At 37.5% G+C, this 58,878-nt stretch overlaps 1 pseudogene; it reads left to right on the top strand.

The window, feature by feature from the left end:
- Positions 1-30,152: 30,152 nt before the first annotated feature.
- Positions 30,153-56,176, top strand: LOC127696538 (UDP-glucuronosyltransferase 2B7-like; annotated as a pseudogene).
- The last annotated feature ends 2,702 nt before the right edge of the window (positions 56,177-58,878 follow it).

Here is a 58,878-nt window from a genome sequence, read left to right as displayed (position 1 = left end):
TGACCGACAAAAGCTGCTGTCTATCAGGGTCCTTGTTCACACTCTCTATTGCATCACAAATGAGCCCCCAGTAAGAAAAAGTGGTGCCAGGAATAGCATCAGGGCCCTGCCTGGACATTTTTCATTTAGTTCTCGATCCACTTTTTGCCACTTATTTTATAGTAAATCTCTGGTCCATCTATGATGAACCAGGGGCATGTCTAATCTATAAAAATACAAAATTTTTATCAAATCCTTCTTTTTAACTCAAACTCCCCTTTCCCTGAGAGAAGCTTTCAGGTCTCTAATGAAGATCGTGTCTTTAGACAATGGTCCATTTCTTATGGGACGGAATGAAAACTTACCAAAGAAAATTTCTCTCATGAGCCGTGAGAGTGCTTCCTCCCAATGACTTTTTTGCTGTGGCAGTCTTCTCCTTTGGGATTTCCGTCCGACAAAGGTCCATACCTCAACACCACGTAGGGCACCACTTGTCCCGACCCACTGGACATAGTAATTCGGGGAGCCGAGGATGACCCAAGCCTGAAAGAGAGAATGGGCGGGAAAGAGACATGAGGCCAAGCAAACGGGGTGTTCTGTGTCAAGGCCTCTTTAATGAAATACAAAACACCTGGTTATGAAACCTCAGTAAGAGGAAGTAGGGAGGGGCTGAGGGGATACTAGAAGCATAGAAGGAGGAAAAGTCATCTGGGACGGATGCTGGCTGTGACTTCCAGCAGCGTTTCTGGAATGCTGGTTCTGCCCAGACCATCCCAGGTGTTGGGCCAGGATGAGAACTGGTTGATCAGCCTTGTGTGAAGAAGGGGGAGGGGGGTTGCTGTAAACTGCAAGGTCAGTGAACTTTCAAGGTGAGGACTGTTGAAACTCTGGTTTTCTAGGGTTTGGTCTCCAACATTCCAGCAGTGGTTTCAGTTTTGAACTCAGCGGAGTAAGGACACAGGCTTACAGGCCCTCAGGAGGAACAAACTCCAGCCAGAGACAACAATACCAACTAGCACCAGAGATAGCCAGATGGCAAAAGGCAAGCACAAGAACCCTACCAACAGAAACCAAGGCCACATGGCAACATCAGAACCCAGTTTTCCCACCATGGCAAGTCCCTGATACCTCAACACACTGGAAAAGCAAGAGTTGGATTTAAAATAGTATCTCATGATGGTGACAGAGGGCTTCAAGAAAGATTTAAATAGCTCCCTTAAAGAAATAAGGGAGAACATCAGTCAACATGTAAAAGCTGTCAAAAAGGAAACACAAAAATCCCTTAAAGAAATACCAGAGATCATGGGTCAACAGGCAGAAGTCCTTCAAGAAGAAACACAAAAATCCCTTAAAAATTACAGGAGAACACAAACAATCAAGTGAAGGAACTGGACAAAACCATCCAGGATCTAAAAATGGAAGTAGACACAATAAAGAAATCACAAAGTGAAATGTCTCTGGAGATAGAAAACCTAGGAAAGAATTCAGGAGTCATAGATGCAACATCTACAACAGAATACAAAAGATAGAAGGAATAACCTCAGGTGCTGAAGATACCATGGAAAACATTGACTCAACAGTCAAAGAAAATGTAAAATGCATAAGGCTGGTAACCCAAAATATCCAGGAACTCCAGGACACAATAAGAAGACCAAACCTAAGGATTATAGGTATAGAGGAGAGTGAGGATTTACATCTTAAAGGCCCAGTAAATATCTTCAACAAAATGGTAGAAGAAAACTTCCCTAACCTAGAAAATGAAATGCCCATGAACACACAAGAAACCTTCAGAACTCCAAATAGACTGGACCAGACCAGAAAGTCCTCCCAGCACATAATAATTAAAACACCAAATTCACTAAACAAAGAAAGAATATTAAAAGCAGTAAGGGGAAAAGGGCAAGTAACTTATAAAGGCAGACCTATCAGAATCACAGCAGACTTCTCACCAGAGATGTTGAAAAATAGAAGATCCTGGGAAGACCTCATACAGACCCTAAGAGATCACAAAGGCCAGCCCAGGCTACTATACCCAGTAAAACTCTCAATCATCATAGATGGAGAAACCAACATATTCCATGAGAAAACCAAATTTACACAATATTTGTCCACAAATCCAGCCCTACAATGGATAATTGATGGAAAATGCCAAAACAAAGAGATAAACTACACCCTAGAAAAACCAAGAAAGTACTCTTCTTCCAATAAACCCAAAAAGAAGATATACACACAAACATAAAAATAACATCAAAAATAATAGAAAGCTACAATCACTGTTCCCTAATATCTCTTAGCAACAATGGACTCAACTCCCCAATAAAAAGACATAGACTAATGAAATATTTCTGATAAACATTTTATCAGAAAATGTTTATAATTCCCCCTTTTAATTAATTTAGTAATTTCTTTTATGTCTACCATTTTATCTGCATTATTTTTCATGATAATCTCCAATGTTAATATCTTTCTATATACTTCCTCTTTTATCAGAAATGTTTCCAATGTAAATCTTTGATTTTTTCATAAATGTTTCTAATTCCATCTTCAGTTAATTTAAAATGAGATTTTATATCTACCATTTTACATATAAAAATTTCCATGAAGTAGTCAGTTTTTATGTTTGTCCATTTATTTCTTGAATTTTCCCAGAAATATTTTCCATGTAAATCTTCAATATTATCTGAAAATATTTATAATTCCACCTTCAATCAACTTAGAATTATCTTATGCCTATCATTTTATCTACATAATTTCCATGTTAATCTTTAATTTTCACATGTTTTTCCTATATATTTCTTCAATTTTATCAGAAATATTTTCCATGTAAATATTCAAGTTTATCAGAAAATGTTTATAATTCCATTTTCATTCAACTTAGGAATTCTTTTATACCTATCATTATTATATCTCTATAAAATTTTCCATGGTAATCTTCAATTCTAACATGTTTTTCTACATTTTTGTACAATTTTATCAGAAATATTTTCCACACAAATCTTCAATTCTATCATAAAATGTTTCTATCCCATATTTCAATTAATTTAGCAACGTTTTACATGTCTACCCCTTTACTCTTTTATTTTCCATGGAAATTGCCAATTTTAATGTGTTTATCTGAAATATTTTCCATGTAAATCTTTAATTTTATCATAAAGTGTTTTTATTTCCTTTTACTTCACTTTTCAATAATAAATAAATAATAAATAAGGTAATCTACAGATTCAATGCAATATCAATCAAAATTCCAAAAAAAATCTTCAAAGACATGGAAAAAGCAATTCTTAATTTCATATAAAAATTACAGGAGATAGAAAACCATTTTTAACAATAAAAGAACTTCTGGGAGAAACACCATCCCTGATCTCAAGCTGTACCATAGAGCAATTTTGATTAAAATCTTCATTTTATTGCTACAAACAAGTTGATCAATGGAATAGAATTGAAGACACAGAAATAAAACCATATACTTATGGACACTTGATCTTTGATAAGGAAGCCAAAAAGGTACAACAGAAAAAAGAAATATCTTCAATACATAATGCTGGTCTAACTGGCAGTTGGTATGTAGAAAAATGAAAATAGATCCATGTTTGTCACCTTGCAGAGCGCTCAAAGGCAAGTAGATCAAGGGCTTCAACACAAAACCAGATATACTGAATCTAATATAAGTGAAAGTGGGAAAATGCCTCGAACTCATTGGCATAGGAAGAAATTTTCTTAACAGAACTCCAATGGCTCAGGCCCTAAGATCAAGAATTGATAATTGGGTCCTCATGAAACTGAATACCTTCTGTAAGGCAGAGGACATAGTCAATAGGACAAACCAGCATCCTAGAGATTACGAAAAAATGTTCACTAACCCTACATTAGAGGGCTAATATGAAATATATATATATAAAAATTCAAGAAACAAACCTTCAGAAAAAAATAAAAACCAACAACTGAATCAAATATGGGGTATAGAGCTAAACAGAGAATTCAAGGCAGAGGAATCTCAAATGGCTGAGAAACAGTTAAAGAATTATTCGAAGTCCACAGTGATCCGGGAAATGCAAATCAAAAGGACTGTGAGATTCTACCTTTTACCAATTATAATGGCTAAGATCAAAATCTCATGTAACAACACATGTTGAGAATGTAGAGTAAATTGTGTAAATGAACAACATATTCTGTATCTATTCTTTATTTGAAGGACATCTAGGTTGTTTCTAGTTTTGGGTTATTATGATTAAAGCTGCTATGAACATAGTCGAACAAATGTCTTTGCAGGATTGTGGAACATCTTTTGGATATATGCCCAGGAGTGGTATAGCTGATTCTTGAGGTAGAATTATTCTCTATTTCTGAGAACCTGCCAAATTGATTTGCAGAGTAGTTGCACAAGTTTGCCCTCTCACCAGCAGTGGTGGAGTGCTCTCCTTGCTCTACAACTTAGACTGAACGTGTGGTCCCTTGATTTAATCTTAGGCATTCTGATGATATAAGATTGAATCTCAGAGATGTCTTGATTTGCATTTCCCTGATGACTGAGAGTGTTGAACATTTCTTTGGGTGCTTAACATCCATTTAAGATTTCTCTGTTGAGAATTGTTTGTTTGACTCTGTACTTCATTTTTTAATTGTTTTGTTCTGTTGGAGTAAAAATTGATGCCTTCCTTTATATATTTTGGATATTACTCTGTCAGATGAAGAGTTGGTAAAGTCTTTTGCAAATCTGTAGGCTGTTGTTTTGTGCTAATGATGATGTCCTTTGACTTGTAGAAGCTTTTCATGGCTGGAACAGGCATCTTCTGGCTTCCATTTGCACCAGGGAGCCAAGTGGCTCCACAGCCTTCTGTGCACAGACACTTCCAGAAGAGAGTTGGTCTCCTAGGAGTCTGGACACAGGCTTACAGGCCCACAGCAGGGACAAGCTCCAGTCAGAGACAGCAAGACCAACTAACATCAGAGATATCCAGATGTTGAAAGCCAAGCACAAGAAACCTACCAACAGATACAAAGGCTACTTTGAAACATCAGAACCCAGTTCTTCCACCACAGCAAGTCCCTGATACCTCAACACACTAGAAAAGTGAGAGTTGGATTTAAATGGATCTTATCTCATGTTGCTGATAAAGGACTTCAAGAAGAACATAAATAACTCCCTTAAAGAAATACAGGAGAATATGGGTCACCAGGTAAAAGCCCTTAAAGAAGAAACACAAATATCCCTTAAAGAAATAGAGGAAAACACAAACAGACAAGGAAAGCAACTGAACAAAACTATCCAGGATCTAAAAATGGAAGTAGAAACAATGAAGAAATCACAAAAGGAGACAACTCTGGAGATAGAAAACCTTGGAAAGATGTCCGGAGTCATAGATGCAAGCTTCAGCAAGAGTATAAAAGAGATAGAAGAAAGCATCTCAGATGCTGAAGATACCATAGAAAGCATTGTCAAAGAAAATGCAAAAGGCTTGTAACCCAAAATTTCCAGGAGATCCAGGACACAATGAGAAAATCAAACCTAAGGATTATAGGTATAGAAGAGAGTGGAGATTTACAACTTAAAGGGGCAGCAAATATCTTCAACAAAACTGTAAAAGAAAACGTCCCTAACCTAAAGAAAGAGATGCCCATGAACATACAAGAAGCCTATAGAACTCCAAACAGACTGGACAAGAACAGAAAGTCCCCCCAGCACATCATAATCAAAACACCAAATTCACTAAAAAAGGAAAGAATATTGAAAGCAATAAGGGAAAATGATCAAGTAACTTATAGAGGAAGACCTATCAGAATTACGCTGGACTTCTCACTGGAGACAATGAAAGCTAGACGATCCTGGGCAGATATCATCTAGACCATAAGAGAACACAAATACCAGCTCAGACTACTCTACCCAGCAAAACACTCAATGACCGTAGATGGAGAAAACAAGATATTCCATAATAAATCCAAATTTACAAAATGTCTTTTTACAAATCCAGCCCTATAGAGGATAATAGAAGGAAATTACCAACACAAGGACAGAAACAACACCCTAGAAAAAGCAAGAAAGGAATCTTCCCACAAACCCAAAAGAAAGTAACCACACAAACACAAAAATAACACCAAAAATAACAGAAAGTAATAATCATTGTGCTTTAATATCTCTCTCTTTAGATTTATTTATTGATTATTTCTAAGTATACTGTAGCTGTCTTCAGACACCCCAGAAGAGGGCATCAGATCCCATTACGGATGGTTGTGAGCCACCATGTGGTTGCTGGGATTTGAACTCAGGACCTTCAGAAGAACACTCAGTGCTCTTAACCGCTGAGCCCCGCTTGAATATCTCTTAACATCAATGGCCTCAATTCCCCCAATAAAAAGGCATAGACAAACAGAAGTATTTTTCATGCAAATATTCAATTTTATCAAAAAAACTTTGTAATTCCTCTTCCAATTAATTTAGCAATGTTTTTATGTGTAATTCTTCTTCCAATTAATTTAGCAATGTTTTATCTGCATTTTCCATGATAATCTTCAATTTTAATGTGTTTTCTATATATTTCTTCAATTTCATCAGATTTTTCCATGTAAATCTTCAGTTTTATCAGAAAACATTCGTAATTCCACTTTCTTTTTTTTCTTTTTTTTATTCGACATATTTTTTATTTACATTTCAAATGATTTCTCCTTTTCTAGCCCCCCACTCCCCAAAAGTCCCATAAGCCCCCTTCTCTCCCCTGTCCTCAACCCACCCCTTCCCACTTCCCTGTTCTGGTTTTGCCGAATACTGCTTCACTGAGTCTTTCCAGAACAAGAGGCCAATCTTCATTTCTTCTTGTACCTCATTTGATGTGTGGATTATGTTATGGGTATTCCAGTTTTCTAGGTTAATATCCACTTATTAGTAAGTGCATATCATGATTCACCTTTTGAGTCAGGGTTACCTCACTTAGTATGATGTTCTCTAGCTCCATCCATTTGCCTAAGAATTTCATGAATTCATTGTTTCTAATGGCTGTATAGTACTCCATTGTGTAGATATACCACATTTTTTGCATCTACTCTTCTGTTGAGGGATACCTGGGTTCTTTTCCAGCATCTGGCAATTATAAATAGGGCTGCTATGAACATAGGAGAGCATGTATCCTTATTACATGGTAGGGAATCCTCTGGGTATATGCCCAGGAGTGGTATAGCAGGATCTTCTGGAAGTGAGGTGCCCAGTTTTCAGAGGAACCGCCAGACTGTCATTTTTGACGTTATTTTTTAAATTTGATTGGTTAACTTCTCTTGGGTTTGATGAAAGGTTACTATCTTGCTTTTTCCAGGGTGACGTTTCCCTCCTTGTATTGGTGTTTTCCTCCTATTATCCTTTGTAGGGCTGGGTTTCAGGATAGATATTGGGTAAACTTGGTTTTGTCATGGAATATCTTAGTTTCTCCATCTACGATGATTGAGAGTTTTGCTGGATATAGTAGTTTTGGCTGGCATTTGTGTTTTCTTAGAGTCTGCATGAGATCTGCCCAGGATCTTCTAGCCTTCATAGTCTCAGGTGAAAAGTCTGCGGTGATTCTGATAGGTCTTCCTTTATATGTTACTTGGCCTTTTTCTCTTACTGCCTTTAATATTCTTCCTTTGTTTAGTACATTTGGTGTTTTGATTATTATGTGACAGGAAGTATTTCTGTTCTGGTCCAGTCTATTTGGAGTTCTGTAGGCTTCTTGTATTTTCATGGGCATCTCTCTCTTTAGGTTAGGGAAGTTTTCTTCCGTAATTTTATTGAAGATATTTGCTGGCTCTTTAAGTTGTAAATCTTCACTCTCATCTATGCCTATAATCCTTAGGTTTGGTCTTCTCATTGTATCCTGGATTTCCTGGATATTTTGAGTTACAAGCTTTTTGCATTTTGCATTTTCTTTAACTGTTGAGTCCATGGTTTCTATGGTATCTTCAGCATCTGAGATTCTTTCTTCTCTCTTGTATTCTGTTGCTGATATTTGCATCTATGTCCCTTGATTTCTTCCCAAGGTTTTCTATCTCCAAAGTTGTCTCCCTTTGAGTTTTCTTAGTTGTTTCTACTTCTGATTTTAGATCCTGGATGGTTTTGCTTAGCTCCTTCACTTGCTTGTTTGTGCTTTCCTGTAATTCTTTAAGAGATGTTTGTGTTTCCTCTTTCATGACCTCAGCCTGTTGACCAAAGTTCTCCTGTATTTCTTTAAGTGTTTTTTGTGTTTCCTCATTATTGGCTTTTGTATTCTCCTGGATTTCTTTCAATGATTTTTGTGTTTCCCTTGCAAGGGCTTCTAACTTTTCATCCATTTTCTCCTGAATTTCTTTAAGTATGTCCTTCATGTGTTCCTGTACCAGCATCATGACCAGTGATTTTAAATCCAAATCTTGTTTTACTGGTGTGATGGGGTATCCAGGACATGCTGGTAAAGGAGAATTGGGTTCAGATATTGCCATATTGCCTTGATTTCTGTTAGTGACGTTCCTGTGTTTGCCTTTTGCCATCTAGTTCTCACTGGTGTTAGTTGGTCTTGTCAATGCTGGACTCACCAGTGCAAGCTGCCCCTTCCCAGGTGGCCTCTGGTGCACAGCTTACCTCCTGCACTGCCTGGAGACAGGGTGCTGTTTCCCAGGCTGTTCAGATCCCGAAGCAGACACCTGAAGACTCCTGCTTGGGCCTGCTGGATTCACTGGACCACACCGACTTCTCCCCGCTGGCCGCCCGGAAGCCCCTCTTGCCTCTTGTAGGACCTGGAGATGTGGTGTTGCCGCCCAGGCTGATCTGGATCCAGAAGCAGAGAGATCTGAGGGCTCCTGCCAGAGGCCTCAGGACTGGAACCTAAGCTCCGTGCCACAGGAGCAAGCTGTGGTGTGAGCTCCCAGACTGCCTCTGGGTGCACACTAGGTTTCCTGCACTTCCTGGAGACCGAGTGCTGTGGCCCAGGCTTTTCAGATCACAAAGCGGGCACCTGAAGGCTCCTGCTGGTGCCCGCTGGATTCACCGGAGCACACCGACTCCCCCCCCCTCTCCCCCCCCCCCCCCCCCCGGCTGGTCACCTGGAAGCCCCTCTTGCCTCTTGCAGGACCAGGAGATGTGGTGTTGCCGCCCAGCCTGATCTGGATCCGGAAGCAGAGAGGTCTGAGGGCTCCTGCCAGAGGCCTCAGGACTGGAACCTAAGCTCTGTGCCACAGGAGCAAGCTGTGCTGTGAGCTCCCAGACTGCCTCTGGGTGCACACCAGGTCTTCCGCACTTCCTGGAGACTGAGTGCTGTGGCCCAGGCTGTTCAGATCCCAAAGCAGGAACCTGAAGGCTCCTGCTGGGGCCCACAGGATTCACCGGAGCACACCGACTTCTCCCCGCTGGCCGCCTGGAAGCCCCTCTTGCCTCTTCCAGGACCTGGAGATGTGGTGTGGCCGCCCAGGCTGATCTAATTCTGGAAGCGGAGAGGTCTGAGGGCTACCACCAGAGGCCGCAGGACTGGAACCTAAGCTCCGTGCCACAGGAGCAAGCTGTGCTGTGAGCTCCCAGATTGCCTCTGGGTGCACCCATAATTACACTTTCAATCAACTTAGAAATATTTTTGTGCCTACCATTTTAGCTGTATAAATTTCCATAAAAGAGCCTATTTTAATGTGTTTTCTATATATTTCTTAAATTTTATCAGAAATATTTTCCATCTAGAAATTTATCAGAAAATGTTTTTTATTGAATATAATCTTCATTTACATTTTAAATGGTAAAACCTTTCCCAGTTTCTTCCCTCCCTTCTGGTTTTGTTAATCCTTCTGATTTTGTTTATTTGGGTACTATCCCTTTGTATTTTAGTTAGATTGGCTAAGCATTTGTCTATCTAGTTGATTTTCTCAAAGAACCAACTCCTTGTCTCCTTGATTCTTTGTATTATTCTCTTTGTTTCTAAGTGATTGATTTCAGTTCCACACCTTGATTATTCCATGTCATCTACTCCTCTTGAGTGTGTTTACTTCTTTTTTTCTATATGCTTCAGGTTTACTCTCATTAATGTGAGAACTCTCCAATTTATTATGACAACAATAATTACTAGTAGTTGACCTCTTAGCACTGCTTTCATAGTATCACATATGCTTTAGTATGCTGTGGTCTCATTTTCATTGAATTTCAGGAAGTCTTTAATTTCTTTATTTCTTTCCTGACACAGTGATCATTGAGTAGAGAGTTCAGTTTTCAGGAATATGTAGGCTTTGTTTTGTTTCTGTTGTTGTTGAAGTACAATATTAATCCATGGTGATCTGATAAGATGTAAGGAGTTATTTCAATCTTCTTGTTTCAGTTGAGGCTTCTTTTGTGCCTGATTATATGGAAAATTTTGAAGAAAGTTCTGTGTGATGCTGAGAAGAAGGTATATATCTATAATGTTTTTGTAGATATTTGTTAGGTACATTTGAATCATAACCTCTGTTAGTTTCATTATTTCTCTGTTTAGTTTCTGTCTTGATAACCTGTACATTGGTGAGAGTGGAGAGTTGAAGTTTCCTATTTTTAATGTGTAGGGTTCTGTGTGTGATTTAAGCTTTAGTAATGTTTCTTTTACAAAAGTTTGTGCCTTTGCATTCATGGCATACTTGTTCAGAATTAAGACTTTGGAGCAAAAGTAGTTTGTAACCCCACAGGAAAAACAATATCAACAAACCAGAACCCCAGAGCTCCCAGGGACTAAACTACCAACCAAATATTGCATATGGAGGGACCCATGGCTCCAGCTACATGTGTAGCAGAGAATGGCCTTGTTGGGCATCAATGGGAAGAGAGGACCTTGGTCCTGTAAAGGTTTGATCCACCCCCCAAAAAAGCCGGGCAGTGGTGGCACACACCTGTAATCTCAGCATTCTAGGAGGCAGAGGCAGGGAGATTTCTGAGTTCAAGGCCAGTCTGGTCTACATAGTGAGTTCCAGGACACAGCGAAGGCTATACAGAGAAACCCTGTATTGAAAAAAATCCAAAAAAACAAAACAAACAAACAAACAAACAAAAAACCCACCACCAACAAAAGGCTTGATTCCCCAATGTAATGGAATAGTAGCATGGGGAAATAGGAGTTGGTGGGTGGGGGAACACCCTCATAGAAGCAGGGGGAGGAGGGAGAGGACTAGGGGATTCTGAGGGGGAAACCAGGAAAGAGGATAACATTTGAAATGTAAATAAAGAAAAATAAAAAATAAAAGAATTGAAACATCATCTTGGTTGATTTTCCTTTATTGAATATGAAGCATCCTTTCCCATTGTGATTACTTTCAGTTGAAAGTTTATTTTATTAGATATTAGACTGGCTACTATAGCTTGTTTCTTGAGTCTATTGGCTCTGAAACCTTTCCCTAGCTGTTTATTGTAAGGTAACATATATCTTAGCTACTGAGATGTGGTTTTAGTATACAGCAGAATGCTGGATTGTATTTACACTCATGTCTTTTTGTTGCTGCCAGCAGCAACAGGTGAACTGGATACCTGACAAAGAACCCTGGGGATGTATGGGAAGGTGGCAAAAAGAGAATTGAGTCTAGACTGACGTTTTGCTGATCAAGACTGAAACATTAATGAATGCTAGTCAATATAAAGCTTGGGAAGACCCCTCCTCCCAGACTTCGAGGTGAAGTCTGAGAACTTGTTGGCTTCATTCTCAGCAGGTCACATACTGAGATCAGAGCACTTCAAGTATAAGAGATCCTGAATGCATCTAGGTGAGGCTGCCCTGGCTTCCAGGTGAGAGTGGAGGGCAGTATTGTTCTATAAAGAAGAAAGACCAGGAATTTCACAGGCTGAGAACTAATGATCAGAGCAGAGGCTGGAAAGCCCAGCTCAAATGCTGGAGGAGGAAAGCGACAAATTCCCCCTTATTTATAAATATTTTTAAAAGTACCAGTGGATAAATATATCTGGCTAAAGATGGTGGGTTTTAATCTGTGGGGGGTAAGCAGAGACCTGAATCCTCTTAAATATTATATGTCTTTTACAGAGGAGGGGTAATGAGTGTCCTTATTGTTTAAGGACCAGCCTTTGACATCAATGCCTATACAATCAGGTATGTTTCCAGCGAACTCAGAGCCATTTCCTTTCCTTTGCAGTGCCTCATACTGATACCCATGCTTGTTTAATTAGCAAGCACACATTGATCTGAGATCTATGTGGCTCCCTTTTTGGAGATCCATTTGGTCCTGTAAATGCCCTGTGAACGTGAGCTCACTGACCTACACAGCAGACCACCTTAGAGTCCTGGAAGCTGTTGAGCTGTATCTGAGAGAGACCTGTTTGAAACACAAAAGAGATTAAAAGGAAAAACCTGCTTGGGCTGTCTCTGGAAGACACAAGGTGTCCAATTTGATTGCAAATTTGTGACTCCAGCACAAGGCCTGAGGTGCAAATTAGCTGCTAGAGAACAAAGGAGCCTATCTTCCCAAATATGGGAGAAATGGCTTTGAGGATACTTTTGAATTAATTATGCTTACCAGTTGGTTTAGGTTTTGTATTTACCTGCCTTACCAGTCTTTCTCGCTAGTCTCTCTGCCAGAAGGCTCCGTCTTCTTTTTGAGGAAAAAAATACACACAGAGCCTCTATCCCAGATTAAAACAGGATCTGGGCCATTCCATGTATTAGTTAAAGGGGCTCACCATTTAACCATGGCATAAGAATTAGAAGTAACAGGATGCCAATGGAGATCTGCTGCAGACTGACCCTTAGCATCAGTTTGCAGGAAATTCAAAATGAATAAAACAAAAGCAAGGTGTGCTTTGGGTGATCTAGAAGGGTATAATTTCCCCTTCTTTGTTTTAAAAAGCCAATTTTTAAGAGTGCAATGTGCACACTCAACAATTCCTTGGCCCATTGGGTTATAAGGAATTCCAGTTTTATGTTTAATACTAAATTCTTTACAAAACGAGAAAAAAATATTGCCAGTGTAGGCTGGCACATTGTCCATCTTAATGGCTTTGGGTAATCGCATGGTATTAAAATCTTGTAAACAATGATCGATTACATTTTCAGAGGCTTCTCCAGAATGCAGAGAAGCAAAAAGGAATCCTGAACAAGTATCAATTCAAACATGCATAAATTTTAATTTTCCAAATTCTGCATAATGAGTTACATCTATTTGCCAAATGTGATTAGGCATAAGGACATGTGGATTAACCCCTAAATGAAGAACTGGCGATAATGTAAAGCAGTTAGGGCATTGTTTTTACAATCATTCTTGCTTGCTCCTTTGTGATCTTATGATGGAGTCTTAATGTATGGTTACAAAGATGGAACTTATTATGATCATGTCTAGTCAATTTAATAGGTTCTAAAACTAAAGCCTCTCCTACTAGAGCTCTGTCAATGCAATGATTGCCTTCTGCTAAAGCTCCAGGAAGGCCTGAGTGAGCTCATATATAGTCAATATAAAAGGGATTTTTCTAGCAAGAATGATGTTTTGCAACTGTGAAAACAAAGATCCTGCTGGAGAATTAAAATTAAATGTGCCACAGGTCTCTAATCGTGGTACAGCTTCTGCAACGTAAGAACTGTCTGTAAAAAGATTAAAGGTACTATTTATAGATTGAAAGACATATAATACCACGGTCAGTTCTGATAACTGAGCAGAAAGCCCAGGGGTCTCTATAACCACCTGTTGATTATTACTAAGATAACCAGCTCTTCCTTTGGAAGAGCCATCCATGAAAATTAAAAGGGCATTATGCAGTGACTATAAAGATGTCATATTAGGAAATATAACCTCATGAATATTTAAAAACGTTATTAATTTATCTTGAGGGTAATGGTTATCTATAGTTCCTTCAAATCCTGTTTGAGCAGCCAATCCGTGCCATGCTGCTTCAGCCAAGCATCTTGATCTACGTTAAAAGGCTGAATAATGATATCTGGTTCTTTGTCAAAATAAGTTAGCTCCTGCTTTCTTCCAAGCACAATTATCTGGGCTACTGCCTCATAATATTGCAGGATATTCATTTAGGAGACACCCTCAAATGAATCCACATAAGAGGAGCCTTTTGCCATAATAATCCTGTAGGCAAATGAGTCATATTAAAAATTAGCAGATGTAAAGGTAAAAAATAATCTGTATAGGTAACAACTTGGTTTTCAATAGCTTTCTCCACTTGCTATAAGGCAAAAAGCCCTTCTGTGTTTAAGAATCTAGGGGATGTAGTATCAGCATCCCCTTTTAAAATATTGAATAAAGGTCATAATTCTCCTGTAGTAAGCTTTAAATAGGGCAAACTCAATTAATATCACCCAACCACTTTTGAAAATCATTTTAACTTTTTAAACTGTCCCTGAAAACAATTATCTTCTGGAAAAACAAGCTTGATCTGTAAGTTTGAAACCCAGATAATTATAAGGATCCTGGGTTTGTACTTTCTCTGGAGCTATTTGTAATCCTTTAGCGGCTAAAGCCTATTGTAAATCTTTAACACACAAAAGCAAATTCTGAGGATTTTTTTCCTGCAATCAAAATATCATCTGTGTAATGGACAAGGTAGATATCCGGCCATTGTTGTCTTACAGGCTGAATGGCCTGTGCCTCAAACTTCTGACATAAGGCAGGACTGTTAGCCATACCCTGAGGAAGAACTATCCATTGGTATCTTCTCATAGGTTCTATGAAGTTAATAGAAGGAACACTGAAAGCAAATGCTAGAGCAAGGATTTTTGCCTGGTCAGAGGCTAGGAAAAGAAGGACAAGGCATTAACAATTTTGAAAGTCCTAAGCCTAACCCTAACACTAGAGGGTTTGGGCATTTTCCGTAATGACCACTATCTTGCCTGCATCCTACACTGATAAAATTCAATGGCTTAATGATAATCCTGTGTGGGTTGGTCAGTGGTCAGGAGGTCATTCTTCTACATAATATTCAGCAGTTCATTTATTTGGATGAGCTTCTTTTTCTATAGTTGGCTCATCAGCACTATCTCTACATTTTTATAATTTAGGATTGAGAGAACCATTTTCTGAGGAAGTCCTCTCCAGCAAACCTTTTTCTTGAGATTCCTCAAGTTCTTCCTGCATGATATCTGATTCCTTCAGATATCATCCCTTCATCGATAGCATCCTTTGTAAGCGTCCAGAGGCAGAGGGTAAGATTATCTGCCTTGGGGGCCTTTAGTGAATTACCAATTCTTTCTCAGGTTCTCTCATTTAAAGTGCTTTTTTCTCTCAGAACCATGGGCAGCAAGAATCTATCCAATCTAAAAAAATCTTCTAACCTTTGTTCTTCAAACCTGATTTCTTTTGCCTGAAGCAGTTCCTGGAGGCTGAAGACAAATTCTTGCCTAGATGTTCCTGTCCAATTTTCCACTACCCACCCTAAGCAGATACAGCATTGTGTCAACACTGTTCCACTTAATGGTATCCTTTTGCACCCACACCAACAGTTTTAACAAGATGAAAATTCTTTTTTTCACTAGTGCTGGTATTTAACTCCTATAGTTGATACCAACCTCTTTCTGTTTTTCTGTGAAGCTTTGCGAAGATAGGGTCACCTCAGGAAATCTCACATCAGGTCTGTCCATGTTGAGGTGCCAATCTGTTGCTACCAGCAGCAACATGTGAACCAGATACCTGAAAAAGAGCCCTGGGGATGTATGGGAAGGCAGCAAAAAGAGAATTGAGTCTCGATGATATTTTGCTGATCAAGACTGAAACTTTAATGAATGTTAGTTAATATAAAGCTTAGGAAAACCCCTCCTCCCAGAATTTGAGGTGAAGTTCTAGAACTTGCTGGCTCTATTCTCAGCATGTCACCTGCTGAGATCAGAGTACTTCAAGTCTAGCAGATCCAGAATGCTTCTAGGTGAGACAGCCCTGGCTTCCAGGTGAGAGCGGAGGACTGTATTGTTCTATAAAGAACAAAGGCCAGGAATTTCACAGCCTGAGAACTGATGATCAGAGCAGAGGCTGGAACCAGCTCAGATGCTGGAGGGGGGAAGGGACATCTTTTTATTAAGGAATTGAGCCTATTGTTGTTGAGAGATATTAATGACCAATGATTGTTGTTATGATGTTGATGGTGGTAGTGCTTGCTTGAGAAAGATATGTTTGAATGTGTGTACATTTGTTTTAATGGTGTGAAATTATATATTCCTCATGTTTTCTTGAGTGTAGTTTGCCTCATAGGACTGGAGTTTTTCTTCTCCCATCCTCTGGAGTGCTGGTTAGTGGAAAGTGAAAAGATATTGTTTAATTGTTTAAGTTTGGTTTCATCATGGGATATCTTGTTTTCTTTATCCGTGATAGTTGAAAGTTTTGGTTGGTATAGTATTCTGAACAGACATCTATGATCTCTTAGTGCCCATAAAACATCTGCAGAGATCCTTCTAAGTTTTACAGTCTCTGTTGTTAAGTCAGATTTAATTCTTGTGGTTCTGTGATCAAATGTTAGTTGCCATTTTCCTTCAGACCTTTTAATATTCTTTCTTTGTTCTGCATGTTTAATGTTTTGATTATTATGTGGCAGAAGGATTTTCTATGTCAAAGATAGACCTGACTAGGATGGGATAGGCTGAGCGGAGTTCCAATATGATTTGTCTTGGGACACTGACATCTTCCACCCAGAAGCAGAATGCTCTTGACATCCTTCAAACACCTCTTGGACTGAAGAGTGAGCCCAGAGCTAGATCATGGAGTTCAGAGGATTGTGTGTGATTCACTTCTGTTGGCTGCATCTCAGGAAGACCTGATTGGGATTCCTTGGTATTTCTTAATCAATTAAAGTTATAGTTGAAATTAGACAGCAAAATGTCTTACATATAAGATAAAACAGCTGACCTGCATTATGGACAAATCACAACACAGTGGTACAAATTTTATGAGACAATGAATGGCTCCAAAGGAGCAGGAAACTTTCTACCAACAGACTGCTAAGAATGAAAGTGATGTATTTCCTTATAAAGATTTCAAGATAGGAAATAATAAGGTAATTTTGAGTTACTACAGAATGCTGTCAAGCCATTTGTTACAATTAGAATTAAAGTATACCTAATGAATTCTATATCTACAGATACATATCTTAGTGTGAAGAATCATATATAGATAGACAGGACCTCAAGTAGAGGGCCAGGGTTACCAACCTACAGTCAAAATTTCTGACCCAGAATTGTTCTTGACTAAAATAAACGCAGAGACAAAAATGGTGAAAAGACTGAAGGAAAGGCTGTTCAGTGACCAGCCTAACTTGGGAACTATCTAATGCTGGAGGCACCAAGTCCTGACACTGGTGCTATGATATGCTTACAGGCAGGAGCCTTAGTATGGATATCCTCTGAGAGGCCCTACCAGCAACTGACTGAGACAAATGCAGATATTTACACCCAAGCATTGAACTGAAGTTGGGCGCCCCTAAGAGGGAATTAGTAGAAGGTTTGAAGCAGCTGAAGGTGAGGATAACTTCATAAGAAGGTCAGCAGTCTCAACTAACCCAGTCTCCTGGAGCTCCCAGAGAATAATTCACCACCAAGTCAGCATACTCAGGCTAGTCCCTGACATAGCACAGGACTGCCTATTTTGGCCTCAGTGTGAGAAGATGCACTTAATGCTGGAGAAACTTGAGGATGCCTAAGGGGGTGCACCTTCTCAGAGGCAAGGAGTGGGAGTGGGTTGGGCAACAGCAGGAAGGGGGAAATTGATGGGGAGGCAATGAAGTGTAAATAAATAGAATAATTTTTAAAGGTATGCCCCCAAATATACATAGTATATATACCTATATAAATATAATACAATTTTAAACACATAAATTATTAAAAAGAATCATATACATGTGGTAATAGATACCCACCCAGTAAATGATATGAAGTTATAGTAACAAGTTTTCTTGAGTGTTCATTTTTTAAATTTAAAATAGATTATTCTTTTGTGCAATGTATCCTGATAATTGTTTTGTTTGCCTCTACTCCTGCCAATTCCTCCTCCCTTCACCTCAAAATCCACTCCCTCACTGCCTCTTATTAGAAATTAACAAGCTTCTAAGAGATAGCAAGCAAACATGATAGAAGAAAATATGTTGAAACTAAACTATCATAACAAGGCTGGACAGAGCAAGTCAACAGAAGGAAGAGTCCGAAGAGCTGGCACAGGAGTCAGAGACCCTGGGACTTGTTCTCATAGTCAGGAGTCCCACAAAAATATTAAGCTAATAACTATTACACAGAAGACCTTGTATGGACATCTAGAGACACTGTGCTTACTTCTTCAGTCTCTGTGAACTCGTATGGCTCTTTCTTAGTTTATTCAGAGGGTCTTGTTTTCCTGCTGTCATCCATTCATTCCAACTCTTAGTATTAACAGCAATTCAGTTAGAAAAGTATCTGACCTTGAATATTAGTGATATGAAACAACTAAGCACTCAAGTAACTGGAAAACAAATTAAAGGCATCTCATAAAACATTGACAGTACCTTTAGATAATTATACATTGACATTTTAATTGTTTTACAAAGAATAAAACATCCCCTCAACACACACATACACACAAACAGAGAGAGAGAGAGAGAGAGAGAGAGAGAGAGAGAGAGAGAGAGAAAGAGAGAGAGAGAGAGAGATTTGGAAAGTTTGGGACATCCAGGTTAAGAACATAATCAGATTACAAATTGATTTGGCCAAAAGGATACTGGTGAATATTCTCATCATCTTGTTAAAGTCCTGTACAAAGAAAAAAGTGAAAAGTCAGCAGGAAAATAATATTTGCAAATGTTATGGAATTACTATCATACAAACAACCTGCTTCTTAGTAGGTACCCTATGGATCAGACGATAACAAGGTAATACATTCAACATCAATCAACAGTGAAGATACAAGGCAATATATGCAAGAAAATGATTTCTCAGAAATTAAGGAAATGTTAAGTCTCTGAGATCAAGAAAAGTGATGGAATTCATAATTATCAAGTCAATTGTATAAACATGGTTAAAAGAGTTCTATAATAGAAGCAAAGGAACAGGACTCACTCTAAAAAGTGGTAATAGAGTTGATACAGAAATTAGAGTAAAAAATAATGATAAATTATTTTTATATGTTGAAATCAATAAAATAAATAATAAACAATAGAAAAAATAAAGTAGGAGCTAACCCTAAAATAAGGTTATATGATATATGTCGGTTATAAATAAGAATCTTTTATGTTAACAGAGAAATTTGCCTGAGGAAAAAGGACTTATCAAGGTGTGATACTTCTTACAAGACACTCACTTCTGTTGCCTGCCTTTGGATCCCTTTTCCCAAATAGTGCTACCTTTTCTAGCCTGAAAAGGAGAAGATGTCCCTATTGATACTATAATATAATTGGTCAAAGAGTTTTGACACAAATAGTAGGCCTCCCTATTTTGTGGTGAAAGGGAGAGGGGATGAAGGGAAGGGAGGGGAGAGGGAGAGACTGGGAGGACAGACGGTAGCAGAACCTGTGATCAGGATATAAAACAAACAAGTGAATTCATTAGTTAATTATAAAGAAGCTCATTTCAAGTGTAACACACCATACAGACTGAAAATGAAATATTAAATATAGCACAAAATAAATCAAAAATTACTTCTACAGATATGTCAAGATTAGAATTAAGAATCAAACATTTGAAATGTGAATAAAAATTTTAAGAACATATGGCAAAAAGAAATCAGAAGTACATGTAAATGGGGCTAGAGCCTATAGTTATAGTCAACAAGCATTACTAGATGTGAAGATGGAGAGACTCTAAAAATGATTGCTCATTGTGGTTATGGCCAAACAAAAACAAAATCATTCCCATCCTCCAGGTCTTTGGCAATAAGGAAATTCTGATTTATTATAATCATGCATTGCACTGTTCTAGACTTGGAAGTGATGAGTATACAAAGTCACCAAATTTACTTCAAGAACAACACAGTTCATGCCATTTATATTCTATTATATAATTGTAGAAATGTTTTAAATAACTCAAGCTTTGGACATTTTAAAAGGAAATTAATCTTGACACCTGACATCACCACGCCCTGTTCTACATTGTCAGTGCCTCTGGATTCACTCACCTACTTACCACAAATTATAGGGCTATAGGAATAAAGTCCACCTCCTTCTGACCATCATTACCAGAGCTCATTTCCTTTGCCACAACTTCCTGAGTATGATGTGGAGATGGTCTGAAGCTATAAAACCATGCCAGATCGAATTTTGTGTTGAAAATGAAAAACACTTATGTTTGAAGTACTGCTTTGATGGTTTGGACATCACAGAGGTTGTGAGACTATGACTGATACTTGTAATCAAACTCCAAGTGAGTGAGGATGCACAGTCTGTGTTTCCAGTCTCCATCGAGGGAGCTGGCCTAAGACTGAGCACAAGATTTGGGTAGAGAAAAAGAAACCTCCCTGTGGATCATAAGGAAGCTGATCTGAAGGATTCTTTCATATGACATAAGATAGTCGGTGTTAACATTTTGTCTATCCTCTGACGCACAGTTACTGGGCAACAGCTAGGTGCTCCTGACTCACAATAAAAGGAGCTGCTCATCTTCTCCTCTCTCTCTTGCGTTTTTGCTCCTGCTCTGTTCCCTTGCTCCTGAACCCCTTCTCTCTCTTGATTCTCCTCCCACCCACTCTCCACATGCTCATGCTCAGCCTCTATTCCTCTCTCCTCTCTCTCTCTCTCTCTGTCTCTGTCTGTCTCTCTCTCTCTCTCTCTCTCTCTCTCTCTCTCTCTCTCTCTCTCTCTCCCTCTGCATTTTCCTGTCTCTATTTCCCCAACTCCTCCTCTCCATGCCCTAAATAAACGCTATTCTATAATCTACAGCATGTGGTTGGTCTCTCTTGGGGAAGAGATGTTTCAGAATTGGCCAGCATCAGCACCTCCTTTCTCCATACCTGACTCCACATCCTCCAAACATATTCCACCTCGCTTCTCTTATCTTTTTTTTTTTTTTTTATCAAACACAACAGTCAGGATGGCACAATATAGTCAGGACTTTGTATATATGAAATAGAACATTGCATAGCATAATATAGGACTCCAGGTGGGAAATATATGTGTATATAAATATCAGCATATCTGTCACCATAGACAGCACAGTTATAAGAAGCCATGATTCCTTATGGATAAGGGGAATAATAAAATATCTGAAAACATTAATACATTTCTGTCATCAAGTGAACATGCTATATTACTGGGAAACAAACCCAAAGAAGAGAGAAAGAAGAAACAATGAACGACAATAGCGTATGTCAACTTCCTACAGAATATGTTAGCTATAACAGGCCCATGAGGCAAAAAGCAAAAAGTAAAAATGAACAAACAAAACCACAAACAAACAACAACTCTATAAGGTTAGAGGACAGGAAAGTAAGAGGATTACTAACAGAGTTATAGCAGATCTTTATAAGAAATCAAAAGCAAACGATTAAAGTAATGTTGGCATACACATATCAGATTAATGGGCGTGGGGGCAGGAGGACAGGGACTCAATCAGAACTTCAAACAAAAAGCAGGAGAAAGACTCTCTCCAGAGAGAGAGAGAGAAGAAATAAATGCTATAAATATAGGGAGAGAGGATACTTTAAAAATGCCTTGTCTTAGGCTGCCCTCTCTCTCCATATCTTTTGAATATAGTACTTGAAGTTCTCGCTAGAGCAATTAGACAACATAAGGAGGACAAAAGGATACAAATTGGAAAGGAAGAAATCAAATTATCACTACTTGCAGATGATATGATAGCATACTTAAGTGACCCAAAAAACTACACCAGAGAAACTCTACAGCTGATAAACAACTTCAGCAAAGTGGCTGGTTATAAAATCAACTCAAGTAAATCAGTTGCCTTCCTATACTCAAAGGATAAACAGGCTGAGAAAGAAGTTAGGGAAATGACACCCTTCACAATAGCCACAAACAACATAAAGTATCTTAGTGTGACTCTAACAAAACATATAAAAGATCTGTATGAGAAGAACTTTGGGTCTCTGAAGAAGGAAATCGAAGAAGACCTCAGAAAGTGGAAAAATCTGCCATGCTCTTGGATTGGCAGGATTAATATAGTTAAAATGACTTGCAAAAAGCAATATACAGATTCAATGCAATCCCCATCAAAATCCCAACTCAGTTCTTCACAGAGTTAGAAAGAGCAATTCTCAAATTCATCTGGAATAACAAAAAACCCAGGATAGCTAAAACTATTCTCAACAGTAAAAGAGCTTCTGGGGGAATCAATTTCCCAGACCTTAAGCAATACTACAGAGCAATAGTATTAAAAACTACCTAGCATTGGCACAGCAACAGACAAGTGGACCAATGGAATAGAATCGAAGACCCAGAAATGAATCCACACACCTATGGTCAATTGATCTTCGACAAAGGAGCAGAAAACATCCAGTGGAAAAAAGATAGCCTTTCCAACAAATGGTGTTGGTTCAACTGGAGGTCAGCATGCAGAAGATTGCGAATTGATCCATTCTTATCTCCTTGTACTAAGCTCAATTCCATGTGGATCAAGGACCTCCACATAAAACCAGACACACTGAAGCTAATAGAAAGGAAACTGGGGAAAACCCTTAAGAACACAGGCACAGGGGAAAAGTTCCTGAACAGAACACCAATAGCTTATGCTCTAAGATCAAGAATTGACAAATGGGACCTCATAAAATTACAAAGTTTCTGTAAGGCAAAGGACACTGTCAAAAGGACGAAACAGCAACCAACAAACTGGGAAAAGATCTTCACCAACACTATATCCGATAGAGGGATAATACCCAATATATACAAGGAACTCAAGAAGTTAGACCCTAGGGAACCAAATAACCCTATTAAAAATGGGGTGCAGATTTAAACAAAGAATTTTCACCTGAAGAAATTTGGATGCCTGAGAAACACCTTAAGAAATGCTCATCATCATTAGTCATTAGGGAAATGCAAATCAAAACAACCCTAAGATTTCACCTCATACCAGTAAGAATGGCTAGGGTTAAAAACTCAGGAGACAACAGGTGTTGGCGAGGATGTAGAGAAAGAGGAACACTCCTCCACTGCTGGTGGGATTGCAAGAAGGTATAACCACTCTGGAAATCAGTCTGGAGGTTCCTCAGAAAACTGAATGTGACACTATTGGAGGACCCTGCTATACCACTCCTGAGCATATACCTAGAGAATTCCCCGGCATGTAATAAGGACACATGCTCCACTATGTTTATAGCAGCCTTATTTATAATAGCTAGAAGCTGGAAAGCACCCAGATGTCCCTCAATGGAGGAATGGATACAGAAAATGTGGTATATTTACACAATGGAATACAACTCAGCAATTAAAAATAATGAATTCATGAAATTTGTAGGCAAATGGTTGGAACTGGAAAATATCATCCTAAGTGAGGTAACCCAATAACAAAAGAATATACATGGAATGCAATCACTGATAAATGGATATTAACTAGCCCAGAAGCTCTGACTACCCAAGACACAAGTAGCATATCAAATGAGTCCCATGAAGAAGTAAGGAGAGGGCCCTGATCCTGGAAAGGCCTGATCCAGCAGTGTAGGGGAGTCCTAGGACAGAGAAAAAGGAGGGAGGCGATTGCAGTATGGGTGTAGAGAAGGCTTATGGGGCATATGGGGAGGGGGGAACTGGGAAAGAGTAAAGCATTTTGTAATGTAAATAAAGAATTTAGAAAATAAAAAAAAAATGCCTTGTTTTAAATGGACAGGAGAACATGATTCTGGTGAGGAGTAAAATGAGTTTAATGAATGTCTTTAACACATGGAACTGCAGTTATTGAGCTGACTTTGAGATTTCAGTCTTTGGTCAATTATGACCCACAACAATAATCAGCATGTCAAGGTATCTATGGAAAAATGTGCGAAGTGGCACTCACAAGTTTGTGGTAACCAAGAGCTGCCAAATTCCACCTAAGGCTTCATAGCAGGGGGATCATGCTTGATACTAGAAATATAGTCTGAGACTGATAAGGTCATGAATATAAAAATGAACCTATTATTTTCACTTTCCTACTCTTGCAAAATTCTCTACTATACTCTAAAATGTATTCTTATATGTATATAGATGAATTCAGCATCTATCCTCTCTCAGAGGAATCTCTGCAGTAAATGGCAATGATCACACAAAACCACAACTGGATACAAACCAGAGACCAATAGTTTTAAAGAACTCCAGCACCAAAGGGAGATTTTCCTATTAGAGTTTGTATGTCATTGGTAGTTATGGACTTGTTCAAGTTTTTATTCCATAAAACTTAGTTTAAGTTAAACTTATTTTAATTTTGGTAAATTGTATGTATGTAGATGTAGAGTATTTCTTTAAGATTTATTTCCAATGTAGTGTAATATAAATTTTAATGTGTATTCTATGATTTTGTTAAAATTGCCACCAAAAATAATGTGCTTCACTTCTAATTTTATTGATATGAGCCTTTTTGACAATGAAGGCAAAACTGCACAATGAAAAAGGAAGCATCTTCAGCAAATGGTGCTGCTCTAATTAGATGTCCACATGTAGATGAAAGCAAATACATTCTTATTTATAACCCAGCACAAAATATAAGTCCAAATACATAAAAGACCTCAACATAAAACTGCATATACTAAATATAATAGAATGGAAAGTAAGAAATAGCCTGAACTTCTTGGTACAGGAGATAACTTCCTAAACAGAGTACCAATAGTTCTAAGATCAACAATTAATAAATGGGATTGCATGAAACTGAAAAGCTTCTTGAAAGCAAATGACACTATGTATAGACAAATGAGCATCCTACAGACTGGAAAAGTGTCTTCACTAACCCTACATCCAACAGAGGTTTAATATCCAAAATATATAAAGAACTCAAGAAATTAGACTCCAATAAAACAAATAACCCAACTAACAAATGGACTACAGAGCTAAAAAGCAAATTCTCAGCATAGAATTCTCAAATGTTCAATGCCCCAGTCATCAGAAAAATGCAAATCAAAATGAACCTGAGATTCCATCTTACACCTATAGGAATGGTTACGATAAAAGACAAAAACAAAAACAAAAACCTAAGAGACAGCATAATCTGGTGAAGATGCTGAGCAAAGGGAAAGGTCCTCCATTGTTGGTAAAAATGCAAATTTATAATCCACTCTAGAAATTCATCTGCTGTTTTCTCATACAATTGAAAATAGCTCTACTTGAAGATCCAGTTATATAGCTCCTGAGCATACACATAAAATGTAGTCTTCCATAACACAAGGAGCGTATGCTCCACTATATTCAAAGCAGCTTTCTTTGTAATAGCCAGAAACTGGAAACAACCCAGATGTTCCTAAGCTAAAGAATGGGTACAAAAAGGTGGCTCATTTACATGATGGAATATTATTCAGCTGTTAGAAACAAGGACATCATGAATTTTGCAGAAATATGGATGGAACTAGAAAACATCATCCTGAGTGAGGTAACCCAGAGCCAAAGACATGCAGGGTCTATACACATTGACAAGTGGATATTAGCCATAAAGTACAGGATATACATGATATTCTTTACAGACTGAAAGAAGCTAAGGAAGAAGGAAGGCCCAAACAAGGATGCTTGAATCTCACTTAGAAGGCAGACTGAAATAGCATACAAGGCAGAGAGAGCAAGGAAACTTTGTGGAAGCAGAGTGGGGAGAGGAATGAGGTGTCAGGATCAGTTGTAGGGAGAGTCAGAAGAGAGAACCAGATGGCCAGGAGAATGAAAGGAAGTCTGATGCTTCTGGGGGTGTTGTGTTGCTGTAATCTCTAGTAAGTGCAAGAGACCTGGGATTGTGGAGGCTTCCAGGTGACTTTAGCTGAGATGCTTAGTGGTAGAAACATGGAACCCAAAGATACCACACAGTGTGGCCAGGCAGGGCCTCCAGAAAGGATGACTATGCAAATTTTCCTGTCTAAGAAATGGAGGGACAAAAATGAGTTTTGTATCTATTATGCTCTATAGGGCTGGATTTGTAGAAAGATATAATGTAAATTTGTTTTCATCATGGAATATCTTGGTTTCTCCTTCTATTATAATTGAGAATTTTGCTGAGAATAGTAGCCTGGGCTGGCATTTGCGTTCTCTGAGAGTCTGAATGGCATCTTCCCAGGATCTTCTAGCTTTTAAAATCTCTTTTGAGAAGTCTGGTATAATTATGGTAAGTCTGCCTTTATATATTACTTGACCCTTTTCCCTTACTGCTTTTAATATACTTTCGTTGTTTTGTGCATTTGGTATTTTGATTATTATGTGACAAGAGGAGTTTCTTTTCTTATCCAGTCTATTTGGAGTTCTGTATGCTTCTTATATATTCAAGGTCATCTTTTTCTAGGTTTGGGAAGTTTTCTTCTATAATTTTGGTGAATATATTTACTGGCACATTAAATGTGGCATCATTGCTCTCTTTTATACCTATAATCCTTAGGTTTGGACTTCTCATTGTATCCTGGGTTTCCTGGATGTTTTGCATTAGTTGCTTTTTGCATTTTGCATTTTCTTTAACTGTTGTGTCAATGTTTTCTATGGTATCTTCTGTCCCTAAGATTCTCTCTCTTATCTCTTGTATTCTGTTGATGATTCTTGCTTCTATGACTGTGATCTCTTTCCTAGGTTTTCTACCTCAAGGGCTGTTTTCCTTTGTGATTTTTTTTATTATTTTTATTTCTATTTTTAGATCCTGGATAGTTTTGTTTAATTCCTTCACCTGTTTTATTGTGTTTTCCTATAATTCATTAAGAGATATTTATGTTTCCTCTTTTAGGGCTTCTACCTGTTTTCCTGTGTTCTCTCTCTCTCTTTTTAAAGAGAGTTATTTACATCCTTCCTAATGTCTTCTATCATCATTATGAAATGATATTTAAATCAGAGTCTTGCTTTTTTGTGTATCTAGGGATAACTGTGGTGGGAGAACTGAGTTCTGATGTTGCCAAGTAGCCTTGATTTCTGTTGGTAGGGTTTTTGTGGTTGCTTCTCAACATTGGTTATCTGTGGTGTTAGCTGATCTTGTATTCTCTGACTGGAGCTTTTCCCTCCTATGGGCTTGTAAACCAGTGATCTTAGGTGTGTGAGCTATCCTGGAGAAGCCAGCTCTCTCTTGGGCATGGCTTGTGTGCATAGGGCTGTAGGACAGCCTTAGTTCCTGCATGCTGATGGAGACTGGAAGGATCCTGTCCCCAACTGCAGCACTATTTCTTGCCCCGTGTAATCCTGGCTGTTCCAGATCTGGAAAATTATTGGAGAGAAAGTGGTGATCTCAACTCTGAGCTTAGGAATGAGCACACTCCTGGGAGACCAGCTCTCTCCAGGTGGGATTTGCATGCTGAGAGCTGTGTGGCAGCCTTAGCTCCCAGGTGCCTGAATTTCAAATTTATGCTGATTTTTTAAAAACTTTTTCTTTGTACAGGACTTTGACAAATTGATGAACATGTTCACCATATAGTGTCATTTGGTCCTATTTCATTAAGAATTGATGATCTTGAGCCTTGGTGTCCCAAACCTTCTAAAGAGAGAAATACATTTTTCACATAATTTTGTTTAGAAGTTTTCCTGCCCCAGGGAGAAGAGCCAGGTTTTCTCTTTTTCCTCTAAAACAACTAAAAATTCAATGTCTAATTGTTTAAAGTATCTTTGAAGCTTTCTGAAGTCATTTTCACTTGTTTTTCCATTTACATGACTACCTTAGTTGTTTCATATAACTTGGCGTTCAAGGTCAGATAATCTTGTAACTGACTTGCTGTTGTTAGTGGTAAAGAGTGGATAGATGACACCAGGAGAACACGTCACTCTGAATCAACTGAGCAATGGGCATGTGAGCTCACAGAGCCTGAAGAAGCAAGCACAGGTCCAATATGGGTCTACAACAGATCCTCTGCCCAGATACCACAGCTATTAGCCTAGTAATTGTGTGGGACTGTGAGAACAAGTAGTTATCTGACTCCTGTGCCAGTTGATAGGATTTGTTTCTTCCTGTTAAGTTGCTATGTCTAGCCTTGCTATGAAAGTTTTTGCTTCAAATTATTATGTTTTCTTTTGTCATGTTTAGGTATTAGATCTTAGAAGCATGTTCTATTCGAGAGATAGAAAAACTGTGTGTATATTTGGAGGGGAGGGGAGTAGGAGGAACTAGAAGGAGTGAAGGGAATGGAAAATGATATTGGAATATATATTATGGAAAAATAATTTATTTTCAAATTAAAAATAAACACACAAAAAGATTTATTCCTAAAAACTTAATAACATTTATTGGGTAGCAATTACAATGTACATATACTGAGCTCCATCTCTGGAAATATTTTATTCACTATGTGTATTCTCTAATTTTGTAAAATGGCTAGACAGTGTTCTCTAGCAACCCAAAATTGCCTTATAATTCCCATTTTGAAATCTTTATAAGGAAATATGTCAATTTCACTCTTAGTTGTCTGTTGGTAGAAAGGTTCTTGCTCCTGTGGAGACAAATGTTATCTTATTCTTTGTTTGTTTGTTTTTTCATAAAGTTTGTAGCATTGTTTTGTGATTTGGCCAAATGGCAGGAGAACTATATAAATTGTATATATATATATATATATATATATATATAAAGGTATGATGGTTAATTTCAACAATTAACTTCAATTTATTAAGAAATATCTAGGGTATTATAAAGATAATCATTAGGACCCATCTATGCAGGAATTTCCAGAGGAATCATTTTATTTCTCAATCAGATGAGGAAATACTAAAAAGGCTCTTACTATGATATTCTTAATGTATGCAGGGCTAATAATAGGATTTTAGGGCAGAGTGATCTAAGATGCAGGGGCCATGTACAAATTGGCCACCTATTTATAAGACATCTCAAGATAATTTACACAAGAGGATATGGTAATAGAATGTAATATATATGGTATTTTTACTCTGGTAAATTACAGTAGTGAGCAAACTGTAAAGTTTACCAAACCAACTCCACAGACCCTGAGAGACAGTGTCTTCTTCCATTCAGGGCATGAAGAAGCTACTAGAACTCCATACATACTCTGACATGCCAGGTTAAGCTCCCTTTCATTCTTATTTGTCTTCAGAGAAGAAACAGTAGCTGTATCTGTACCTGCCTTGTGCTCAGTTTACTTCTAAATGACCGTCATTTTAATGTTTGAGAATTTCAGACATGCATATAACATGTTTGGATTTGCCAGATCTGCCCTCCTCTCCATCTTTCTCATTACCTCCCTACCACCGCTTTCCATTCCCAACCTCATATCCATTTTTTTAAACCCAAATGAGTTCACATAGACTTGCCAGCATGTAGATAGTAATAGAGCCATCTCCTGAAGCATGGTGGGAGCTCCTGCTTCTCTTTTCCTAGCAACCATAACCTGCCAGTAACTCCTCAGGTAGGGAGAGACCTTCATTTGTCCCCTCTACATCCTGGAATTATGGCTTGCTCATCTTGTACAGGTTATGTGCATGCAGTCATAGCCATTGGGAATCATATGTAAAATGGTTCTGTAATGTTCAGAAAATGGTATTCTGCCTAAGTCCTCTAATACTTCTACCTATTGTCCCTACATTGTGCAATCTGAACACATTGTTTTATAACCTGACCCTCCATAAAAAATATCAATGGAATTTCTACTTTCACCTTTCTAGGACTGAAGACTTTGTGAAAGTGAGCACTGAATGTGGGAACTACTTCTCATGAAATTCCTGGAAACTTGTAGTCAAGATGTCTATGGTTTATTACAAGTATTCCACAAAATATTTGTCATATAACTTAAATTGTTGGATTGGATTATATGAATATATTGATCAACATTGATAGAAAATGTTTTGATTGGTTATGTGGAAGTAATGATCAGCTATGTAAATTAATATACTTTCAATTCTATATCGAGGAGAATTCAGAAAGCAGACACAATATGATGGCAATGCCTTTGTGAGACATATTTATATTATTTAGAATATCTTAATATTTATGTATCGTTAACAATTGAACATGCGGTCATCCTCTCCAGGATTACTGTAAATGCTCCAACATGAAAGAGACATCAAACACTTTCATTTTAACAGAGAATATTTAACATTTACTTTCTCTATTTTTTCTCTTCAAAACTAATGGTCATTCCATTATCAACTTTTGACAATGCTGGTTATATTTTAACTTCTAGGCTAATGCTTCTTGGATAAAAGCTCAAACAGTGGCAGAAGGAAACACACTGCAAACAGAAGGACTTTGATTTTCAGTATGCCTATCAAGTGGACTTCTGCTCTGCTCCCACTACAGATTAATTTTCTGCTTCAGATCTGGAAACTGGGAGAAAGTGTTGGTGTGGCCAATGAAATACAGTCACTGGATGAATTTAAAGATAATATTGGATGAACTTGACCAGAAAAGCCATGAAGTCACTGTTCTGAGACCTTCATCTTCCATCTTTCTTGATCCCAAAAATCATCTGGTCTTACATATGAAATATTTCCTACAGCTTCCAATAATGATGAAGCAGAAAAGTTTTGTTTTTTTGTTTGTTTGTTTGGTTTTGGTTTTTTTTACCCAGTGGGTGAATATGTGGACATATGATGTGCCAAAGGATTCATGTTTGAGATACTACACAGCATTGAACACAATGGGCATTTGTGGCAATGTCTGATTTGTGGTTAAAACATTGTAGAGAAGTAGTTTCAAACAAAAAACTTATGACAAAACTACAGGAATCCAAGTTTGATGTTGTTCTTTCTGATGCTATTAGTCTCTGTGGTGAGCTTATAGCTGAGCTACTGCAGTTACCTTTTGTGTACAGTCTTTGCTTTGGTAATGGCTACAAAATAGAAAAATATAGTGGGGGCCAACTCTTCCCTCGTCTTATGTGCCTGTTATTTTGTCAGGATTAAGTGGTCAAATGACATTCACAGTGAGAGTACAAAATGTGTCATGTTTACTTTATTTTTACTTATGGTTTGAATCATTTCCTGCTAAGGATTGGGATCCATTTTTCACTGAAATTTTAGGTAAGTTGTGCATCACATGAGTAGCATGAGGGCCTAAATAATTCCCTCTTTTAAGACATTCTGAGGCTCTAATCACATATTCATCCCTCAAGATACACTCTACAGCATTACATACAATTCTCCATTTAAAAGAATTAAAACTCCTAAAGCTTTGACACAAATGTATCTAGTTTGTATAGTCAGCAATTGTGGTCCCCTAGTTTAGGTAAGAAAACCACAATTAAGCAAGAACACTTGGTTCTGTGAAGTCTCAATGCCCCAGTGTAGGAGAATGCCAGGTTGGGGAGGTATAAGTGAGTGAGAGGCATAAGTAGATGGGGTAGCACCCTTATAGAAGCAGGGAGAGGGAGGATGGCATAAGGGGTTTCTAGAGGGGAAACAAGAAAAGGGGATAGCCATTTGAAATGTAAATAAAGGAAATAAAACAAAAATAAAATAAAATGTATCTGTAAAAAATATTTGATTCTCATAATTTCTGAAAACTTTCCAAGTAATATTTGTAATATCTCTACAAAGGAATGAAAAGTATTACATTGTTAGTATGAAGAAAAAATAAGGTTAGCTTTCAGAATTCTTCCAGGCATTACCCTAGTAATTCTCTTAGAAAACTGAGAGTCAAAAGATAGCTTGTTTGATGTAGAAAGTAACTTGATTCCTAGAAAGGCTGTGCTCATCATTATGAAGAGGTAGCTTGACTCTGAAGCTAGAATGTTCCTTGTATTTGCATCTTTCTTTCTGAAGATTTAGAGGACCAAAATGCATGGCAGAGACATAGACGCTTAGGAGATTAGATGAAAATAGGATTTCTGAATTACTGAGATGGCATTAGCATTTCATCTCAGTTTTCCTTTCACAAGTATACATTAAGTAAACCAAAATAAATTACACTATAACTGCATTAATATAAATAAATATAATTGTTTCATAAATGCACACTTTGTTTCTTTGAGTAATATTAGTTCAGCACTCTTCAGACAGTATGTTATTAACATGGCAATACTTCTCTTATAATATGGCTCTTCAATGCCCAATTCATTTCTCCATTTAGGAAGACAAACTACTATGGTTGACACCATGAAGAAAGCAGAAATGTGGCTCATCCAGTTATACTGATACATGGAGTTTCCTTGCCCATCCTTACCTAATATTGAGTTTGTTGGAAGACTCCACTGCAAACCTGCCAATTCATTGCCTAAGGTAAAAACATTCTTTGAGTTTTATTTTGCTTCATTTCAAATGGTTCTCCACCATACTTTTATTTGCCTTCCAGTTAGAAAGTCTGGTAAGTAGGGAAAAGTATCTGGTCAAATAGATGCTCCAAATTAAAACAGTCACAAATGTATGTATTTCCTTCAATTAATAGTATAACAGGAGAGCTATGGGAAACAGCTTAATTCAGTGATGCTCTTTCCTACAAATGCTGTAAAGTGACTAGTATATGTACAGAGCCATATTGGGGTGTCATGCCACATGGTAGGAACTTCACATTAGCCAAGGACAATCCCTGGTTTTGGGCAGGAATCTGACTTTATGACAATAGGGAAGTAGGTTACAGTAGAAATTTTTATCCTAGGGTGGAGAATCTCAGAGTGAAGGTTAAGTTCATTGTTCCTCCAGGTCTATGAATTCCTGAATTAAGCAGGTGACCCACCCAACTGCCTGAGTAGTCGAGCCAAGGACTTCCAGGTGAAGCCAGAAGACTTCACCAGAATTCAGCCTGGAGTCTGGGGAGAGGAGCTTGACCCAACTGTTAAAAGGTCTGACCTCAATTAAAGTTGGGGCCTTGGTTGGTAAAGAATCTTCCTGGCCTCATTCTTTTCATCTCTTCCCCATCTATCCCTCAGCTTCTGTTCCAGCATCCCAGTTTCATAGTAGCTACAGGAAGCTACAGAATACAACAAATTGATACCAATACGCAGGGATGGATACAAGAAGGCTTCCTGAGGTGACCCTGTCTTGGTGAAGCTTGGAAGAAAATGGAAAAAGATGGTATCCTATATGGTGAGCAACTATAGGTGCTAAAGGAAATGGACTAAGTGAGGCAGTGTGGACCCAGCACTGAACTCCTCGCTTAGCGGGGAGACAGTGGAAAATGGGGTAGGAACTTTGAGGCATTTGTCTACAGATTTTAAGAGCTGATTCAGGTGAAAAAGAAAAGGCTTTAAATATAGGCATATGTCCACAGCCTCCAAGAGCTGCTTTAAGAAAGTTTGAAAAATGAGAGAGTAAGAGAGAAGTGCTTAACAAGCATGCGTCTCTTTCTGTGTATCGTTGTTTGTCCCCGGTGCACCGACCATTTGTCCACGTGTACGTTTATGTCCTCTCTGTGTTTTTGTGTGAATGACTGTTTTTTCATGTTAAAAAATAAAAACTGGTGAAAATTTTATCTGCTGGAGGACTCTTGAGCCAGCCACAGTTTGTGCAGGGGCTGATTTAAAGCTGTGCAGTAGCACAGCTTGCTCACCTGAGAGGCAAACATGACTGGGGGAAAAGCTGCTTTTTAAAAGGCCAGAAACTTTGGTTTAACTTATGAGATTCCTGTAATCACTTTGTTCTTGTTTTCAATTGGTCTTAATGGTATAAGGTTTTACATATCTTGCCTATAGTGTTATAATAATAGAGGCTAATTTGGAGCTGGCAGCTTAGCCATTTTGAACATGTGGCATGATGCAAGCCAGGAAATACAGGCCTCTAAGATGCTTCTACATTGGCATGGTGTTATGTGTGAATATTAATCTAGAAATTAGATTTACAAAGATTAAGATTTAAAATAATGTCTCTTTAATAAGTTACACTGTCATACCCTTGAACATAAAAACTGGCAGACAAACCTTGTGCTGTAAAAATAATGTGTTTGCCATTGATATTAAAGAAAATTGATTGTTTAAAATTGGGATTTTCCCCAAAGTTTTAGTTATGCTCTAATATTGCAAGAAAAATTAAGGTACAATAAAAATTGCCCATGTGCCATTGGCTGCAGTTTGCAGTCTAATTAAATGCTCACAATTCTTAGCATATTTTGTAATTAAGAGTGAAACAGCTGTGGCCATTATAGTCCTATTACCACTTTCCCACAAGTTTATTGGCTACAATGGTAGAGGCAAAATTTATCCCTCCAAGATTAAAAAGGAGATCTCAGTGGAAATTTATTTGGTATCAAACAGGCTCCTTTGACTACTATAAAACAATGAGTAGAATTTTCTAGGAACCCTGAAATTACAGGTTTCTTTTGTTATTCAATCCTTAAAATGTCCTTGCAAGACAGGTGGGGTTGGGTCTGGTCTTAGATAAAAGGCTCAGATTAGAAGATATTTATATTTGAGGAATATCATACAACATCCTTGCCAAGAACTCAAGGTGGGTCCTTGGGCAGATTAAGAAAAAAAATTACATTTGAGTTACTGCAAAGCTTAGAGCTGCCTCAGTGGAAGCTAGTGAGGAACTGCTTTCATATTGCAACCCCACCTAGGTACTGTTTGGCTAAAAGAACATTCTTGACAGACTTATCCAGGTGTGGTTCAAAAGGCAGTTCAAACTTATGAAAGATTAACAAGGCAATGTAGAACTTATGAAGGCATTAAAATTTGGCCTGCCTACTCCATACAAAATTATTATAGATTTAAAGGGTTGCTTCCTGCTTTACATTCTAATAATTATAAAAGCATTAGCTTCTAACTTTAAAGAAAGAATAAAGCAATTTCATTAGAAGGTTTTTTTTTTTCCCTCAAGGAAGGCTAATAACCTTTCCTTATGTGAGAAAAAATGTTTGAACTCTGTTCCAATACAAGAAGCTAGGATCTTAAATTTTTGAGTGTATAATATTCATGGAATGTTTGTTACAGGCCTTTGCTCCTAACTATGGGCTTTTAAAATTTTTAAGTAAATGATTTTAAAAAGTTGTTAGGATATATTGATTGGCTTTATCTTATATTAACCTCATCTTAAGCTTGCCATGGAGGACTTAAACCTCTGTTTTCAAGGTAGAAAACAGTTGTTCCTTGTTTCAAACAGCAATCAAATTGGTTATTATAAAACATTGATGGCTAATCTACTACATGGCAACCCTTTTTAGGAAAATTTAATAATTGTTATCCAAAAGATAATTTGTTACTATCAGATCACATATTTGTTCCTTTGAGTTTTCCCCTGCTTCAGCACAGATACCTGACTTGGGTGCTATAGCGACTATTTTTAAGATGTTAAAAATCAAGCTTTTAATAATAGTATATATATCATGGTTCATAATTGCTTAAAATTGTTCCCTTTTTAATACTGCTAATTCTTAATTATTTATGCAAGTATAATTCAAATTTTAAAAGATATGTTCTTTAAATGACTGTCCTCTGGGTATCTAAGAGCTAATCCAAAGTCTGGAGTGACCGTCATGGGTGCTGGGAGCTGAACTCTTGTATTTTATGGTTGTAAGCCTGGAGAGATGGCTCAGTCATTAAAGACTAGGCCCTCATTCATGGTGCATGGGTGCTTGGATCCCAGTGATCACATGCTGGCTCACAACCACCTGTGATGAGATCTGACATCCTCTCCTGGTGTGTCTGAAGACAGTTACAATATACTTATATATAATTAATCTTTTAAAAGGTGCCTGGACAAGACCCCTTAAGGCAAGGCACATTAAAGTTGTATCCCAGACAAGCTATCTAGAAACAATCGGATATACAAGCATATTATTTATATCATTAAAAGTATAATGGCTTAAAAAATAATTTTGGATATATGCCCAGGAGTGGTATAACAGGATCCTCAGGAATGGTCATGCCCAGTTTTCTGAGGATTCTTCAGCATGCAATAAGGACACATGCTCCACTATGTTCATAGCTGGAAAGAACCTAGGTGTCCTTCAACGGAGGAATGGATACAAAAAATGTGGTATATTTACACAATGGAGTACCATTCAGCCATTAGAAACAATGAATTCATGAAATTCTTAGACAAATGGATGGAGCTGAAGAACATCATACTAAGTGAGGTAACCCAGTCTCAAAAGATCAATCATGGTATGCACTCACTGATAAGTGGATATTAGCCTAGAAACTTTGAATACCCAGGACATAATCCACAAATTAAATGATGTCCAACAAGAATGGAGGAGTGGCCCCTGGTTCTGGAAAGACTCAGTTCAAGAGTATAGGGGAATTCCAGAACAGGGAAGTGGGAAGGGGTGGATGGAAGAACAGGGGGACAGAAGAGGGCTTATGGGACTTGCGGGGAGTGGGGACCCAGAAAAGGGGAAATCATTTGAAATGTAAATAAAAAAATATAACAATAAAAAAAATTGTATTTTTGTTCACATCAAATTATAAAGATTTGTTCTTGATATCCTCAATTTCTACTTCTACCACATAATGGTGTTGATTCTAGAGGACTTAATTAATTTTTACAGATAAATGATACTCATATTTCTAATTTAGAAAATGAAAATATGTGCATATAACTACAATTCAATTTTGGGCATTCTAGTTGCAACTGCTCTAGCAAAAAGCAATGGTAATGCTACATTTATTTTCTATAATTACATAGTTATTGCCTATGTTATGGTATAAGCTCAGTGTTCCAACTTAGATTGGAACAAACAACAGAACTGGCCTTTTAGTGAATAAAGGTTATTCATTTGAGATATCTTTGACAATTTGATTCTTTGTTATCCTCAAAGACGAGGTGATATAAAACATTTTAAAAAAACAAAACAAATCAAAACAAAACAATATCTTCTTAAAAAAGAAAAAGAGAGGGGAAGTGGTATCCATGTGAATATCATTTGAATTATGCTTGTATATTTCTAAGAAAATTTTAAAATTTGGATGCCAAGGAACTCCCTGCTGAGTGTATATGGTTTCCTCTAACTAGGTATACTGATGCCTAGATGAGATGGAAAAATTCACTTATTGGCACATGACATGATCCTGACTTAATATTGGGGAAGAAGGCATGTCCCCTATGTGCTAGCTGCCAGAGTTATTGGTGTGGCATGCTAAAGATATGCTGACTGTGGGCTTGCTGAGTGCCCAGACAATGGTAACATAAGAGTTTTATTGGGTATATGTTCTTGACTTACCTTAATTGTCAAATGTCCCAGATTAGATAAAATACCTTGCTTCAAGCTTTAAGAGTTTGTGGAACAGAACATGGAGACTATTAAGCTACCTTAGAAAAAAATTAATCTGAAGATGAGTTATAATGACTCTTCTCTTTCCTTTAATGTGATCAGCTGACTCAACCACATCCTGGTCTAGATATAAATCCAATATTGGAGATTCCAATTATAAAGATGGCTAATAATCATCTTCAGCCAATTGAGTTAATTTAAAATATAGTCTCCACTTTTCCTGAGAAGTAACAGCTTATCTCTTTATATATCTCTCCCACCTCAGAGGCCCAGTTTTGTGTCTTTTACGTTGCTAATTTGCAACTAAATTGGATACCTCAAGGACATCACAGACAAGTTAATCCTACTCTACCTTTAACTCTTGACCTTGTTTGTTAAGAAGACTGGTTGTCTCCACCCAGGCTCACCTGGATAGAAAGATCGCGTGACTGTTAAAGATACTTGCAGACCCCCCTGGCTTCAAAACTTACACAAGTGAATCTCCAAAAAAGGAAGCCACATAGAATGCAGATCTATGTGTTTGTTTATGAGCAAACATGGCCACCAGTGAGAGGTGCGAGGCAAGGAACTGCCTGGGGAGGTGAATTTCTGCCTCTAAGTCCCCATGAAGTACACCTAATTGCATAGGGGTTAATGTTGAGAATCTGTCCTTAAAATAATAAGGGAGCCTATTACCCCTCCTCTGAAAAAGATGTTATACAATATTTAAGAGGAATTACGGTCAATGCTTCCCCTCCTGGTTAAGGCCCACCTTCTTATGAAGGATGTTTATCCACTTGTTTTCTACCTCCTCATTTTCAAATTAATAAAAAGGGAGGAAATGTACAGAGCCATATTGGAGTGTCATGCCACATGGTAGTAACTTGACACTAGCCAAGCGCAATTTCTGGCTTTGGGCAGGAATCTGATGTTAGGACAATAGGGAGGTAGATTACAGCAGGAATTTTTATCCTAGAGTGGAGAAGCTCAGAGTGAAGGTTAAGTTCATTGTTCCTCCAGGTCTACGAATTCCTGAATTAAGCAGGTGACCCACCCAGCTGCCTGAGCAGTCAAACCAAGGATCACCAGGTGAAGCCAGATGACTTTGCCAGAACTTAGCCTGGAATCTGGGGGGAAGGGCTTACCCAAACTGTTAAAAGGTCTGACCTCGATTAAAGTTGGGGCCTCGATTGGTAAAGAATTGTCCTGGCCTCATTCTTTTCACCCCTTCCCCATCTATCCCTCAGCTTCTGTTGCAGCAACCCAGTTTCATAGTATTTGCAGGGAGCTATGGAATACAACAAGTATATGCCTGAATAAGTTCTTGACATGCAAAGAAACAACATAAAAGTGTATATACACAAGATGCAATGTCTAATAATCCACTAATTTAAATTGAATGAAATATATTTTAAAGAAGTGATGATAATCTAAAGAAGCCATTAAACAGATATAATAAAAAATTCTAAACTCATTAATTTACAAAAAAAAAAACCCACTAACATATGAAGAAGTGAAATGATACATCTAAGCATTATACAAAAAGTAAACTGCTGGATTACCGAGAGCATGTTCTAGGAACCCTAAGTGGAATATGTGCAAAGCAGAGGATTGTGATAAACATATCATTCAAAACTTCACAATGGTTCACAGGGAAAGGAAGGAAACTGAGAGGTAAGATCACATTTCCTTTAAGTTGAAAAAAAAAAAAGTCTACAAAGATGCAGTTCCCAGTTGGATTGCAGAGGGACAAGACAGGAAATAAAGAACCTATAGCAGGCTAATGGTGCAGCAGAGATAGCAAAGAAGATGAACCTAGAACAGAGTCTTACAGATCTCAGTACATAATGAAATTTGTTGGTCATGACCTCAGAGGTTTTAGGACTTGGCTCAATTAGTTCCTGTCCTGGGGTAGAACAGATAATTTTGGGGGCAGATGTGTGCTATGCTTGTACTATGAAGGTCAGCATGCATAGACTTAGTGGGATTGCCTCCAATACAATGAGCCAGTTACATGATGGTATTAAGTAGGCTTGACTTCTTAAAGTTTCCAAAAACTTCCCCAAAATGTACCATGACCAGCAACCACAGGATGTACCACTGAGCATACAGGAGGACAATTGCATTCCAACTATAATGGTTTACTAAAACTAATAATTTTCTTATATTTAAAGAAACCTTAGATTCATTTTGCTCAGTAATAATCAGAAGCTCAACACTTTTAGACAAGATCCTAAACTTGTAAATGTCATTCATATTTGTAAAGTAAATGTATAAACTTTGGCAACAAGATAAAAAAAGGTGTAAACCTAAAGGGTATCTTTGTTAAGATTCTTTGATGGTTTTCTAGCTTAAATAGAAGAGCATTCCTCAATATCATGAATGTTTGCCTTCAATTACACTTAATAAATACTCAACATTTCCCTTATTTTAGTCCACCAATTCATGCACATCTTAGATTTATGTAGCATAGGGAATAAAAGGGAGAGTTTATGCTATTCATAGAAAGTTTTTGTTTGTTTTTTTTTAATTTTTATTATCTCTCTTATATACACACACCAAATACTTATGTACAGAAAAACATATATTACAGTATTTCAGCCCATTGACTATTGTTCATATGTATGCATATGTACACATTTTAAGGGGCAGATTTCTCAGTATTCTTGTTATTGGGTAAGTAGTTTGGTGCTACTCTCTGGGAAAGATTGCTCATGTTTTTTCTGTCTTATGATAGACTACAGGAGATCCCTAAAGCTCTTTTGATACCATGGTCCCTGGCACCAACTGCTAAAATAACCATAGGAAAACACATAGCCTGCACATGAACACCTAATTATTCCTACCACTTGTTTATCAAAACAGTAATCAGATTTAAATTACCCAATCATTATGCCATCTTATCTGCTATGAAATAAGCATCACAGTTGTAAGACAATTAGAGAGAACACTTTCTTTAATCACATATATTATGAAACTCAAGGATTTCTTATAATTTTATAACACTAACAGTAACAAAAAACATTTAAAACATTAAAATATTACTCATTTATTTTTAATTTGTGTTACATATGTGTGTGCCTATATACTAATGTCTGTACATACAAGGAGAAGAGTTTCGCTACATGTGTAGTATTAACACAGAAGTCTGTTCTTTCTTCCAGCATGTGAATGACAAGGTTCAGATTCACGACATCAACACTAGCAGCAAAAATCCTACCAATTGAGCCATTTTACTGGCCACTGAAAGTGTCTCAAATTACTATTAAATGAGGTTTAAATGTTAATCATTTAGGCTATGCATAGTAATTTTCCATGATCAAAGGCCAATTCCATATTCATGTAGGTTCATTCTATCCTATACTTGAATGATTTCTCAATTTCTACAGAGAAGTAGGCAGTGTTAGAACAAGGGAAATAAGAAAAGAAAATAGTGTGAAACAATACAACAATTATAATTGGTAGCAATAATTGACTCTCTCCTTCTCACTAGTCACAGCTTTGCCAGTTCTGACACTTGTCTTTTGTCTCCTGTCCTTCTCTTAATTGATGTTTATATTCTCTCTCTCTGTCTCTTTCACTCTCCATTATCTGTCTATATATAAATCTATTGCTCTCTCAATAAAAACACATGTTAGAATTAATTTTTTAAAAAAAGAATTCAGGGGCTAGAGAGATGACTCAACTATTAAAGAGAACTTACTGCTCTTCCAGGGGACCTGGGTTGAATTCCCAGCATCCACATGGCAGCTCACATATCCATAACTCCAGTTCCAGGAGATATGACACCCTCCAAAAGAAGTCATGTGTCTTATTAATATTTATAAACAAACCCTAAAAGTATATGTATCTAAACTATACAAAGTAAAATCAAATCTTTTATAAGCAATATGTATCATAATTTTATAAAGACAGCTTTTAAAATGATTGTAAAAATTGTATATGTAAATTTCCAATTTATACATTATCAAATGTTTTGCCAAAACGTTTAATACCCTAAATCTACTAGAGTAAAAGTTTCACACTGAGGAACTTATATAAATATATTTCATTGACTAGTTTTATATCACCCTCATTTACATTAAGTCGCTGGTTACAGAAAGTTTGGATGGAAATGAAGAAATGTAGAAATCATATTCTCTACAGGTTAAAAAATGTCAATGAGGATTACAGTTTTCAGATCATATGATATACATATTATAATTTTCATTTTTCAGAAGATAATACTTAGAATACTTGCTGCTTAAAAATGTGAATATGCATAGTTCTGCTCCCCAGGAACAGGGGATGACTAAGACAGGAATGATTGTCCTGAATGTGTTTGAACACTGGTACTTATCATTCCTATAATACTCCATTGTTCTCTTAGTTTTTAATAACAAATCCAATAGTTTCATGGGCCATTCATTTTTGGCAGTAATACATTCTTTATATTCACAGGAAATGGAAGAGTTTGCACAGAGCTTAGGAGAACATGGTGTGGTGGTGTTTTCTCTGGGGCCGATGATCAGGAACATAACACAAGAAAGGGCCAACACAGTTGCATCAGCCCTGGCACAATTTCACAAAAGGTAAAATGGCACCCAGTTGGGAGCCAAATCTCTACTGAGTTTATGAAAGTGGGGAAAGATCCAATTCTAGAATGCTCCTTTATACAATATCAAGTATTACGATTTGCTTTAGAGGTTTTGTAGATTGTGTTTTTTAATTGATGGCATTGCTGACATAAGCATTTGATCACAGAGTAGCACTGTGAGCACAGCAATTGTGAACCAAACTACACAAAATAACTAAATTCTTATCAGTCACATGCTCCTTTTGCTTGAGCCTTGTTTGAATACAGAAATTCAAGAATCCATTTATTCAAAAGAAGGTTGATTTAATAACTTTCCTAGCAAATTGAGGGTGGGTAGTTTGCAGTATAACATGTAGACTTCCCAGGTAACCCTTCAGTATTTGCAAAAATGCTAAAGTAGAATTACTAAGTTACCATTCAGGAGACTTTGTGGAAAACGGGAGACTAATGTCCACTTTCACAGCCCCTTTATGCCATGTTTGTTAAGAGAAACAAAAGGAAGGATCAGCCTTTCTAGAGAGGAACCTGCCAAAGTCTGAAATAAGAAGATGTAAAGGAGAAGATGGAATGGTTCCCATCCTTATGCTTAGCCAACCATACATAATCAAACATGATCTATAGGATGATATCTCTAACACTGTAGAGTAAAATGCCTCCCATTTAGGAAGAAATGGGGAAATAAAGAGTCCAGCAGAAACAAGCTTTATACCTGAAAGGGTCCTGATAACTCTCTTTTCATAAAATATATAAACATAATTTAACACAGCTGAACTTTAATCCACCATGCCAATCTTGAAGATGACTGTGGACAAAGGTGATAAAGTCATATCCAGGTTAATGGCCAATGCAAATGCCTTTCAGTCTGTGAAGTTATTCCCAGGGTGGTACAGACAGACAACTCAATTGTCTGATTTGCCATAATGGTACCTTTCTAGAAACTTCTGAGCAGAGAGATTAGTGGACAAGGTAAACTTGTTAAAACTAATAATAAATAATATTTTTTTAAATGCTAAGTTCTTTTAAAAGAACCTATGACAAGTGAATATAAGCTGTGAAGTTATTTAATCTGGCATGAAATTAAAAATGGAAAATTGGAAGTATTATAGTAATAAACAAACTTTTCTTAAATACATGTATATTTCATTAACTGTTTCATGTGTGCATATAACTGCACATGGCAAGTCATGATTACATTCAACATTCAACCTGATTAAATGTACAGAGAAACACAGATGATGATAATACAGTCTGTGTCTCAGGTTTTTTTTTTTAATTCGATATAATTTATTTACATTTCAAATGACTTCCCCTTTTCTAGCCCCCCCACTCCCCGAAAGTCCCGTAAGCCCCATTCTCTTCCCCTGTCCTCCCACCCACCCCTTCCCACTTCCCCGTTCTGGTTTTGCTGAGTACTGTTTCACTGAGTCTTTCCAGAACCAGGGGCCACTCCTCCTTTCTTCTTGTACCTCATTTGATGTGTGGATTATGTTTTGGGTATTCCAGTTTTCTAGGTTAATATCCACTTAATAGTGAGTGCATACCATGATTCACCTTTTGAGTCTGGGTTACTTCACTTAGTATGATATTCTCTAGCTCCATCCATTTGCCTAAGAATTTCATGAATTCATTGTTTCTAATGGCTGAATAGTACTCCATTGTGTAGATATACCACATTTTTTGCATCCACTCTTCTGTTGAGGGATACCTGGGTTCTTTCCAGCTTCTGGCAATTATAAATAGGGCTGCTATGAACATAGTAGAACATGTATCCTTATTACATGGTGGGGAGTCTTCTGGGTATATGCCCAGGAGTGGTATAGCAGGATCTTCTGGAAGTGAGGTGCCCAGTTTTCTGAGGAACCGCCAGACTGATTTCCAGAGTGGTTGTACCAATTTGCAACCCCACCAGCAGTGGAGGAGTGTTCCTCTTTCTCCACACCCTCTCCAACACCTGCTGTCTCCTGAATTTTTAATCTTAGCCATTCTGACTGGTGTCAGATGAAATCTTAGGGTTGTTTTCATTTGCATTTCCCTAATGACTAATGAAGTTGAGCATTTTTTAAGATGCTTCTCCGCCATCCGAAGTTCTTCAGGTGAGAATTCTTTGTTTAACTCTGTACCCCATTTTTTAATAGGGTTGTTTGGTTTTCTGGAGTCTAACTTCTTGAGTTCTTTATATATATTGGATATTAGCCCTCTATCTGATGTAGGATTGGTGAAGATCTTTTCCCAATTTGTTGGTTGCCGATTTGTCCTCTTGATGGTGTCCTTTGCCTTACAGAAACTTTGTAATTTTATGAGGTCCCATTTGTCAATTCTTGCTCTTAGAGCATACGCTATTGGTGTTCTGTTCAGAAACTTTCTCCCTGTACCGATGTCCTCAAGGGTCTTCCCCAGTTTCTTTTCTATTAGCTTCAGAGTGTCTGGCTTTATGTGGAGGTCCTTGATCCATTTGGATTTGAGCTTAGTACAAGGAGACAAGGATGGATCAATTCGCATTCTTCTGCATGCTGACCTCCAGTTGAACCAGCACCATTTGTTGATCGATCTTAATGACTCTTTCCCTGATTTCCATGCCTGTACCATAGAAGGCACTTTAATTAAGCAGTGACTAACTTCAAAAAGAGTATATTTTAAACTTCAAATTCTTACATAAATTTTTGTCTATCATCTAACAGGTTCTTTGGAGATTTGAAGGAAAGAAACTAGAAACCTTAGGACCCAATACTAGGGTATTCAAGTGTATGCTCCAGAATGACCTTCTTGGTAAGATTCTCGGAATCAGTTCCTGAAAACACAAATCACAGTATCAATGGGCTGATAAGGACTCAGAGACTGAGTTAATAATCAGGGAGTCAGCATGGATCTAATCTGGGCCCTCTGAAAAGGTTACTGTTGTGTAGCTTAGTTTTCTGGGACTCCTAACAGGAAGCAGGTGCTATTTCTCCCTAGAGATCTTCTATAGCAATTGTAATACTATGAAAATTCTTACAGAAGGGATGTCCAAGACAGTTTCATCTCAATTCCTTCAGGTCCTATTTCTGAGGTATATTATGTTTTCAGCAACGAGGCAGTCTGACAGGCAATATGGAAGCTCTGACAGGCAATCAAGAAGGAAAGTTTATTTTGTTTGGAGAAAGTCCTGGACAACCTACATGCAGGCAACCCAACAAATATACACACAATCTCTGTGACCCAAAAATTCAAAGTGAAATTTCTCTTTCCTGACACTAGGTTTTTAGTTAACAGTCTGTGGTTCCTGAGAATAGCAGTGTCACATCACTTTGCAAAATTCCATCCAAACTACACACACACACACACACACACACACACACACACATGGAGAGAGTGAGATAGAGACAGAAATAAAAAGAGATAGAGACAGAGACATACAGACTGATGGATGGACAAATGGGTAGGTACACAGGCAAGTGGATGGACAGGCAGGCAGACAGGCAGAGACAGAAGACAGAATATATATGTACTAATAAGCAAGTCTAGTATTGTTATTTCTCTATTGATTTCTCAAGCATCTTAATTGGAATTCCTTATCTTGGGAGGGGAGGAGTGTAATGGAAGGAAGAGTCAGAAAAGCAATGAGTGGCACTAAGAACATATGAACTCTTTATATCAGCAAGTTATAACAAAGACAAGCTGTTCTCAGCATTCATTTCCTCCATCTAATATGTACTTTGTGTGTTCATCTGATAATCACTTTTTATCACAAACTACATACCAGGACACATACCACATCTGTAGTTAATTCCTCAACTACTTCTTCCATAAACCATAGTTCCAGAATAAAGAAAAACTAAGTTACAGCTCTCTCACTTACCCTCCTATACACTTAGGTACTTCTTGCTCTGAGACATTAAAGCAATTTAGGCAATTCAAATGAATTTTTATATTAAAAAATACCCTGCCTCTTTGAGAACATTATTATACACTTACATTTAAGATTTCTAATGAGTATATTTTCTGATGTTCTCCTGATCTTAAGTCATCCAAAAACTAAAGCATTTGTAACTCATGGTGGAGGCGATGGCATCTATGAGTTGATCCATAACGGGATCCTCATGGTCAGCAACCCTTTATTTGCAGGACAACATCTAAACATTGTACACATGGTGGCCAAAGGAGCAGAAGTTTCAGTAGACTTTCATACAATGTCAAGTGCAGATCTGCTCAATGCACTGAAGGCAGTCATCAGTGACCCTTTATAGTATAACTATATTTATTTATTTATTTATTTGTATTGTATTGGAACCCAGGACTTTACACATGAATGTTGAACACATATTCTATCACTGTGCTATGTCACAATTATTATAGATAATTTCTCATGGGAAGATCCAAGTGGCAGTGAGTGTGTGTGTGTGTGTGTTTCACTATTTTTGCTTAAGAATCTGAATTTAACTTGACATATTTCTCTTTTATCCTGCAAAGATCTGGAATAGCAAAAGTATACCAATATCCAGACCAACATTCATTTCAGTTGTTTTACTAAAAAAATTATCAGAGTTTTAGGATAATTCAGATTATTGAAGTTGCATATATAATGGAAATAATCACTGAGGCCCATAAAAGGTGAATTGTGGGGAAGTGCCACACCAATTCCAGTAGATTCTATGTGACAAGTTCCAGAGACTGAGGCATTAGACTCCAAAGGGAGGAGGTCTCCTGGGACCAGTTGTAGAAATCTCTAGCTAGAGGATAATTCTGAGCCATAGATCTCAAGGCAGTTTGTGTGCTCAGATGCTGAAGATACCATAGAAACCATGGACTCAACAGTCAAAGAAAATGCAAAATACAAAAAAGCTTGTAACCCAAAACATCCAGAAAATCCAGGACACAATGAGAAAGCCAAATCTAAGGATTATAGGCAATGATGAGAGTGAAGATTTACAACATAAAGGGCCAGCAAACATCTTCAACAAAATTATGGAAGAAAACTTCCCTAACCTAAAGAGAGAGATGCCCATGAATATACAAGAAGCCAACAGAACTCCAAACAGACTGGACCAGAGCAGAACTACCTCCCGTCACACAATAATCAAAATCCCAAATGTACTAAACAAATAGAGAATACTTAGGGCAGTAAAAGAAAAAGGGCAAGTAACATATAAAGGAAGACCTATCAGAATTACACCAGATTTCTCACCAGAGACCATGAAAGCTAGAAGATCCTGGGCGGAGCTCATTCAGACTCTAAGAGAACACAAATGCCAGCCAAGACTACTATACCCAGCGACACTCTTAATCACTATAGATGGAGAAACCATACCCTGGAAAAAGCAGGATATTAAGCTTCTTTCATCAAACCCAAAAGAAGATAACCACACAAGTATAAAATTAACATCAAAAATGATAGGAAGCAATAACCACTACTCCTTAATATCTCTTAACATCAATGGGCTCAATTCCCCAATAAAAAGACATAGACTAACAGACTGGTTATGTAAACAGGACCCTACATTTTGCTGCATACAGGAAACACACCTCAGTGCCAAAGACAAAAACTACCTTAGAGTAAAAGGCTGAAAGACAATTCTACAAGCAAATGGTCTCAGGAAACAAGCCAGAGTTCCCATTCTAATATCAGATAAAATTGACTTTCAAACTAATGTCATCAAAAGAGACATGGAAGGTTACTTCTTGATGGTCAAAGGAAAAATCCAACAAGAACTCTCAATCCTGAACATCTATGCTCCAAGTACAAGGGCACCCTCATTCATAAAAGAAACTTTACTAAAGCTCAAAGCACACATTGCACCTAACACAATAATTGTGGGTGACTTTAACACTCAACTCTCATCAATGGACCAATCAGGAAAACAGAAACTAAACAGGGAGACAGTGAAACTAATTGAAGCTTTGGACCAATTGGATTTAACAGATATATATAGAACTTTTCATCCCCAAGCAAAAGAATATACCTTTGTCTCAGCACCTCATGGTACCTTCTCCAAAATCAATCATATAGTTGATCACAAGACAGACCTCAACAAATATAAGAAGATTGAAATTATCCCATGCCTCCTAGCAGATCACTATGGAGTAAAAGTGGTATTTAATAACAATAAAAACAGCAGGAAGCCAACATACACATGGAAACTGAACAATACTTTACTCAATGATACCTTGGTCAAGGAAGAAATAAAGAAAGAAATCAAAGATTTTTTAGAATTTATTGAAAATGAAGGCACAACATAGACAAATCTATGGGACACAATGAAAGCAGTGCTAAGAGGAAAACTCATAGCTTTGAGTGCTCCAAAAACAAAATGGAGAGAGCATACACTAGCATCACCTGAAAGCCCTGGAACAAAAAGAAGCTAATTCACCCAGGAGGAGGAGAAGACAGGAAATCATCAAACTCAGGGCTGAAATCAATCAAGTAGAAACCAAGAAAACCATACAAAGAATCACCAAAACCAGGAGCTCATTCTTTAAAAAAATCAACAAGATAGATAAACCCTTAGCCAGACTAATCAAAGGGCACAGAGAAAGTATCCAAATTAACAAAATTAGAAACGAAAGGGGAGATATTACAACAGAAACTGAGGAAATTCAAAAAATCATCAGATCCTACCACAAAAGCCTGTACTCAACACAGCTGGAGAATCGGGATGAAATGGACAATTTCTTAGACAGATACCAAATAACAAAATTAAACCAGGATCAAATAGATCATCTAAACAGACCCATAACCCCTAAAGAAATAGAAGGGGTCATAGATAACCTTCCGACCAAAAAGGCACAGGACCAGATGGTTTCAGTGCAGAATTCTATCAGACCTTCAAAGAAGACTTAACACCAATACTCTTCAAACTATTCCACCAAATAGAAACAGACAGAATGCTACCCAACTCCTTCTATGAAGCCACAATTACGCTGATACCAAAACCACAGAACGATCCAACTAAGAAAGAGAATTTCAGGCCAATTTCCCTTATGAATATCGATGAAAAAATACTCAATAAAATTCTTGCCCACTGAATCCAAGAACACATCAAAACTATCATAGACCAGGATCAAGTAGGCTTCATCCCAGGGATGCAGGGATGGTTCGATATAAGGAAATCCATAAATGCTATCCACTAAATAAACAAATTCAAAGAAAAAAACACATGATCATTTCATTAGATGCTGAAAAGGCGTTTGACAAAATTCAGCATCCTTTCATGCTAAATGTCTTGGAAAGGACAGGAATTCAAGGCCCATATCTAAATATAGTAAAAGCAATATACAGCAAACCAGTAGCCAACATCAAACTAAATGGAAAGAACTTGAAGCAATCCCACTAAAATCAAGGACTACACAAGGCTGGCCACTCTCTCCATATCTTCTCAATATAGTTCTTGAAGTCCTAGCTAGAGCAATTAGACAATATAAGGAGGTCAAAGGGATACAAACAGGAAAGGAAGAAGTCAACCTATCACTATTTGCAGATGATATGATAGTATACTTAAGTGACTCAAAAATCTCTACTAGAGAACTCCTATAGCTGATAAACAACTTCAGCAAAGTTGCTGGCTACAAAATCAACTCAAGCAAATCAGTAGCCTTTATATACTCAAAGGATAAGCAAACTGAGAAAGAAATTAGGGAATTGACACCCTTCACAATAGCCACAAACAGCATAAAGTATCTTGGGATGACTCTAACCAAACAAGTGAAAGACCTATATGACAAGAACTTCAGATCTCTGAAGAGGGAATTCGAAGAAGATCTCAGAAAATGGAAAAATCTTCCATGTTCGTGGATTGGCAGGATTAATATAGTTAAAACGGCCATCTTGCCAAAGGCAATCTACAGATTCAATGCAATCCCCATCAAATCCCAACTCAGTTCTTCATAGAGCTAGAAAGAGCAATTCTCAAATTCATCTGGAATAACAAGAAACCCAGGATAGCTAAAACTATTCTCAACAGTAAAAGAACTTCAGGGGGAATTCAGTATCCCAGACCTCAAACTTTACTACAGAGCAATAGTTATAAAAACTGCATGGTATTGGTACAATGTAAGGCAAGTGGATCAATGGAATAGGATTGAAGACCCAGAAATGAACCCATACACCTATGGTCACTTGATCTTCGACAAAGGAGCTGAAAGCATCCAGTGGGAAAAAGATAGTCTCTTCAACAAATGGTGCTGGTTCAATTGGAGATCAGCATGCAGAAGAATGTGAATCGATCCATTCTTATCTCCTTTTACTAAGCTCAACTTCAAATGGATCAAGGACCTCCACATAAAACCTGACACACTGAACCTAATAGAAAAGAAATTGGGGAAGACCCTTGAGGACATGTGCACAAGGGTAAAGTTCCTGAATAGAACACCAATAGCTTATATTTTAAGATGAAGAATTGACAAATGGGACCTCATAAAACTACAAAGTTTCTGTGGGGCAAAGGACACTGTCAAAAGGACAAAACGTCAACCAACAGATTGGGAAAGGATCGTCACCAACCTTAAATCTGACAGAGGGCTAATATCTAATATATGTAAAAAACTCAAGAAGGTAGAACCCAGAGAACCAAATAACCCCATTAAAACATGGGATACCAAGCTAAACAAAGAATTTACACATGAAGAACTTCGGAGGGCTGAGAAACACCTTAAAAAATGTTCAACATCATCAATCATTAGGGAAATGCAAATCAAAACAACCCTGAGATTTCTCCTCACACCAGTCAGAATGGCTATGGTCAAAACCTCAGGAGACAGCAGGTGCTGGCGAGGATGTGGAGAAGGAGGAATAGTAAGATAGTGCAACCACTTTGGAAATCAGTCTGGAGGTTCCTCAGAAAACTGGCCATGACACTTATGGAGGACCCTGCTATACCACTCCTGGGCATATATCCAGAGGATATCCTGGCATGCAATAAGGACACATGCTCCACTATGTTCATAGCAGCCATATTTGTAGTAGCCAGAAGCTGGAAAGAACACGGGTGTCCCTCAACGGAGGAATGGATAAAAAAAAATGTGGTATATTTACACAATGGAGTACTATTCAGCCATTAGAAACAATGAATTCATGAAATTCGTAGACAAATGGATGGAGCTAGAGAATATCATACTAAGTGAGGTAACCCAGTCTCAAAAGATCAATCATGGTATGCACTCACTGAGAAGTGGATATTAACCTAGAAACTTGGAATACCCAAGACATACTCCACACATTAAATGAGGTCCAAAAAGAACGGAGGAGTAGCCCCTGGTTCTGGAAAGACTCAGTGCAACAGTTTAGGGGAATACCAGAGCAGGGAAGTGGGAAGGAGTAGATAGAGGTACAGGGGGAGGGAAGAGGGCTTATGGGACTTGTGGGGAGTGGGGACCCAGAAAAGGGGAAATCATTTGAAATGTAAATAAAGAATACATCGAATAAAAAAAAAAACAAAAAAAAAAACCAAAAAAACAAAAAAAAAACCCTCAAATTTCAGCTATGAGCAAGGCACATCCACTGGTTTGGAGGATTTAGCTCAATCTATTAGTTCCAGTCTGTGGTCTCTGAACCCTCTAAGTTGGTTATATTGGATTATTGTCATCGCTGTGGCTACAGGAATAATTCTTCATATTCTCCTTATCTTTTCACTCATTTTCACACTAGTCTTCTCCTCCATTTTCACTGCCAAAAGAGATATGTATGAGCTTCAACTAAAAAATAAAAAAGGGAGAGATACCACATCAATTCCAGTAGACTCTGTGTGACAAGTTCTAGAGACTGAGGCATTAGACTCCAAAGGGAGGAGGTCTCCTGGGGATGCCTGTGGAACTCTCTAGCTAGAGGAAAATTCTGAGCCACAATTCTTAAAGCAGTTTGTTTGCTCTCAATTTCCTCTTTTCCTTGTTCACAAGATGATCCTATTGGCCTGGGCCAAGTAATCCATTCTTTGAAGTAGAGTCACTGGCCATAAACTCTTTTCTAAGAACTGCAACGCTTTGTCTCATAGTCATTTACATAACTACAACATAAAATAACCACCCAACAACATGTAAATTTATATGGCTATGTGTGTGTAGATGAGGGTGGCTCTGACACTGTGGTATGGAAAGCATTGATTAAGTACAGTTTTAAGTTGAATTTCAAGAAGTTTTTACAAGGTGAAAGCTAGATGTTAGATAAGGATTACTCATGAAAACTCATTAGGACCTTAGAACTCTCTTTGAAGGTTTGCTGTTAACTACAAGTGACTCTGTATTCTAATCAGGAAGATTAATATTATCTGTGATTTATCCTCTAAATCTGTTACATGGGAAACATTATACCTGATTGATTTTGTATTTCCTTGTGCCAAATGGTTAATTGTTCTTTGTGCCTGCTTCACTGGATACATCTTTTGGAATGGTGATACCTGAAGGAGTAATAAGGATGATTAAGTATTCAATGAAGGAGTCAATCAGGATGATGAAGTAAAGGAGTCGAGTCAGTGAAGGAGTCAGTGAACACGGACATGGTATAGAATAGAGTTTATTCAGAATAGGGGATGGGAGTTAGTGGTAGAGAGAGAGAGAAAGAGAGAGAGAGAGAGAGAGAGAGAGAGAGAGAGAGAGAGAGAGAGAGAGAGAGAGAGGAGGCGGCCGGCCATGACCACGTGGAGAGGGGGGAAGAGCCCCAGGGGCAGAGAGGTAAGAGTGTGGGAGAGCGGTGAGCAAAGAGAGAGAGGAGGAGCAAGTAGCCCTTCTTATAGTGGGCCAGATCTCTGGGGCGGGGCATACCTGGCTATTACCAGGTAGGTGTGGGGTGGAGCTTACACAAAACCCCAACAGTCCCCAATGTTTGGTTTATTAATAAAAGAAAAAGAAAAAAGAAAAAAGAAAAGAAGTGACGGCGCATACGGCGAAGCAGGAATAGGGTCGTTGTTGTGATCTGGCTGCTTCATGCTGACATTGGGGCGGCGTGTCTCTGGAGAACCTAGAGAAAGGGGTATGGGGGGTGATTGTACAGTCTCAGGAGGACTGGCTGCTTCTTTGCTGTCCAGGATTTGTAGAGCCATTTGAAGATAGGTCAGGAGAACAGGTCCAGTAGAAGCTGTCTGCGTCTGGAGAAGCTGAGAGGAGATTGGAACATCTGAAGGTTGCTTCTCTGGAGCTGTCCTGGATATGGCAAGGGCCTGGACTTGACAAGATGTTGTAACACATTAGTATAGTTAGGGAATAAGACTAAGTACATTTGGGAGAAAGGAAAATTTTCTTAATGTGTACAATTGAAACCCAGAGGAATCCCACCCTTTGGAAAGGTAGTAAAGTGGGAACTTGGGCAGATGTACTTATCTGGATGGAGCCTACTTGGTCCATGAGCAGTAGATTTGGGTAGGTTTCCTGTAGCTAACAAGTTTATTAAAGAGATAACATGAGTTAAACACATGAACAGTCTTTAAGATGAGCCTTTGTGGATCAGAAGGAATAGAATTGAAGGTTGGGACAGTGACAGGGCAAGAAGAGGAAATATGAAGCATTTAATGGAAACAGAGTTTAGGTAAGGAGATAACTGTCTAGCTGTCAATGTAGTCAGAAGTCTGAGGAATAAACAATAACTTAGCAGTTATATTATTAAAGAATGACCAACAATACCGACTCTTCATGTATAAAAGCTCTTGCTTGAGAGCTGCTAAATACATTCAGATTCAAACTGCCTCTGTGTTTGTTTCTGTTTGTCATCACTGGAACCAATGTCTTCCTGAATACCAAAAGCATTGGTTCTCCCTCAATTGTGATTCCCCTCCCCCGCCCCCCCCCCCCCCGGGTCAGCCCACAGCAGGGAAGCAACAGGCAAGTAGGGAAGTTATAATGGTAATTTGCAACTTATATTACTGTACAAATGGAATTCTCAGCATGAAAACTGAGTAGATTTTTATTTTAGAGTAAATATAGTTTTATAAGTTAAAACACCTACTGGTAGTTGAAACTTTGGTAGAGTGAAACAATTGAAGATGGCTACCATTTCCTTTTCCTTTCAAAAGTCTCCTTAGATTTGCTTTTTGTTAGCCAGCAAGTTAAGTTTAATCTCTAATTCTGATTATCTTCAATGCTTCCTATTTTGTCTTCATCAATATTTTGATCCCATCATTGAGCCTTTGATTTTTACTCAATTAATAGCATTCGTAACAGATGATTTTCCTAATAAATGGTGCTGATTCTTAGTTTATAACTCGTGGTTGCATTTTTGAAAGAATTAAAAAATTTTTAAATATCGCTTTGAAAGAAAGAACTCATCATATTGCTGTTTAATTGCCAAGTATCTCACACAATAATGATTTACTTTCCAAATTACTTCAGAGCATGCATTTAGTTAAATTATGCTTCCTTGTTATATCATTCCATTCATCAAAAATATTATGTATGGATTTTATGCATAAAATGCAAACATTTTTTTAGAAATACATTGGTGATAAATAAGCAATAGGCAAATTTTATTTTTTTTATTGGATATCTTCTTCTTCTTCTTCTTCTTCTTCTTCTTCTTCTTCTTCTTCTTCTTCTTCTTCTTCTTCTTCTTCTTCTTCTTCTTTTTCTTCCTCCTCCTCCTCCTCCTTCTTCTTCTTCTTTTTGCATTTCAAATGTTATTCACTTTTCTGGTTTGCCCCCTTACCCATCTTCGCTCCCCTTGCCTTTTATGAGGATGTTCCTCAACACACCCTTCTCCTACCTCCCTGCCACTCAATTCCCCTATACCAGGGCATCTATCAAGCCTTCATAGGACCATGGACCTGTCCTCCCATTGATTCCTGACAAGACAATCGTCTGCTGTATATGCAGCTGGAGCTATGTGTACTCCTTGGCAAGTTAACTCAATTTAACTAGATTTTAATCATTCCAATATGTACACTGTGAAATAAATTTTCTGGTAACAGTATTTGGAAACTGTCTTTTTCTGTTTTTCCTTGGTTATTTTGTTTACTTTTCAAATGTTGTCCCCCTTCCCAGGTTTTCCCTCTGCAAACCCCCTATTTCATCTCCCCTCTTTTCTTGATAGTCAAATATAAAACGCTTGTATATATACATATATATGGATATGTATTTTTGTCTACATTTCTAATATTTAATAGGCATGATGATGACATTGGAAAATGGAGGTTATTTCTTAAATTGGCCATACATTTTGAAGCGCTATGACACATTGATTAGTCTTTAGTAAACTGTACATAATCCTTGTCATAAGCCTCATCTCCTTCAACACAATGTATTGCTATGCTGCCTCTTTCTCAAAAAACTCTGTCTTCTCTCTGTGTATTTTATGACTGCCTTTCTAGACTATATTATAAATAACAAGAAGGGAAACTGCATCTATTGACAATGTTTTTGTGTTGTGATACAGTGCAATAAGCATTAAACTTGATGAGCAATGCCTGTAAATAAGCACCATTCCCATATCTACAGGCATGTTATCATATCACCACTATAAAAAAATATCTTGTTTCAATGTTAAATATTAAGCATTCTCAATATTAAAAATTATGATGCAGAAAAGAAAAGAACAAACAGTAATAGCAATAATTTGCTCTGATTCCACTTTACAGGAAGACTAACTCAAAGTATTCCAAGAGCCAAAATACTATTAGTTATAAAGGAAAGTGTAATTTTATTATTTATATGGAACAACACAGAACCATAATGAGACTTTTTTTCAAGACAGGGTTTCTCTATGTAGCCCTGGCTGTCCTAGAACTCACTCTGTAGACCAGGCTGGCCTTGAACTCAGAAATCTGCCTACCTCTGCTTTCCAGAAGTGCTGGGATTACATGCGTGTGCCACCATTGCCTGGCTCAAGGAGATATTTATTAAAGGACCAAGAAGTCAGCAAAGGAGCAATCACTGCATATCTATAAGGACTGATATCTGATTAGTACAAATTCTTCATCAATTCCAACTCCTTATCATCTTTGTCCACATATGCACCACATATCAGGAAATGGCATGGATTTGCCATGAATTTCCATATTATTCTACTGTTCTGAGCTCTCTTCACCAATTACACTAATAATTGCTTTCTACATGACTCATACTTCTAAACATCAGAACTGGTTCATTTTGATTTTGTTTATTTTGCTTTTGGGCCTTAACTGATTCTAATCTCTTATTTATTAATATTTGCTTTCTTCCAAGCATTTCTGTTTATATATTTAAGTCATTGTGTTGAAGAAGTTCTAGCTTATAGATTATTTAATAAGATCTTTGACTGTGATAAATGACCAAAATCATTGCCATATGCTTTCATGTAATCAACCTCATGATACACATAAATAAATACACATATATTTTCATGTTAATTCTGTACAGGAATGTCCACTGTATTTTCCTTTAGCTATAAAAAGAATGTAATGTAGTTGTCAACCATTCATCATGACTAGTCTTTGAAGCCTCTGGACAAAGCAGTCTTCTGGATTAAGTTTGTCATGAATCAAAAAGGGGCCAAGCATCTGAGACCATTTGCTCATAACCTCACCTGGTAACAGTAGCACTCTTTGGATGTGTTTAGATTCCTAATTGCCTGTGTGGTAGCCATTACTTTTCGTACTGTAAAATGCTGTTTGTTCACAGATTGTTTATAAAGATGGGAAAGAATAAAAGGGATTAGGGCTCATTAAGAAGCAAGGATCTGATCTGTGGTCATGATGGGGAAGACTACTCCATTCAATGCTAGCATTGTGCATCAGATATTTCTTGTTTTTAGAAGGCATTGGGCTATTTGATTTATCTATATATTTTACTCCCTAAACTGAGATATTAACCATTTTAAATGTTTATCTTCTTATATAAGTTGTTTTTATGTTGATTCAGCAATGAAATAATGCTGAGAATAATGATAACCTCTGAATCACCAACTTGTTTATCGGAGGAGAATGGGAAGCATAAAGTTTTTATTGTGAATTTCATATATCATTTTAAAAATCAAATCAATTAAAATGGACTATCAGTGTCTGTCAAAAAGAAAAAAAGGAAAAAAGAGCATGTTCCATAACTAAAGTGATAAGGTAAAATAAATAAATAGACTGAAAGACAAATGGTAGGCAGAGACAGACAGACAGACAGATTCTTTTAAAAAGTAACAGAGCAGGTTTCATTGAAACTACCACAGTGAAAAAAAGAGAGTTCATAACATATACACAGCCACAAACCACCACTACTGCTAACAAAACAACAACAATGAAATCACAGTAAGTTTAAAGAACACTAAAATATGAGTAGAGGGAAATTAAAGAAATGGGAATTTTTAAAAAAAACAGCTTATAGTAAGTAAAGAAAATGTGCTAAAATGTCCTAGCAATGGAACAATGTACAGTTCACAGTTTTCCAGAGGTACAGATGCATGTACACCAACAAAAATACTAAATCCCCTTTAAATAAAGAATCCATGACAAAATACAACTGGAATCTCAAATTAATTGTTCTAGTCTAGGTGCAAGTCCTATCTGCTACATGAGGATAAAAATACATACTTTTTTTTTGCTTTTCTTTTTTATGTGTTTGTTTGTTTGTTTGTTTTTGTTGGATTGTTTTTCCATTCCAAATATTGTCTTCCTCCTCACCCTTTCCTCAAAGACTCTTACCGTCTACTAGGTCCCCTTATTTTCTCGGAGGGTAGCAAAATACTTCAAGAATGTTTTTTATTACACCAACTTAAGATTTTTCCCAAGACATTTCCCACTGAAAGCTAGATCATCCAATAAACTTTTGTTGGAAAGAGGAAAAATATTTTCACCAAATGGCTGATACCCTGAATATCTTTTTTATTGAATGGCGCTGTTCAGTTGGCCAGTAGGAAAACACAGAAGAGAAGATGGCCTGCATAGCTCAGAATAATAACTGAGTATTCCATGCTCAATCCAGTGTGCTTGACGTTTTAGTACATTTCCTTCTTGTGATAAAAAGGTGATACATATCTTTTCCTTGTTCATCTAGCCAGTCATAGATGCTCTACTACCCATGAGAACTGGGAGGAAAAAACACAAACTTAGAGTACACTTTTATTTATTTCCCATTAAAAACATGGAGAATAATGATTGTCAAAAGAATGAATTATCAAAATAGAATGGGAAATTTTGGTATCATAGCATAGTATCTGTGTTAGAGAGAATATTATAAATAGTAAAAGATTCTCAAGGTCTGACCTGTAATATCTATACTTAGATTTTTACACTCAGAGCATAGCATGCAAAGCAGAACACAGAAGAGAGAATCCAATTGAATGACTTTTCTGTTCAGGAAAACATTATAAAGTTTGGATGGGAGAAGTAACTATCACTTTTGACACATGGAAAAGTTTTCTACAGTGCTTTACAATACAAAACTTGAGTATTATTATTAATAATAGCAGCTATGATAATAATATAGAAAATAAACATACTCTCTCTAAAGTACATTTTCATAGTGTCTAGGGTTCTTGCTCTCAAATGAGCTATGCCTTCACTCTCTACACAATCTATATCCCTGCACATCTTCTAGGCAGGAAAAATTTGGGATTGAGAGTTTTATGGGTGGTTTGATGTATTCTTCCTCCACTTGAAGTCTTGCCTGGCAAAAGGATGTAGCTACTTAGATTCTATCATACCCAACAGAATGGCTAAGATCAAAAATGCAAGTGACAGCACATGCTGAAGAGGGTGTTGAGCAAGTGAACCACTCTTACTTTGCTGGTAAGAATGTAAACCTATATGCCACTTAAAAAATGAATTTGGTGCTTTATTCAATAAATTTGGAATAGTTCTACTGTAGGACACAGCTATCCCTCTCCTGGGCATATACCCAAAGGATGTCCCACCATACCACAGCAAGACTGACTTAACTATATACATAATAGCTTTATTTGTAATAGTCATAAACTCAAAACAACCTAGATGCCCTTAAACTGGAGAAAATCTGGTACATCTATACAGTGGAATACTATTCTGCTGTTAAAAGCAAAGACATCATGAAATTTGTATGCAAATAGATGGTACTTGGAAATATCATCCTGAGTGAGGTTACCCACACCAAGAAAGACACATAAGGCATGTACTTACTCAAAGTAAAAAAATAACCATTAATTGGAGGACAACCAGGCTACAATCCACAGACGCAAATAAACTAGGTAATAAGGAAATAAGGGGAAATGTGTGAATCTTACTCAAAATGTAAAGTAAAATAATCATGAGGGAGGAAGGAGAGAAGGAAATGAGTGGGAAGGTGGTGAAGAGGGGAATGGAAGTGGTGATCAGGTGTGAGGGGACAGAGTTGGAGATGGGGAGAGGGCTGGAAGTGAAAATAGAAATCCATAAGGGACATGTCTCAAACTAGTTG

This window comes from Apodemus sylvaticus, chromosome 11 (genome assembly GCF_947179515.1).
Source record: "Apodemus sylvaticus chromosome 11, mApoSyl1.1, whole genome shotgun sequence".
In the NCBI taxonomy this organism is placed as follows: domain Eukaryota; kingdom Metazoa; phylum Chordata; class Mammalia; order Rodentia; family Muridae; genus Apodemus; species Apodemus sylvaticus.
This window is presented reverse-complemented; position numbering and strand designations above follow the sequence as displayed.